Source organism: Microtus oregoni, unplaced genomic scaffold, assembly GCF_018167655.1.
Source record: "Microtus oregoni isolate MIOR12 unplaced genomic scaffold, Mior012 000077F_ref0000221, whole genome shotgun sequence".
Taxonomy (NCBI): Eukaryota; Metazoa; Chordata; class Mammalia; order Rodentia; family Cricetidae; genus Microtus; species Microtus oregoni.
The window spans coordinates 5082974-5151428 of NW_024544029.1; the positions used below are offsets into that span (position 1 = coordinate 5082974).

Below are 68455 nucleotides of genomic sequence, written 5' to 3' on the forward strand. Positions count from 1 at the left end.
GCTTGGTGATCAAGAGAATTTATTATTCTTGCTGAGGACCTGGGTTTGGTTCCCATAGCCCAGAAGGTGACTCACAGCTGCCTGTAACTGCAATCCCAGGGAATCTGCCTTCTGTAGGCTTTCATATGCCCATACATACATACATATACACATATATGCACACATACACAAATACATACTCAGGTTCTCTCTTTCTCTCTCTCTCTCTGTCTCTCTCTGTCTCTCTCTCTCTCTCTCACACACACACACACACACACACAAAATAAAAATAAAAGACAGTATCTCACTCTGTAGCCCAGATTGGCCTGGAACTCACAAAAATCCCCCAGTCTCTGAGTCCAGAGTGGTGGAATTAAAGGCCCTCACCACCACGTGCAGCAGAACTTATTATTAATTATGAAAATGTGGCCTTAGCTTAGGTTTGTCCCAACTAGCTCTTCTTGCCTAAATTAACCCATTTGTATTAATCCACATTCTGTGGTGGGGCCTTACCTCTCTCGCATCTTCTGTTTCTTCTCTATGTTCAGCTGGTGGCCCCTTTCTTCTTTCCAGAGTTCTCACTCTGTCTGGAAGTCCCACCTGTATCTCCTGCCTTGCTATTGGCCATTCAGTTTTTGATTACACCAATTACAGCAACACATCTTCACACAATGTACACATATCCCCCAAACAACCATGACTAGCATTTCTTACCTTAGCTTTTGAGACAGGGCTTCTTGCTGAACCAGGAGTTCTTTGGTTCCACTGTACTGACTAGCCATCAGGCAAGACTCAGGGTTCTAGGGATCTGAATTCAGTCCTCATATTTTTTTCTTTTTTTTAAATATTTATTTATTTATTATGGATACAATATTCTGTCTGTGTGTATGTCTGCAGGCCAGAAGAGGGCACCAGACCTCATTACAGATGGTTGTGAGCCACCATGTGGTTGCTGGGAATTGAACTCAGGACCGTTGGAAGTGCAGGCAATGCTCTTAATCACTGAGCCATCTCTCCAGCCCCCCAGTCCTCATATTTATACAAGCATGTTATCTACATCTTCTTAGTCCCACATTCGACTTTTATTTATTTATTGGTTTATTTTTGTTTTTGATTTTTTTGAGACAGGTTTTGTCCCCCCACCACCATGTAGCCCTGGCTGTCCTGAAACTCACTCTGTAGACCAGACTGATTTTGAACTCACAGAGATCCACCTGCCTCTGCCTCCTAAATGTTGGGATTAAAGGCCTGTACTACCAGCGTCGTGCCCACTTTTGACTTTTACTATCACACTGTACTGAATAAGCATGTACAATTATCATATAGCTATTAAAATGTTTAGCTTGCTAATTTCAGGATGTTGGGGGTAAGAGGATTGCTTCCAGTTAGAGTCTAGCCTGAATTATATTGTGAGTTCCAGGTTAACCTGACCTAAAGGAATGAAACCAATCTCAAAACAAACCAAAGTTAAATTTTAAAAGGGCCTAGAGAGCTGGCTCAGCAGTTCAGAATTTACCGCTCTAAGAGGTGTGTGGTTCCCTTTACACACATGATGGCTCACAAACGGTCCATCCCAGGGGATCCAGTACGTTCTTCTGACCTCCCCAGGCTTCTGCATTTTAGTTTTTTGGTTTTTTGAGACAGGGTTTCTCGAGACAGGGTTTCTCTGTAGCTTTGGGGCCTGTCCTGAAACTAGCTCTGTAGACCAGGCTGGCCTTGAACTCACACAGATCCGCCTGCCCCTGCCTCCCAGGTGCTGGGATTAAAGACATGTGCCACCACCACCCAGCTCTCTCCAGGCTTTTGAATGCATGTAGTATACAGTTACCAGGCACACACACATAGAATAAGATGATTTTTTTTTTTGAATGAGCTATAATGATGTCTCGAAGGTGAAAGAGCACTTGTTGTTCTCATAGAGGACCTGAGTTCAGTTCCCAGTACCTATATGGTGGCTCACAAACATCCCTAACTCCAGTTCTGCTCTCCTTGGTACCAGGCACACACAGTTACATGCACTATCTCCCTTCACTTCAGCCTACTTCTTAGAATGCATTACTTTATGTTTGCTTTGTTTTTCAAGACAGGGTTTCTCTGTGCAGTCCTGGCTGTCCTGGAACTCACTCTGTAGACTGGCCTTTAACTCAGAGATCTGCCTGCCTCTATCTCCCAAGTGCTGGGACTATAGGTGTGCACCACCACACCTGGCTACTACAATATTTATATTGACAGATTAAATTTAAAATTCAATAATGTTACATTTTTGTTGTTGATATTGTTTTTGTTTACCACACTGATCTTGAACTCACAGATATCTTGCCCCTGCCTCACAAGTGCTGGGATTAAAGAGTGTGTCACCATTCCCAGCTTAAACAAACAAACCCTTTTTGTTTGTTGTTAATTAAAATTGCTCTTACCAGGCGTGATGACACACACCTTTAATTCCAGCACTCAGGAGGCAGAGGCAGGTGGATCTCTGTGAGTTCAAGACAGTAAGGTCCAAGCCAGGGTCCAAGTTCTAGGCCAGCCAGAGCTTCCTAGTAGGATTCTGTCTCAAAAAAGCAAGAACAACAAAGCAGCCGGGCGGTGGTGGCGCACACCTTTAATCCCAGCACTTGGGAGGCAGAGGCAGGCGGATCTCTGTGAGTTCGAGACCAGCCTGGTCTACAAGAGCTAGTTCCAGGACAGGCTCCAAAACCACAGAGAAACCCTGTCTCGAAAAACCAAAAAAAAAAAAAAAAAAAAAAAAAAGCACAACAAAGCAAAAAAACAAACAACATTAAAATTCTCATTCTTTTTGTTAAAACAGAACTGAAATTTATTAATAGGAGATTTTTTCTTTTTTTAAATAATAGATAATTTTTAAAAATATTTATTTATTTATTATGGATACAATATTCTGTCTGTGTGTATGTCTGCAGGCCAGAAGAGGGCACCAGACCTCATTACAGATGGTTGTGAGCCACCATGTGGTTGCTGGGAATTGAACTCAGGACCGTTGGAAGTGCAGGCAATGCTCTTAATCACTGAGCCATCTCTCCAGCCCCTAAATAAAATTTTTGTTGATATTTATTGAGCTCTACATTTTCCTCTGCTCCCCTCCTACTCCCCATTCCCCCAAGATCCCCATGCTTCTAATTTACTCAGGAGATCTTGTCTTTTTATACTTTCTACTTCCCATGTAGATTAGATCTATGTAAGTTAGGAGGTTTTTTCTTAAAATAGATTCTAGTACAGGGTGCTCCGAGAGAAAGTGAGGCACACCCAAGAGTGTGGGCTTCTCAGAAGCATGTCAATAAATTTGTCATTTGACAATATCATATTGTATATAATGCATTCTAATTACTTTACCCTCTTCCCTTGTATACCTCCCTCCTACCCTGTCAATCCCCTTTTCTTTGTATAAATCCCTTTCCTACATTCATTTAGCAAACCTGTTTTCATTGTTCTTAATTTTTTTGTTTTGTTTTGTTTTATTGAGATAGGGTCTCTATAAAGTCCTGGCTGTCCTGGAAGTCACTATGTAGTCCTGGTTGGCCTCAAACTCACAGAAAACCACCTGCCTCTGCTTTCTGAGTGCTGGGATTAAAGGTGTGCACCACCATGTCCAACCTCTCTGCACTTTAATTATTTTGTGTGTATGTGGGCAGGTGTGGAAGTCAGAGGGCAATCTTCAGGAGCCAGTTCTTTCCTTCCACCACATGGGTCTTGAGAAAAGAACATAGGCCACCAGACTTGTGATAAAAACCTTAACCTACTGAGCCACCTCTCTGGCCCTCACATTCATGTCTGTGTATTGTGTTTTGTGTCCCACTGAACTTAACCAAGGCCATTTGTATAAATGTTGGTTCAGAACTAGCCTTTGGGCTGGACATGGGAGCACAAACCTTTAATCCCAGTACTCAGGAAGTAGAGGTAGACAGATAACTGTGAGTTTGGGCCCAACCTGGTCTACATAGTGAGGTTCAAGATAGTCCTGTCTGAGAAAATAAAAACAAGCAAGCAAACAAACAAAATCCAGCTACCTACTGGAGCTCTAAGGGCTCACCAATGAATACACAGCTGAGAATTTGAGTAACTGTTACCAATTATACCCTCGTAGTTGGTAGAGTCAAGATAAAAGTACATTCAAAAGGCAATTGATACAAAAATACACTTTCTCAGGGCAGAAAGAAATGTAACAGTATTAGGGATAGCATGCTCTTCTGCCCAGTTGGACAGACAGTAGGGCTCAATTTTTGGAGAAATCCGTACTCTAAAACTGTTTCTAGGATTGTGTGATGGCTCAGCAGATGAAGATGTCTGTCACCAAGCCCAACAACCTGCGCTCACTCCCTGGAACCATGTTGCTGCGACATGAACATCACGGCCCCATGCACACAAATAAATAAAATGTCATTTTCCGACGCAGCTGTTGGGAACGGTGATGCTGACGCCTGACGTTTCACACTGCTTTTCTTCTTTGAATTTATTGGCCTGTATTGCAAAAAGAACATCCTTAGAGAGTTATTCAGATTTAATTAACATTAGATTGAATAGATTCATTAGGTTTTCAACATGATAGTCAGCTAGAGATGGGTTTGGGAAAAAAAGATTAAAGACTTAGGTCAAATGAAGAGGCGCTTGCTTGGAGAACAGGCGTCTTCTGGGAAATGTGAGCAGCAGAAACATGTGGCACGAGGCACATGCTGAGGAATCCTGGGAGTGTGGAAAGTAGCTTATAAAACCCAGGACACATTTGCAAAAGTCACCATTTCATCTGTTAGTGGCATAAGGTCAGCAGTTAACCAATACCTTGACTGTGAATTAGCAACTTTCAACTCAGAAAGTTACTGCTCAATAGTGCGCTCAAGGAGCCTGAGGAGTCCAGACCTACAGTTGAAGGACAGTTGTGCTGCCTAGAATGGCCGGGGAGAAGAAACCAAACCACCTACCAGTTTATGTAACTTTAATGAGGTGAAAATGTAAATAGTGAAAACAATGTTTTATTTTTTATCGTAATCTTTTTAATTTTTCGTTTCTTCCTTCCTTCTGTCTTTCTTTTTTCTTTTTTGCTGAGGCAGGATTTCTTTGCATAACAACCTGGCTGTCCTGATAATTGCTTTGTAGACCAGGCTGACCTTGAACTCATCATGTGTGCCTGTGGATGGCATTGCCATCCTCATGTGCCATACTTTATTCTCACTGCCCTATGTTCCCAATTAGCTCTTTCTTTTTCTTTCCCTTCTAGTGATAATCACTACATATATATCTTATATTAAGATAACTTAAAATTAACTGTAGCATTTACGTAAGATACCAGCAGCAATTCTATCATTTATATTTAAAAGTCAGGTCTCATTTGCAGCCTTGGATGGCCTAGAACCTGCTAGGTAGAGTGGACAGGCCTCAGAGATCCATCTGTTTCTGCCTACGTGTTAAGATTAAAGGTGTACAACATGTCTGCTTATTTGTATTTTATATTTATTTTCCAAAGTTATTTTTGAGGTTTCATGTAGCTCAAGCTGGCCTGCAACTTGTTATACAGGTCACCATTTAGTCCTCCTGCCTCTGCCGCCCAAGTGTTGCTACTACAGGCATACACCAAATCTTTTAATTTTTTAATATAATCTCTTCTCATTTGACATAATATCCCCATTCCCACTCCCTCCCCTCCTCTCGCTTCCCCCTACCTTGCCCTCACCTCATCCACTCCTTAGAAAGGGTGAAGCTTCCATCCCATGGGGAGTCAACAAAGCCTGACACTTCACTTCAGGCAAGACCAAGGCCCTCCTCTCCCCTCTATCTAGGATGAGCAAGGTATACCAAATCTTTATATTGTTCATTATTTTGTCTTCTCAAAATCCTGAATTTTCATACCCTGTGGTGGTTGTCTGTCAACTTCACACAATGTCGAGTCACGGGAGGGGAAAAGATGCCTCCACAAGAGGTCATCTGAGGGCATCTTCTTGATTACCGGCCCTGAAGGCTGTGCCACCCCAGCAGGGGTCTTGGGTTGACTAAACCAGCAACAGAGTAATGGTGTGCAAACCAGTAAGCAGCACTGCACTCCTTTATTGCTCGAGCTTCAGATCCTGCCTCAACTTCTCTTAAGGGTCAGTATGATACAATAAACCCTTTCCTCCCCAAGTTGCTTTCAATCAAGATGTTTATCTCAGCAAAAGAATGAAAACTAGGACACACCCAAATGTAAAACACAAGACAACTTTTAAGACAGGGAGTATTTTATTTAAAATTCATCAGTGAAATGGACGGCTTGGGTCTATGACAAATCCTTCATTTTAAAGCATAAGTCAGTAACTGTATGAAAGCACACATTGCCACATACAGATTAGCTGATCAGACCACATTTTTTATGTTGGAACACAATAAACTTCCCTGTAAAAGCAGCACCTTTGTGACATTTAATTTAGTATTCCTCTCCTTCTTCCTCACCCTCTCCTTCAACAGAATCCACACCAACCTCCTCATAATCCTTCTCCAGGGCAGCCATGTCTTCACGGGCCTCAGAGAACTCCCCCTCCTCCATGCCCTCACCCACATACCAGTGCACAAAGGCACGCTTGGCATACATCAGATCAAACTTGTGATCTAGGCGAGCCCAGGCCTCAGCGATGGCTGTGGTGTTGCTCAGCATGCACACAGCTCTCTGGACCTTGGCCAGGTCTCCACCAGGTACCACAGTGGGAGGCTGGTAATTAATGCCAACCTTGAAGCCAGTGGGGCACCAGTCCACAAACTGGATGGTACGCTTGGTCTTGATGGTGGCAATGGCAGCATTGACATCTTTGGGAACCACATCACCACGGTACAGCAGGCAGCAAGCCATGTATTTACCGTGGCGAGGGTCACATTTCACCATCTGGTTGGCTGGCTCGAAGCAGGCATTGGTGATCTCTGCTACAGAAAGCTGCTCATGGTAGGCTTTCTCAGCAGAGATGACAGGGGCATATGTGGCCAGAGGGAAGTGGATGCGAGGGTAGGGCACCAGGTTGGTCTGGAATTCTGTCAGGTCAACATTCAGGGCTCCATCAAATCTGAGGGAAGCAGTGATGGAGGACACAATTTGACCTATCAACCTATTTAGGTTAGTGTAGGTAGGGCGCTCAATGTCGAGGTTCCTACGACAGATGTCATAGATGGCCTCGTTGTCCACCATGAAGGCACAATCAGAGTGCTCCAGGGTGGTGTGGGTGGTGAGGATGGAGTTGTAGGGCTCAACCACAGCAGTGGAAACCTGGGGGGCGGGGTAGATGGAGAACTCCAGCTTGGACTTCTTTCCGTAATCAACAGAGAGCCTCTCCATCAGCAGGGAGGTGAACCCAGAGCCAGTTCCCCCGCCAAAGCTGTGGAAGACCAAGAAGCCCTGAAGACCTGTGCACTGGTCAGCCTGTAAGACAAAAGGAAAGATTGAATTGGCTGGGGCTGGAGAGATGGCTCAGAGGTTAAGAGCATTGCCTGCTCTTCCAAAGGTCCTGAGTTCAATTCCCAGCAACCACATGGTGGCTCAGAACCATCTGTAATGGGGTCTGGTGCCCTCTTCTGGCCTTCGAGCATAGACACAGACAGAATATTGTATACATAATAAATAAATAAATAAATAAAATTAAAAAAAAAAAGATTGAATTGGCTGGCACACTCAACACCACAACCCTCTCACTGCACCTTAAATGTACCCATCTATGGTATTTACCAGCTTGCGAATTCTGTCCAAGACGAGGTCGATGATCTCCTTGCCAATGGTGTAGTGGCCACGGGCATAGTTATTGGCAGCATCTTCCTTGCCTGTGATGAGCTGCTCAGGGTGGAAGAGCTGGCGGTAGGTACCAGTGCGAACCTCATCTGGAAAAGGAGGACAAGTCAGCCACCCGCCACCAACACTGGCTCACTCATCCTTCAGCGTCTGAAGAGAGGTCTGAGGATGTGACCCCGGCAGAATGCCTCAGGGAAGCCCCTGGTCCACTCACCAATAACCGTGGGCTCCAGGTCTACGAACACTGCCCGGGGCACGTGCTTGCCAGCGCCTGTCTCACTGAAGAAGGTGTTGAAGGAGTCGTCTCCTCCCCCAATGGTCTTGTCACTTGGCATCTGGCCATCAGGCTGGATGCCATGTTCCAGGCAGTAGAGTTCCCAGCAGGCATTGCCGATCTGGACACCAGCCTGGCCGACGTGGATGGAGATGCACTCACGCTGTGGAAAAAAAAACAAATTAAACTGTATTTCTATTTTAGATTTTAATAGATTTCTAAAGTGTTTCTAATAGTACAAACAGTGTTGAAATATGTTTGGAGTCATATCCCCAATATAACAGAAACAATAAGAGTACCTGCTACAAACACTGCAAATGGGTGTGGTCTGAGCAATGTCACCTTAATACTGCAAACCCATTGTTCCCACAGCCATACTTGAATAGCTTAAAAATATTAAAAGTACAGATTCTGTAAAATAAGATAATTGTCTGGCATTACTTTAGTTGCTTCTTTTCCTGATGAGTAAACATGAATGTTTCGTCTTATAGGATATGGTGTTTCAGCATGGAATCTGTATTGTGGCTGAGGCCAGAGCCACACCCTTCTGCAGAGTATCTTCAGAACCCATCAGTACTCGGAGGTTAGAAGCTAGACAAAGTGTGACTTCTGCATTGCTGCGTTTTCTGTGCCTGGTGCTGGTCTGCGCCCTTTGTTTCATTATTTAACAGAGAAAGCTCTATTTCCAGCAGCTGTCTATACGATCTCTTTGCTGCTTTCAGTCTCCTAGCCCTCCTGACCCTGTCTGGGCCAGTTGCCTGAATTAATGAATTACTGAAAATGTGTTAGAACAAAAGACAGTCGGATACAAGCTATAATTTTTTTCTTTGCAGCAGTTTCATCATTTTCTGAAGGCTTCCCAGATTCTTTTCTACTATGTAGAACAGAAATATCCTTAAAGCTAAGATAGAAACAAGCACTAACGATAAAGATAACATTTAAAACTAGAAAATGGTATTTTTATTCGGTAAGTCTTTACATACCACATAATATATTACTATTATTGCAGTCTGTAGAGATATTATTCTATCGCCTTTATAGCTACTGCTTTCATTGTCTGCGGGGGGGGGGCGGGCGGGGAAGGGCGTTTCCCCGGGTTTTGACAATCGAGGTACTCCAGCCTTCACAAAGTGGGCTTTGTCCTTCCACCAATCATCCAGACCCCTCCCCCAAGAGAGACGTCCCCGTTATTAAGTAAATCGTACTTCTGATACTCAAGCAAACAAAACCTCTTGTTAGACTACAGTTCCACAACAATTTTTTAAAACGTAAAATACAAATCCGCTTCCAAGGGAAGTTTAAAGAGGGCGAACCCCTCCCAAAACGCCACGGAAGCAGGAGACAAACAACCCCACCCCTGCGCCTCCCTGACACCGGCTGCCATGGTTCCGACGCAAACTAACCATTTTCCCAGAAGTGGGGCGGCGTTTCTGGAGTGCGGGCTCGGCCGCCGCCCTGCCCACTTGCCCGCCGCAGCATACCCCCCCATCCCGCGCTTGAGCTCCGGCCCCGGCGACCCCAGGCAGTGCGAACCAGCACTCGCCGGCGCCTTTGTTCTTCCCCGGGTCTGGGCGTTTCCCTAATCCGCAGTGCGGCGGCGGGACTTACGGACTCCGTGCCAAGCTCAATTTAACAGGCATGGAGACCACCTTCCCCTCAGGGGTGACTTGTAGATCTCGGGGGACTGACTCCCTCCCGCTACCGAGTGCTTAGGAAGGTGGCTCACCATGGTTGCTGCTTCCCTGCTTCCCGGAGGATGGCGGAGACGAGGAGGAGGTGTTGCTTCTTACAGCGCGACTCTTAGGCGGTCGATGTAAGAGAACCTGCGGCACATGGGCGGATGCAGCTCCTTATATACAGCTCAGTCACCATGGGGATGGGCCTTGGCCTTTTCCTGTTGGTCCAGACCCCTCTGTCTGCCCAGAGAAGCCGTGACAGGAGAGTGGTGATTGGTGCAAGCGACATGGTATGAGGTAATCTCTCCCCCACCCCTTCCCCCTAGCATCCGTAGACTTTGCATCCTTCAGACAAAGGCTGAGCAAAGGCAACTAGCCGAGCATCCATTATGGGGTGGGGTTGGGGAGGGGAGGAAAGGGAAGAAAGAAAATAGGGGCTGGATGATTATACATGGTTTAAACCTTAAACTATAGTTAAAATAATCTAAGGTTTTCCCCAACACTTAATCACAGAATTTATATTGAGATTTTTTTAATGGAAAATTCCAGTTTTTCATTCATAGTACACTAAATTTGACTACATTCTATCAGGATCCAATATCTTTAATTGCTTTTTAAAAAATAGCAGAGAAGATGGGAACGATGCTCAAAATGGCCTGGTAAATGCTGATTTTTACAATTATTGCTGTTATCGGAACAAGATTCAGAAGCCCAGGATGAATAGGTCACCCTTGTAACTCCAACAGCACGTGGGAGTCAGAGGCAGGAAGATCTGCAATTCAAGGCTTTAGTGGCTCAAACATATAAATCCCAACCTTGAGAAAGCTGAGGCTGGAGGATTGCAGCTAGTTTGAGGCCAGCCTGGATTATAGTGTTAGATCATGTCTCAAGAAGCAAAAGAGAACAAAACAGAAATAACATAAAAACAGAATTTAATAGTTTACTAGAGAACTTTCTTTACTGATAATATTCCATCACTCTTCCATGCCCACTCCCACCACCCCATCCCCCACCCCAGCCTGTGATGTCTTATCCCTAGAAATGAGCCATTCTTTCTAACACAAGATTCAGAAAGCATAAGGAGAAAGAATTGAGTTTAAAAACCAGCTCTTTCTTCAAGTGGGCTTTTATTTCTGCAATGCTCTTTTTGCTGGAAGGGTGATATCAAGAAAAAAATAACCGAGACACCAAATTAAAAGAGGAGAATTATATAATATAAAAGGAAACCATTTTGTAACGTGGTTTCCATCCCCAGACAACTGTGCAATGTCAGCCCGACTGCAGTTCGTTTTCCGTAGTTCCCTAAATTCCGTAAATAGCCGCTTCTGCAGTTGGGTGGAAACCCAACTGTGGGAACAGTAACTGCTCACACCACTGCTATTCAGCTGGCGACTGTGGTTGTTGCTCAGTCACCTCTTGGGACAAAAATGCCTTGCTGTCACCCCTAGGAAATGGATTACAGTGCCATTCTTCTGCTATTTAGAAAGCCTCCATTATCAGCGAGGATCATCTAGAGAAAGGCTCTGAGCTGCAGATCACTGAACATTTGCTGGATAAAAATTCAGAGGTAAAGAGATATTTGTTTGGGCGCCAAGCTAAAACTTGGATTTTGACAGATGACTTCCCTTTTAGTTTTCATAGCGGAGCCTTGGTTGTCAGCAGCACTATTTCCACTGCTCTATGGAGCCCATTCATTCCCGCTGGGCTGGCAAGGAGCAGGGGTGGGAGGGAGAGCCTTGGGAAGCGAGCAGCTGCAGGTTGTGAGGTAACAATGGTGGCTGCGAATTCTTCCAGCCTGCCATGCACAGCTCTGCTTTTCTTGTTTGAATGTCTTGTGGAAATCTCCATATCAATAAAACCCACACACGAATCATTTGTTTACTTCTTGCATATTTCATAGGAGAAACAATCCCTACCCTGTCCATCATTTTAGGAAATAAAAGGGGAATTTAATAAAGAAACCGGAGCAAAGATGATTTAACTGCTTCTACTCTGTAAGTACATTCAGCAAAGATAAGAATTAAATGACAGCAGCTCTGTCTTAGAGAAGCCTGCACCCCTCCCTGCTCTGTCTTAGTAAGCCCCCACCCCTGCTCTCTCTTAGAGCAGCCCACAGCTCACAGGCTGCTCTCTCTCTTAAGAAGGCCACACCCATGCTCTTGGGTATTTTTCTGACTGCTTCTGCTTCTCTCCTTACTCTCATGTTTAAAATCTGTTTTAAAGCCCCTTAATAAACCCAACTCTGCTTCATTTAAAAAATGGCATAGAGAAGATAGGACATGATAAATACTTTATTGAAAATATTGTCACAATTAAAAATTACTGCATTTATTACACATATTTCTTTGTGTGTGCATGTATGTGTGTGAACTTGTAAGAAGAAATTCCAATTTCTCCAGAGTTGGAATGTATTCATGTATGAAATTACCAAACACACACAGACACACAGACACAGAGACACAGACACAGACACACACACACACACACACACACACACACACACACACACTGGTAGTTTGAATAAGAATGACCCTTAAAAGCATATACTCATGCAGAGGTCAGAGGGTAGCCTGAAGTGTGAACCCTCACCTTCCACCTTTAGCACAGGATCTCTGTCTTCTTTACTATTAACCTCTCAGGTTTTTGTGGCTTCTAGAGACCCAGACTTGGGTCTTCACACTTTCATGGCAAGTATCTTACCCACTGAGCCATCTCCCCAAAGTCTCATCGATTCTAGTCTGGCCTCAGACTTTCAATACAGCTGAGAATGACCTTCAGCCTTCAACTTGTGATCCTCCTGCTCCCAAGTGCTGAGACAATAGGCCTTTAACACCAGGCCTGTTTTTTTGTTTTGTTTTGTTTTTTGTTTTTGTTTTTTGAGACAGGGTTTCTCTGTGTAGTGTGTAGCTTTGGAGCCTGTCTTGGAACTCACTCTTGTAGACCAGGCTGGCCTCGAACTCCCGAGCGCTGGTTTTAAAGGCATACAGCACCACCACCACTGCCCTGCTCACCAGGCCTGCTTTTATGCGGTGCTAGAGACTTAAACCCAGGGCTGCATGAATGCCGATCAAGCACTCTACCAACAGAGCTGCATCCCTAGCTGCACACCTGAGTTTAAATTACATTCAATTTTAAATAAATGTTCTAGAAATCGGTGTGGAAAATGGTAGGTGCAGTGGAGGACGGGGGATTGAAGGAGCTATGGAAAGGACCTGAGACTTGGCCCTGTGCGAGGCCAGAATAGGCACTGGTGAAGGAGCAGCCTCAGTTGCAGTGGAGACTCCAAGACATTGTAGATGCTGGGCCCATGGGCGTCCACCAAGGACAGTGGCAGGCAACTGCAGAATGGATCCAGCCTGAATAAGACAAAGTGTGCTGTGGATGGCAGAATCAGAGCAGAGAGACTGCCCAAGCCCTTTGGAGCCCAGAAGTTCCTAAGTGAGCCCCAGATCCTGTACACTGAGCTTTTTATATAGTTGGGGTTTGGTTTTATGTTGATCTAATTATAATTTGCTCTTGTTTTTTCCTGTTAGAATAAGAAAGTATATTTTTTTGAGACAAGGTCTCACTGTGTAGCATTAACTATCTTGGAATTCACTGTAGACCATGGCTGGCCTTGAATTCACAAAGTTCTACCTGCCTCTGCTTCCCAAATTCTTGGATTAAAGACGTGAGTTAGGAGGCTTGATTTTTTTTGTTGTTGTTTTGTTTTGTTTTGTTCTTTTTGATTTTACAGGAGTCCACAGTTGAGAGACGTAAGAATTTGCGGCGGGGGAGGGGTGTGGTTTCAAGACAGGGTTTCTCTGTGTAACAGCCCTGGTTGTCTCTGAACTCACTCTGTAGACCAGGCTGGCCTCGAACTCACAGAGATCCGCCTGTCTCTGCCTCCTGAGTGCTGGGATTAAAGGCTTGCGCCTCCACCGCTGAGCATAAGACATTAGAATTTTTTTTTTTTTTTTTTTTTTTTTTTTTAAAGATTTATTTATTTATTATGTATACAACATTCTGCCTCCATGCATGCCCACATGCCAGAAGAGGGCGCCAGATCTCATTACAGATGGTTGTGAGCCACCATGTGGTTGCTGGGAATTGAACTCTCGACCTCTGGAAGAGCAGTCAGTGCTCTTAACCACTGAGCCATCTCTCCAGCCCCCGACATTAGAATTTTTAAAAGATTTTGGGCTTTTTAAATTTAATTTTATTTTCTTCTCTTTTTGAGATCTTAGACTTTTAGAGTGTTGAAAGGTTATGGTTTGAAGTGCCGTGTTTATGTGTCAAGGTTGACTGGAATGGGAGTGGGGTGGAATGTCATAGTTATCTTCAACTGTCAACTTATACAGACTTAGAGTCACACGGGAGGAGGAAATGTCAACTGAAAGATTGCTTTAATCAGATTGGTCAGTGGTTATCTATATCTGTGAGGCATTTTGTTAATTGCTAGTGCCTATTGTGGGTGGCCCCATTCCTAGGCAAGAGAAAGGTAAGCCAGAAGGAGCAAGCCAGTTAGCAGCTTTTGTGCAGTTCTGTGTGAATTCCAGTGTGCTTTGGTCATGTTGATTTAAAGGTCCTTGTTTTCTTGGTGTCCTCCATCCCCTCTGGGCTCTTACACTCTCTGCTTCCTCTTCCATGGGGTTCCCTGAGCCCTGAGGGGACAGAGTTCATGGAGATGTACTGTTGGCTCAGTGTTCTAGGTCTCTCAATTCACATAATGTCTGGCTGTCTTTGTTCCCATCAGCCGCAGGAGGAAGCTTTTCTGATGATGGCTGAGCAAGGCACTGAGTATGAATATAGCAAAATATCATTAGGAGTCTTTTTTTTTCTGTGATAGTCCTAGCTGTACTGGAACTCGCTCTGGTAGACCAGGCTGGCCTCGAGCTCACTGAGATCCACCTGCCTCTGCCTCCTAAGTGCTGGGAGTCCAGGCTTGCACCAACAAATGACAAAATTAGCTGTCATTTTATTGCAATTGGCTTTGTTTTGTTGAAGACCAGTGGTATTTGGTTTTACCCTAGGTCCTTGGATCCTTGGATTATCTAATCCCAGGTTCTTGATTTCTTTTTCTTTTTTTTTTTTTTTTGGTTTTTCGAGACAGGGTTTCTCTGTGGTTTTGGAGCCTGTCCTGGAACTAGCTCTGTAGACCAGGCTGGTCTCGAACTCACAAAGATCCGCCTGCCTCTGCCTCCGGAGAGCTGGGATTAAAGGTGTGCGCCACCACCGCCCGGCGGTTCTTGATTTCTTAAACAATGTCTGGTATGGATTCCACCTCATGAAGTAGACCTTAAGTAAAGTCAGATACTGGTTGGATACTTCCACAAGCTTTGTGGCACTATTGCCCTAGCACAGTGGTTCTAAACCCATGGGTCAAATGATCCTTGCACAGGGATCACCTAAGACCATTGGGAAACACAGATGTTTACATTATGATTCATAACAGTTGCTAATTAGTTATGAAGTATCAACAGAAATAATTCTGTGTTGGGGGTCCACACATGAGGAACGGTATTAAAGGGTCGAAGCATTAGAAAGGTTGAGAACCACTGTCTAGTACATCTTGCAGGCAGGACAACGTTGTAGTTTGTGGCACTAGGTGGTGTTTTCATGTCTCTTTTGAGAGTGTATCAAAGATGCTAGAACATAGGGATGAAGACTCTATGGAGGCACCAGCTTGACTTCTCCATGTTCAATGAGTTGTGTAGGTGTTGTCTTCAGCAATGGGATCTGGTCGTCAGTCTTAGTCACATAGTAAGGGGATTCCCATGGTACCCCTTTGACCAACAACTCAATTAGATGTAACCCAGTCCTGGTACAGGAAGATTCATTTGTGACAAAAGATATCAGGTAGGGGGTCGGCTCCCTTTTTTTTTTTTTTTTTTTTTTTTGCGATTTCATTTAGCTTGTCTTCATATAGGTATATATTTTAGGAAGTTTCTACTGTATTAGGTATCCGTACTACTCTTCAAATGACCCTTAATTTTACTACCTCTCCCCATATTATTCTCCCTTAACCCCTCCTCCTCCCTTTTTACCCTCCTGTTCTGTCCTCCATCCATCCATAACTATCCCTTTTATTTGTTTTTGTTCTTTGTTCTTCAAGGCAGAATTTTTCTATGTAACAGTCCTGACAGTCTTGGAACTCATTCTGTAGTTCAGGCTGGCCTCAAACTCACATAGATTCACCTGCCTTTGCCTCCCAAGTGTTGATAAAGGTGTGTGCCACCATCCGCATGGCAACTATTCTATTTCCCTTTCCTAATGAGATGTGTCTGTACTCATCTCCTAGTCCTTTACTCTGTACCTAACCTCTGTGGTTCTATGGATTGGATTGTAGCTTGAATATCATTGACCTAATGGCTGATATCCACATATAAGTGAATACATACCATATTTGTCTTTCTGGGTTTGCTAGACCTCACTCAGAATGACTTTTTTTTCTAGTTCCATTCATTTACGTTTGAATTTCATGATTTCATTTTTTTTTTAAACAGCTAATATTCCATGACAATGCCCTGGGTTCCATTCCCAGCAAAAAATAAAACTGTCATCTATGAATCATACTAGTGCTGGAATAGCTATTTTCACCAAAACAAACAAACAAATGAGTAAATAAAAATTAAAAAGACTCTTAAAGTCACTCACTGAGGTGCAGTCAGTGCTAAACTACACTCTAATCCCCACCCTCACCCCTTAAGGTTTCTCTGTGTAGCCCTGGCTGTCCTGGAACTCGCTCTGTAGACCAAGCTGGCCTCGAACTTAAGATCCACCTGCCTCTGCCTCCGAGGGCTGGGATTAAAGGCATGCACTACTACTGCCGGCAACCACTCTATTCTTTTAAACTGTTCCCTGTTCTCCTTTAGTTTATAAACTAAACCACTCCTCCTCCTCTCCCTCCTCCTCTCTCTCTCCATTCTCTCCATCCTCCCTCTTCTTATCTTCTTGCGAGTCTCCGGTACCTCAAGCTAGCCTCAAGGATAATCTTGGACAACTCTGAACCTCCCGTCTGCGCTCCTGAGTGCCACGGTTACAGACTTGTACTACCACACCCAGTTTTACTTGGTGCTGGGGAATCAAATTCAGAGATTCCTGCAGCAGAGGCAAGGACCTCGCGAGCTGAGCCGTTTCCCCAGCCAGCTGGAATCCCAGTTTGTAAATCACAATTTATAGTTTAGTCGCACTTCATTGACTTAAATTATGCACACTCTTGAGCCACCTTTGTCCGGCTCCCTTTGTTCTGCAAAGCAGATGGAAATTAGGTGGCAGACTGGGAAGGTTTCCACGGTGCTCTGGCTACAGGGATTTAACTGTAATCAAAGGCAAGGCCAGACTCCCCTCCCCCACACCCAGCACTGGTTTCTCACATTCCTCCCCAAACTTTGCCTGGTCAATGATCCCCAAAGCTCTTCTCGTACCGTGTCTATTTCCCCAGTGCTGAGATTACAGGCATGTGCCACTGGACCTGGCTTTATGGTCTAGGTGTTCGTGCTTGTGTGGCAAGCACATTACTGTCTGAGTCGTCCCCCAGCCCCTTCCTTGCACTATGGAAAATATGTCATTATATTTGCTTAAATTGATCCCAACCAATATTAAGTTCTGTCAGCTATATCTAAAGATCACCTTAAGAACACTTGCGGCCAGGCGGTGGTGGCGCACGCCTTTAATCCCAGCACTTGGGAGGCAGAGGCAGAGGCAGAGGCAGGCAGATCTCTGTGAGTTCAAGACCAGCCTGGTCTACAAGAGCTAGTTCCAGGACAGGCTCCAAAACCACAGAGAAACCCTGTCTCAAAAAACCAAAAAAAAAAAAAAAAAAAAAAGAACACTTGCGGAGCTGGGTGATGGTGGGGCATACCCAACTTTAATCCAAGCACTTGGGAGGCAGAGGCAGGCAGATCTCTGTGAGTGTGAGACCAACCTGGTCTACAGAGCGAGTGCCAGGACAGCCAGGGCTACACAGAGAAACCCTGTCTCCAAAAAAAAAAAAAAAAAACCCAAAAATATCAAAAAAAAAAATGCAGGCAGAGCAAATGAGGAACTTGTGAAGCTTGCCGAGTTTGTTAGTCAGAGGGCCCAGTGGAAGACACAATGTGGCAGAATGTTTGGTTTGGGGTCCATCTTTAAACATTGTGTTAGTTTTCTTTTGTGGTACTGTGAAAAACACCAGGACCTAAAGTAACACATAAAAGAAAGGGTTTATTTTGGTTTAGCTGCAGAGGAAGAGCCCCAATGGCCAGAAGGCATAGCAGCAGACACCAAAGCTGAGAAGTCACACTTTCAACCTCAAACTTGAAGCAGAGCCCATTGGAAGTGGGGCAAGGCTCAAAGCCCAGGGACTTCTAGCAAGGCCATACTTGTAAAGTTTTCATAACCTCCCCAAACAGCGCCAAAGCCAAACACTGGGGACCAGAGTTCAAGTACCCGAGGCTTTTGGTTATCATTCCAACCTTCACCAATATGAAAATTCAAACAGTGGCCATGCTTCTGAATGGTGTCCGAGTGGTCCAGAGTGCCAGTTCTTCCTCACAAGGAGAGACAGACAGATGGGCATGCCACAAGACCACGCCATAGGTCTCCAAAGGCGGCTGATCCCAGGCAGGGAGCCATGTGGCGGGTGAGAGACAGACCAATGGGCACACCATTCAGAGTGAGGTTGGATATTTATTTAGTGGATTATGGAGGGGAAAGGGGAGAAAGGGAGAAGAGCAGAGAAAGAGACAGAGAGAGAGAGAGAAAGAGAGTAACGGGGGTGGTGGGGAGCCACAGAAGCAGCTACCTCTCTGGGAGAGAGACTGAAAAGGAAGGGACTAGAAGCTGAAGATCAGCTTACCTTGGTGGACTGGGAGGGAGTGGGCGTGGCTTGTCTCTTAAAGGGACAGAACAGACCATTACAGCCCCCTTTATGATAATAATCCCAAAATCTACAACTCCCAGTGATGCTGGCCTTAGGGGCTTGTTTGTTTTACATTCATCCACTTGTTGTGTGTTTACATGTGGATGCACATGCCATGGAGCTCCCCAAAAGTCAAAGGATAACTTAAGGAGTCAGTTCTTTCAACTGTCAGGGTCCCGGACCTCAAAGTCAGGTTTTGAGGCTTGATAGACAGTTCCTTTACCTGTTAAACCACATCCCAGGTCCTGTTTTGTTTTGAGACATGGTTTCATGTAGTCCAGGCTGGTCTTGAATCACTTTCCTTCCTGCCTCTACATCCCAAATGCTAGGATTATAGACATGAGTCACTGCATCAGTTTAAGGGGATGTTTAAGAAAAATATTTCTCGGAGCCGGGCGGTGGTGGCGCACGCCTTTAATCCCAGCACTCGGGAGGCAGAGGCAGGCGGATCTCTGTGAGTTCGAGACCAGCCTGGTCTACAAGAGCTAGTTCCAGGACAGGCTCCAAAGCTACAGAGAAACCCTGTCTCGAAAAACTACAAAAAAAAAAAAAAAATATTTCTCGGGCTGGAGAGATGGCTCAGAGGTTAAGAGGGCTGGCTGCTCTTCCAAAGGTCCTGAGTTCAACTCCCAGCAACCACATGGTGGCTCACTACCATCCAAGATGAGATATAGTGCCTTCTTCCAGCCTGCAGGCATATAGAACACTGTATACATAATAAATAAATAAATAAAAAAATATTTCTCCATCGTCTTTTTTTAAAAATATTTATTTATTTACTTATTTATTGTGTATACAATATTCTGTCTGTGTGTATGCCTGCAGGCCAGAGGAGGGCACTAGACCCCATTACAGATGGTTGTGAGCCACCATGTGGTTGTTGGGAATTGAACTCAGGACCTTTGGAAGAGCAGGCAATGCTCTTAACCTCCGAGCCATCTCTCCAGCCCCCTCTCCATCTTCTTTTAGATTTAAAAATAGATTAAGAATGGAGCTGGGGGGGGGGGCTGGAGAGATGGCTCAGTGGTTAAGAGCATTGCCTGCTCTTCCAAAGGTCCTGAGTTCAATTCCCAGCAACCACATTGTGGCTCACAATCATCTGTAATGGGGTCTGGTGCTCTCTTCTGGTCTGCAAACACACACAGACAGAATATTGTATACATAATCAATAAATAAATATTTTTTTAAAAAAAAGAATGGAGCTGGGACTGGGTGGTGGTAGTGCATACCTTTAATCCCAGCACTCAGGGGGCAGAGGCAGGAGAATCTCAGTGAGTTGGAGTCCCCGAAAAACCAACAAGGAGACTGAGTCCCATATGTAAAAGCAAAGAGCCTTTGTTTTATGCAAGTCTGCAAACTCTGTCCCTCCATATGTCCAATGTATTGGAGTAATCGGAGAGCCCCGAGCGCAGAGTTGGGTTTTTATGGTAGTAAAGGTGGGGGTGAGGGATTTCTAAGGTTCAGGACCCGTGACTGGGTGACATTTTTTCTAGGGGTGTCCTGGTGAGTGTGCTGGCAGGTGATCCTATCTACACCGGTTGGAACCTTAAGAATTTCCTTTGGATGGTCTGTTCTTGGGTGGCGCTCCGGTAATCTCAGTCTGTGGTTCTTCTTGCAACGAGGTACTGCTTCAGGGTAAACTACTGAGACTCAGGTTGGCTGAGTCCTACACTGGCAGGTGATAATAGTTGGAAGTAAGAACTTTCTTTGGGTGGTCTGTTTCTATTTAGTTTATCATGGCTGGCCCCTACATTGGAGACCAGCATGGTTTACAGAATGAGTTTCAGAACAGCCAGGACTACACAGAGAAACCCTGTCTCAAGTGGGTGGCTGGGAGGATAAAAACCAAAATAAAAGAATTGAATTCAGGTTCAAGAGCAGCCAGTGACCTTAATTACTGAGCCATCTCTACAGCCCCCGAACTTGAATTAAAAACAAAACAAAAGCCGGTTGGTGGTGACATAGGCCTTTAATCCCAGCATTCGGGAGGCAGAGGCAGGCAGATCTCTGTGAGTGTGAGGCCAGCCTGGTCTACAAGACAGCCTGGTCTACAGAACAGGCTCCAAAGCTACAGAGAAACCCTGTCTTGAAAAACAAAACAAAACAAAAAAATACATTTATTTAATTAATGTGTGAGGGTTTCATGTGTGTCCATAGCACCCACACAGAGATCCGGGAATAGCTGTGGGTTCCATGGATCATCTGGTCTAGTGGCAAGCGCCTTTATCTCGGGAGCCATCTCAGCAGCTCTCCCCTCCCAGGTTCATAAGCCCTGGTTATGGACACACTGAACAGAGAGACTTTAAATGGCTGCATGTTTGTCCCCTGCTTCTGTGAACAGCAGATTGTTCCAGGGTGAACATCGTCAGAGGTGCAGGGTTTCTCCCCAGGCAAGCTTCTAAGGTTGTCTCTGTATTCAGGATATTTTAGTAAAGAAGCCCACTGCTTCTTTTTAAAAACTGTTTTCTCTGTATTTTTAGATTTGTAAGAGCAGTTGCTCTCTCACCTCTCATGTTGCTAAGCAACAAACCATACAGTTGCTAGGAGATGAGCTAGCAAGGTTGGGGGTAATTCTCAATTTAACCATACCTTTCTTGTCACCTGACTTGACAGCTTCAGGCAAAAGAGAAAACAGTTCATGTCAGATAAAAAGGTTAGGGAGAGCCAGGAGCCCAGTGGTCCAGGAATGAAAGCAGCAGCTAGGAAGGATTGGAAGGGAGAGTGTGGGCTGCAAGGAGAAGTTCCAATGCAATTTCCTTGCATGAGTCATGGAAAAACCTTAAACTGCCACTCTGAATTTCATCTTCTGCATACTTCTGCCTTATCTGAAAAACAAATTAGGAAGAAATTGGGAGAAATCTTCCAGTTCCCATTCCTAAATGTATACAGGAGAGTAGAGCAATAGCCGTGCTCATAGAAGACTGACAATTACAAAGCTGTTTGCGGTGCTTTAAAAAGCCCAAGGCAAGTCTAGAGGCTGCAGCCTGGCTCATGGACTGCCTGACTAGCTCAGTCCGCAACACCATTTAGACCAGACTAAGGGCACACCCAGGAGAGGGAGGCAGCAGGGAGGGAGGAGGTAGCAAGGAGAGGGGGAGGCAGCAGGGAGAAGGGGAGGTAGGTAGCTGGGGTGCAGATACAAATTGAGTTTGAGACCTTCCTGGGAAACATGTGACTATCCATGCCCAGGGCCTGCATAGCTTCAAGTCAAACAGGGTTCTAGCACAGAGAGGGGGGATGTGGACACTGGATCGCATCCCTAACTAAGAAGCTATTTGCAAAGACCAATAGCTGGCAAAGGGAAAATCAATTTTTTCCAATGGCCTGTCATTGGGTATATCAACCACACTCCAGGGTGCCCAAAAATAGCCAACACAAAATGGACTCCCTATTTGTTTTTGTGGGGGGACACTTTATAAATATAATAAAGTATATAAATATAATAAAGTTTATAAATAAAATAATTTAGTTTTGTTTTGGCATTTTTGTTTTATTGTTTTTGTTTGTTTTGGAAAGAGAGAAATAACATAAAGTTAGGTAGGTGGGGATGATCTGGGAAGAATTGGGGGAAGGGAAAACATGATCAAAATATATCATATGCAAAAAACTATTTAAAATTAAAAAGAAGGGTAGGGGAAATCGAGATGAGACTCAGTGGGAAAGTCACCTGCTGCCGAGCCTGTGCTCAATTCAGTGATCCACATGGTGGAACAAGAAGATCAACTCACCAAAGTTGTCCTTCAACCTCCACACCTATGATTAAATAATTAAATAAATGAGTAGGTAAATAAATGGGTGCCAAGAAAACAGGAAGGAAGCAGCTGTTGCCCTCTCCCTCAGTTGTGTCTGAAATAAGAAACCCAGCTCCAGGCTTCCTAGTGCCCTGTAAAAGACTGACTCTCTGGGGCTCTATGTTGTTACTGTTGCTAGCAATCAGGAAGCTCTGGGATACTGTTGCAAGGTCCTTCAGAGCCTCTGTTTGCCTAAACCCAGAGCCAGTGTCAGAAGCACCAGAGATAAAAATCACTGCAAAACATCCAACTTCTGTTATCCCCAGTGGCTTTATGCGGGCCATCAATTTTGTGTTCATTGACAATCTGTGTAAAATGGTGGCCTCACATAAATGGCTCAGCGATACGTCCTCACTGGAGAGCAATGGGAAGATGTTGGGAAGGAGATTGATTAAGATATTATACATGTTCTGCTGCTGCCGGCTTTAACCGAAAGCATAAGAAAGAGTCTGAACAACCGACTTGGGTAGGGGGTATAAAAATGCTTGCTGCCGACACCGATGAACTGAGTTAGATCCCTGGAAACCACAGCACAAAATTTGTTCTCTGATCTCCAGAAGCAAGCTGTGCCATATGTGTGCTTATGTGAGCACCAGTGTAACCATATAAACACACACTAAAAGATCACATAATCCAATAAAAAAAAAATGGAGTACAGACCTAAACAGAGAACTCTCAACAGAGGAATCTAAAATGGCTGAAAGACATTTAAGGAAATGTTCAACATCCTTAGTCATCAGAGAAATGAAAATCAAAACAACTCTGAGATTCCATCTTACACCTGTCAGAATGGCCAAAATCAAAAACACTGATGACAACTTATGCTAGAGAGGTTGTGGGGAAAAGGGAACGCTTTTGCATTGCTGGTGGGAATGCAAGCTGGTTCAACCCCCCTTTGGATGTCAGTGTGGCGATTTCTCAGAAAATTAGGAAAAAACCTTCCTCAAGACCCAGTAATACCACTTTGGGGTATATATCCAAAGGATGCTCAATCGTACCACAAGGACATGTGCTCAACTGTGTTCATAGCAGCATTGTTTGTCATAGCCAGAACCTGGAAACAACCTAAATGCCCCTCGATCAAAGAATGGATAAAGAAAATGTGTTACATTTACACAGTGGAGTACTACATAGCAGAAAAAAAATAACAACAGCTTGAATTTTGCAGGAAAATGGATGAAACTAGAAAACATTCTTTTGCCGGGCCGTGGTGGCACACGCCTGTAATCCCAGCACTCGGGAGGCAGAGGCAGGCAGATCTCTGTGAGTTCGAGACCAGCCTGGTCTACAAGAGCTAGTTCCAGGACAGGCTCCAAAACCACAGAGAAACCTTGTCTCGAAAAAACCAAAAAAAAAAAAAAAAAAAAAAAGAAAACATTCTTTTGAGTGAGGTAACCCAGACACAGAAAGACAATTATCACATGTACTCACTCATAGGTGGTTTTTAAACATAAAGTAAAGAAAGCCAGCCTACAAACCACAATCCCAGAGAACTTAGACAACAATGCGGACACTAAGAGAGACTTACATAGATCTAATCTACATAGGAAGTAGAAAGTAGAAAAAGACAAGATCTCCTGAGTAAATTGGGAGCATGGGAACCTTGGGGGAGGATTAAAGGAGAGAGAGGAAAGGCAGGGAGGGGAGCAGAGAAAAATGTAGAGCTCTATAAATATCATGGAAAAAATATAAATATATAAATAAAATGTAAATTCTAAAGGCAGTTTCTAAAAGGCAGCTGGGGCTGGAAAGATAGCTCTTGTGGTGGACCCGTATTGTATTCCCAGCACCCACAGGGCAGCCCACAATCTTATCTAGCTCCTGTTTCAGGGGATCTGTTTTCTTCTGTCTTTCTGTGGTACCAGGCACACACAGGATGTACAGACATATGTGCAGGCAAACACTCATACACATTAAAAAAAACCTGTTTAAATGAAGGAATGAAAACTCAGAGCAGAAAGCCTATGGCAGTTAGAATTCCACTGTGCGGGCTTGAACTCTGCCTCTGTTATTTACTTGGTGACTTTTGGCGAAATATCTAAACCTTTATGCCTCAATTTTGTCATCTTCAAACAGGGGTGATTATAGATAGTATCAAATTCTGAGAACTAACAAGAATAGGGTAGCGCACATGAAGACTGAATAAGGTCGCCTAGGCTTACCTTGGTGAGCGCTGCTTTAAGAAAACATCTTGCGGGGGGAAGAGGTCCTACTGCTGTGGCATGTGCCTTTAATTCCAGCATGCAGGAGGCAAAGGCAGGTGGATCTCAAAGTGAACAAACTGGAGTAAACAGTAGCCAGTTCCAGGCCAACCTGGTCTACACAGCAAGACTGTCTTAAACACACAAACAAAACAAAAACTACAAAACATGCTAGGCCCCTTGACACAATCCTGTATAACTGAGGTAAAAAGGTCATAAATCTTTTTTTTTTTTTTAAAGAATTATTTATTAAGTACACAGTGATCAGCCTCCATGTATGCCTGCAGACCAGAAGAGGACACCAGATCTCATTACAGATGGTTGTGAGCCACCATGTGGTTGCTGAGAATTGAACTCAGGACCTCCGGAAGAGCAGTCACTGCTCTTAACCTCTGAGCCATCTCTCCAGCCCAAAAAGGTCATAAATCTAAGGACTGCCTGGGCTACAGAGCAAAATGCCTGGTACAGAGTCTGGTACATAGCAATTACTTAAAATATGTTTATTAACATCTGTCTGGGTAGAGAAATGGCTCAGTGGTTAAGAGCATGGGCTACTCTTCCAGAGGACCTGAGTTCAGTTCCTAGTGCCCACAGGTTGATCACAACCATCTGTAATTCCATTCCAAAGGGTCCCACCTCCTCTTTTGGCCTATTCAGGGCCAGGCACACATGTGGTACATAGGCATACAGCAGGCAAAACACCTATACACATAAAATAAAGTAAAATACAATTTAAAAAAGAAATGTTGCTGGGCAGTGGTGGCGCACGCCTTTAATCCCAGCACTCGGGAGGCAGAGGCAAGTGAATCTCTGTGAGTTCGAGGCCAGCCTGGTCTACAAGAGCTAGTTCCAGGAAAGGTTCCAAAAGCTACAGAGAAACCTTGTCTCGAAAAACCAAAATAAATAAATAAAACAAAATAAAAAGGAAACGCTTATTACTGTGCTGGGCATGGAAGTACACATCCCCACCACACACAAGTTCAGAGTCCTTTTCCCCCACTACATTTATTTATGTTATTGTTGCTGTTGTTGTGTGTTGTGTTTAGTGTCCAATTTCTTGAGTTCTTTGTATATTTTGGAGATCAGCCCTCTGTCTGATGTGGGGTTGGTGAAGATCTTTTCCCATTCTGTAGGCTGTCGTTTTGTCTTGTTGACCGTGTCCTTTGCTTTGCCTGCCACTGTGTGTGAGAACCGCCAGGCCCAGGGTGGTACAATCCGCTGTACCTGGAGGTCTGCAGCAGGAAGACGGGCATTTTGAGACAAGCCTTTGGCAATTTAATGAGCCCTCATCTCAAATACACATATTTTGGGGACTGGTTCTCTCCACCATGTCAGTTCTGGGCGCAGAGCTCAGATCGTCAAGCTCTGTAACACACGCGGTTACCAGGTGAACCGTCCACCCGGCCTTGTTTTGTTGTTGTCTTTAGTAAGGATCTTATGTAATGTAGCTCTTGTTGGTTCTAATTTCATATAAAGCAGGTGCTAGCTTTGAATACCTGGGCTTCCAGTTCTGATATTACAGGCATTTATCACCAAAGAGGAACCGCTCTTGCTTGACAGGGACTGAAGTCAAAGCTTGAGACTTTCTGGTTGTACTCACTTCTGGCCCTTCTGGGTCTTTTTCCCCACCAGTAGAATATGAGAGGGGAAATCCCTGCCTTAATTTTAAAGCCCTAGGACACATGCGGCTTGCATGAACTCGGTGACGAAGCAACTGGAATGGCCCACTGTGCAGAATTCAGCAGATGCCTATGACTGGAATGGTGACTGCCATAGAGAACACCATGCTTGACCTCATTCTGTGTATTTCTGGGAAGTGGGATTGTGTTCCCTCAGACTGTAACTAGAGGCCCGGCATTTCAGAGGTTTTCCTGTCAGCAATACCGTGTCTGTTTGGACTGCTATTCAGGTTAACTATTGTCTTGTTTGGTTAAATAGGAACTCTGTTTTGCTCTGTTTTAGTGCTGACTTGGTGCCTGGCGCTCTCGGACAGTCTGGTCCTTTTACCTTTGGGGAACATTGTTTGAGTTTCTGCAGCCACAGCCATACAAGTCACTGCCAGTCCTTCATGTGGCATTGCCCCGGGAATGGCATACCTTCCCCTTTGTTCCTCAACTGAATGTTCTCCACAGAGGCCAGTTGCTTACGGCTGGACCGCTTTAAAAAGGCAATTAACATAATGTAAGGAAGCCTCACAAACTGAAGGGGCCATAATTCAAATTATGCTTTAAATGGTGTGAGCTGGGAACCATGAAAAGGGACGATTATTTGGTGGGCATTTAAAATTTGTTTTCCTAAAGCTTCGGGTATGTTTCCTTTTCATCCTGGCTTGAGAGGCATGGGCGAAGGTCTCCCAGAGAAGAGGCGCAAGGGAGAAGATTACGCATAACTTACTGGAAGCACAGAGAGCAGCTTGATGTTGAGAGCCAGGCTGGGTGGGTGCCAGGAGACATCCCAGGGGAATGGTGCTGCCTAGCAACCGACACACAGAGAGCTGACCTAGCCTTTTCTCACCGCTGACTGCTGGCTCCCAAAGTCTAGCAGAGGGCTGCACTGAAAGGCCCAGTATGCTTAAAAGCTATCATGGCAACTCCAGAGCAATCTGAATTCTGAGAAAATAGAAGGGAAAGAGAGATGGTGTATCCATCAGCTCTCCGTGGAAGGACTGTTTGGCTTGGGTGGGACATTTCTTGAGACAGCTCCACACGGCCAGACATTCGGTGTCACCATTCTACCTGTGCCTTTGAAATGACCGATTTGGATCCAAACATCCCCAAATGCTTCCTAGATACTTCATGGGGGTGGGGAAAGACATAAAGAGCACATCGTTTTAGCTGGCAAATTTAGGTTTAACAATGCTTTTTCTAGGCGGTGGTGGTGTACGCCTTTAATCCCAATACTCCGGAAGCGTAGACTGAGTTCAAGGTAAGCTTGTCTGCAGAGGGAGTTCCAGGACAGCCATGGATACACAGAAAGCCCTGTCTTAAAAACCAGCACCACCACCCAAAAGAAAACCATTGTTTTTGTATAGCCAGAACTGAAAGTCAGAGGCAAGGGTCGGTGGGCACACAGGGCAAAGGAAGAAAGAATTCAAGATGCTTTCCTAACTAATCCTCAGTGGTCATCTTACTGATGAGAAATCTTAGGTCAGAAAAGCAGAGTCCAAAGAAGCAGAATCTGGTGGTGACAGAGAGAGGCTGGAAGCCAGGCATGTTCACCCCTCAGCTGAAACTGACTCGCTACAGCACGTTATAGGTCTGGACAAAGGAAAGCACAGAGCAGGAGAGCTGGAACTCAGTGCGGTGTCTTGCCCATCCTAAAACCACACATCCATTCTGTTTTCCAATCAGCTCTTAATTTTTAATCTTTCCTTTGGAAATATGATATTTAAGCATACTAGAGAGTAGGCATGGGGGTGGGTTATCATCTCACAGATAAGCAAGTATGCTTATCTTATGATGGTGGTGTGGGTCCTGCACAGCCTGATGGCCTTCTAGGCACTGTCAGCTACCGCAGTCACATATTCCTGGGGACAGCAGTAATTCCTCTTCTCTATAGCAACCCCCCCCCCGGAGATTTTCATAGGATGCAGTCCAGGAACCACATGAGACACAAAGACTTCTGCCCTTCAAAACAAGCTGGTCGACGCAGCTTAAAGTAATAAGGAGAGGGCCATGGTAACTGACTTAATGTAAAATGTAATAACAGGGTGTCTGGAGCTTGGCCTTGGGTCTTTAATTACTCTCTCTTCACCTTTATTATTGTCTTAGACACACTGTCGCCTCAGCTACGGAGCTTTGGGTGCAGGAATTTTGTTTGTCCTTTGAGAACATGCATTCAAAAGAAAAACCACACAAATTGCAACTTTTTATGGAAAGGTTTATGAACTTTTTATTTCCTGTGCCTGAGTGTTTAGCCTGCTGTACGTGTGTGCTTCATGTGTATGCGAGGTAGCTGAGGAAGTCGGAAGATGACATCAGGTCTCCTGAAACTGTAGTTACAATGGTGAGCCACCACACGGGTGCCGGGGATTGAACCTGGGACCTCTGAAAGAGCAGCCAGTGCACCTGGCCGTTGAGCCTCGGGGACTTTCTCCTATTGGTTCTTGGTAAGTTACTGGTAGCAGCACACAGAGTAGGCATCTCTGTTCTGTTTAATCGTCAGTGCTTGTTTCTGGAGACCTACACTGTCAAAGGAACCCTCCTGGTTCCTCACCTGGCCTCCACAGGAAGTGCTAGGATGCTTCTCAAATGTTGGGAAGTCTAATGTTCCCAGTAAATATTTTATAATAATTATCTATGTAAGCACATTAGGGTTTTGTTTGTTTGTTTAAGATTTTATTATTTTTGTGTGTGAGTGTGTGCTTTTGTCCCCAAAGAGGCCAGAAGTGAGATCTGAATTACCAGCCCCCAGCAGGAGTTACAGGCAGGTGTAAGTCTCCTGTTGCGGTGCTGGGAACCAAACTCAGGCCCTCTGAAGTAGTAAGTGCCCTTAACAGCTAAGCCATCTAGATCCTCAGCCCCCAGATACACTAACTTGCTTCAAGCCAAGTTTCCAAATCTCTTATGTATTTGAAAAGAACCTGTCATTTTTATTAGTATTATTGTGTGTGTGTGTGTGTGTGTGTGTGTGTGTGTGTGTGTATGTGTGTTGTGTCATCCTAGGGACTGAACCTAGGGCCTCAAGAATATTAAGCAAGCTTTCTACCGCTGAGCTGTATACTCAGCTGTTATTACTTTTAAAATTATATTTTGCCTTTTGAAGCAGAATCTCACACTGTAGCCCAGGCTGGCCTGGAACTGTCCTGGGACCTCTTGCCTCTCTGAAGCTCTACATGCCATTCACAAGAAGTAGGCACGTTACATGTTTTCTATGTTTCTGCTAGTTTTTCTTTTTGAGATAGAGCCTCACCCTATAACCCAGGAAGGCTTGAAATTTTATTTCTATGTTAATTTTGGGCGTTAAGACATGGACAAGAGAGATGAGCCATTTGCTCGATGACGGAGAGATAGCTGGGACTGGAGTGTAGCTGAGTCCCAGAACTTATGACTTAAAGATGACTTAATTATGTTCCTACTCTCAATACATGTATAATCTAGTTGAGGGAAACATGACTAAGCCACATCATCAGAAGCCCAGTGAATTATGTAACATAAGCATATATAATTAAGTGCTAAGTTAGATACTTTCGACTGAGGGCTTCAGGAGAACGTGGACTGGGAAAGCAAGATCTTAGGGAGGAATGACCTTGAAGCTGGCTTTGAATGACCTCTGAGATGTGCTTGAAGAAAGTGGTAGAAGAGGGGTGAACAGGACCTTGCCCTAGAGGATGAAGCAGCCGTCCTGTCATCCTGCCCTGCTAGGGGAAGCCGGTGGGACTGGCTGCTCCAGCTTCGAAGGCCTGTAAGGCAGAGTTTAAGCTTACAGCACTGACAAGAAAACCGTCACTAGAGACCTGGATCAATGGAGCAATGCAACAGAAGGGTGTTCAAAGAGCATGTGTTTGTTTGCTAGCTTTGGCGACTCAGATCTGTAACCCAGCACTTAGGACGCTGACCCAAGAGGATTGCTGCAACCGAGGCCAGCCCAAAACCACAGAGTAGGGGAAAAGGAAAGGTCCGGAGAGGTGACACACGAGCTGATCTCTGACACAATTGGCTTTCTTAGTGGAAGTCGTCATCTTGGCAAAGTAAAGGCACTGGGTCTGGTGTTAGAGAGAATCCTGCATGCCAGGCTGAGCTCAAAAAGATCAACCTGTTGCTGAGGGCACAGGAAGAGGGAGAAAGAAACCTAAATACAAATAATTGAGTTTAGGTAGAAGACCTCAGCCAGAAAATAATTTAATGTTTTAAAATTTATTATGTATCCAGTGTTCTGCCTACATGTATCCCTGAAGGCCAGAAGAGGGCACCAGATCTCATTTCAGATGGTTGTGAGCCACCATGTGGTTGCTGGGAATTGAACTCAGGACCTCTGAACAGCTAGTGCTCTTAACCTCTGAGCCATCTCTCCAGCCCCAGAACAGTATTTAATATTACAATGTGTGTGTGTGTGTGTGTGTGTGTGTGTATGTGTGTGTGTGTGTGTGTGTTGTGCAAGCATGTGTATACCACAGTGCATATGCAGAGGTCATAGGACAACTATATCTTGAGTCTTCTGGACCCAGTGTAATTATTCATTCTGGGTTACAATTGACTGTCACACCTTCATGTGGTACTAGGATTGTAGATGGATTTTTTAGTTTGTTTGTTTTGTTTTGTTTTATCGAGACAGGGTTTCTCTGTGATTTTGGAGCCTGTCCTGGAACTAGCTCTTGTAGACCAGACTGGCCTCGAACTCACAGAGATCTGCCTGCCTCTGCCTCCTGAGTGCTGGGATTAAAGGCATGTGCCACCACCGCCGGGCTCGTAGATGGATTTTTTTGGGGACCAACAGCTCACAAAAAAAAAATGATATGGAGACTTATCTTTAACTATGAAAGCTTAGCCTATAGCTTAGGCTTGTCCCACTGGCTCTTATAACTTAAATGAACCCATTTCTATTCATCTGTGTACTGCCATGTGGCTCCTGCCTTTCACCTCTCCTCCTGCATGCCCTGCTTCCTCTGCACCAGGCTAGTGACTCCACCTTTCTTCTTCCCAGAGTCCTTTCTGTCTTCCTGCTGAGCTGTTGACCATTCTGTCCTTTATTCAACCAATCACAATGACACATCTTCACACAGTGTAAAAGAATATTCTGCAACAGGAGATTGTACATGCTATGTAACTATTTTACCACCTGAACCACTCTCAAGTCTCCCACTCCTCAGTCAGAGCCAGGCACGATGGCACAGGCCTGTGATCTGAAGGCAGAGGCAACAGGAACATAGTGAGTGTGAGGCCAGCCTGGTCTACATATCAGGTTCCAGGCCAGGGATACACAGATTGACTCCTGTCTCAATAGATAAAACAGAAATGTCGGTATCAAAGCTGAGCACATGGCATTGCTGGTGTCCATGTTGCTTGGCAGACAGAGAGAAGGGAAAGGTTATTTGAGCCCAGGCATTCAAGAATTCCATGAACAACACAGTAAGACTCTCGTCTAAAAAAAGAAAGGAAGGAAGGAAGAAAAGAAAATAGAAGAGAAAAGTTATCTTGGCATTGTTCTCTTTCAGTCTTTTTCTTGTGGCTAGTCCCTTTCTGGCCAGGCTCCTAAGCCATGGCCTGCCTTAGCACCAGAATGTTCTAAAATGCAATTTGGTGGGACAGTGAGATGGCTCAGCACATAAAAGCTCTTGTTACCAAACCTGAACCTGATGACATGAGTTCATTCTCTGGGACCCACATGTTTAGAGGAGAGAACAGACTTCCTCAGGGAGTTCTGTGACCTCCATGTACTGTGGCATATGCTGTGCACGCACATACAGAAAAACAGGTGTGATCTTCAGGGCCTGCGGGGAAGGCTCTTGCAGAAGACCTGGGTTTGGTTTCCAAGACTGTCTAACTCCAGTCCTGGAGGATTAAATGGCTCTTCTTCATGCAAAAAAAAAAAAAAAAAAAAAAAAAAAGCCGGGCGATGGTGGCACATGCCTTTAATCCCAGCACTCGGGAGGCAGAGGCAGGCAGATCTCTGTGAGTTTGAGGCCAGCCTGATCTACAAGAGCTAGTTCCAGGACAGGCTCCAAAGCTACAGAGAAACCCTGTCTTGAAAAGCCAAAAAAAAAAAAAAAAGTTTGTTTTTATGTGTATGGCTGTTTTGCCTGCATGTATGTGTGTGCACCATATGTATGTAGTGCCTGTGGAGGCCACAACCGGGCTTCAGATCCTTCAGAACTGGAGTTGCTATGTTGGTACTGGGAAATGAACCTCAGGCCCTCTGGGAAAACCAGTTCTTACCTGCTAAACCATCTCTCCCATCCCCCAACACCTCTTCTGACCTCCAAGGCTTCCCAGATGTGTGTGGTGCACATAAACACATGCACACATACATATACACATAAACTAAAATTAAAATAATAAACACATGCACACATACATATACACATAAACTAAAATTAAAATAATAAACAAATGCACACTTTTAAAAATGCAGTTTAAGGGGGCTGGAGAGATGGCTCAGCGGTTAAGAGCACTGACTGCTCTTCCAGAGGACCCGGGTTCGATTCCCAGCACCCACATGGCAGCTCACAACTGTCTGAAAATGCAGTTCCATGAGATCTGACACCTTCACACCAACAAACATAATAAAGTTAAGTAAATAAATAAAAAAAATTTTAAAAAAAAATGCAGTTTAAGGGATTGAAGAGATGATCCCATGGTTAAGAGAATTGGCTCTCACAGAAGAGCCTGGCTTGGTTCCCAGCACCCATGCTACTAACTGCTGTCGCAAGGATCTGATGAGCCTTCTGGCCTCCCAAGGAACTGGACATACATATGGTACACATACATACATGAAGACAAAATGTTTATTCACATAGAATAAAATAGGAAAAAAAGTAAAAAAAAAAAAAACAACTATAGTTGGGTGTAGTGTCACAATCCTTTAATCCCTTCTCTCAGAAGGCAGAGGCAGGGATCTCTGTGAGTTCGAGGCCAGCCTGGTCTACAGAGTGAGTTCCAGGACATTCAAAACAAAACAAACCCCCAAAATAAATAAGAAAGAAAAACAACCAAACAACCAGTTTGGATCACATACGTCCTTGCTTCCTATGAGGCCCCAATGAGACTCCTCCCCTCTTTTTTTTTTTTTTTTTTTTTTTTGGTTTTTCGAGTCAGGGTTTCTCTGTGGCTTTGGAGCCTGTCCTGGAACTAGCTCTGTAGACCAGGCTGGTCTCGAACTCACAGAGATCCGCCTGCCTCTGCCTCCTGAGTGCTGGGATTAAAGGCGTGTGCCATCCTCCCCACTTTTCATATTTTCACCAATCTCCTTTTTCTGAGGTTTTTACTTTGTTTTTCTTTTTCTTTTCTTCTTCCTCTTTCTTTTCTTTCTTTTTCTCTTCCCACTTTTGTTTTGTTTTGTTCGTTTGTTTGTTTGAGACAGTGTGTCTCTGATGCCCTGGTTGCCCAGAGATCCCCCTGCCTCTGCTTCCAGAGTGCTGAGATTCAGGCTCTAATAGTGACTCTTGCTTATAGTTCCTCAAACCAAGGTCACAGCCATCCAGGGCCACTCCTGAGCCTGTTGTCCCCAAGAGTCCAGCGCTATTTGGTGACTCAGCCTCTATTGTAAGAGCTCTCTGCAAGGAAAGTAGTTCAGAAAATACTGTCCTCGCCTGAGAATTTCTTCCTCGGTGAAAGAAGGATTTTCTTGACCAGTGTGGGATGGGGCTACACCAAAGGAAGCCAGGCTAGGACTCAGGAATCAGCAGGCTCTTGTTCAGTGTCAGGGTTTAGTGGCTGCTAATTTAACTGCCTCTGGCTTGTCAGTTCCACCCCACATTTGCTTACCCCACCCCCCATGAAGCTGTTAGATTAGATGATCTCATTCATATATATTCATGTATATGTGTATATATATGCATATGCGATTATATATGTGTGTATACATCTCTGTGTTTGGTAGGGTCATGATGTTGGGTGTTACACACTTCCAGCACTTGGAGGGCAGAGGCAGGTGACTCTCTGAGTTCTAGGCCAGCCTGGTTTACATAGATTATTCCAGGTCAGCCAGAGTTACATAGTGAAACCTTATCTCAAAATAATATTTGTTTGTTTGTTTAGTTTGGTTTGGGTTTTTTTGTTTGTTTGTTTTGTCTTTTTCCGAGACAGGCTGTCTCTGTAGCTTTGGAGCCTATTCTGGAACTCCCTCTGTAGACCAGGCTGGCCTCAAACTCACAGAGATCTGCCTGTTTCTGCCTCCTGAGTGCCGGGATTAAAGGTGTGCGCCCCCTCTGCCCAGCTCTCAAAATAATGTTTTTACTCAGTTATTTATTTTCTGTGTATGCCACCGTGTGTGTGTGTGTGTGTAGTCAGTGTGTGTGTGTAGTCAGTGTGTGTGTGTAGTCAGTGTGTGTGTGTGTGTAGTCAGTGTGTGTATGTGTGTGTAGTCAGTGTGTGTGTGTAGTCAGTGTGTGTGTGTAGTCAGTGTGTGTGTGTAGTCAGTGTGTGTGTAGTCAGTGTGTGTGTAGTCAGTGTGTGTGTGTAGTCAGTGTGTGTGTGTGTAGTCAGTGTGTGTGTGTAGTCAGTGTGTGTGTGTGTAGTCAGTATGTGTATGTGTGTGTAGTCAGTGTGTGTGTGTGTGTAGTCAGTGTGTGTGTGTAGTCAGTGTGTGTAGTCTGTGTGTGTAGTCAGTGTGTGTGTGTGTAGTCAGTGTGTGTGTAGTCAGTGTGTGTGTGTGTAGTCAGTGTGTGTGTGTGTAGTCAGTGTGTGTGTAGTCAGTGTGTGTGTGTGTAGTCAGTGTGTGTGTAGTCAGTTTGTGTGTGTAGTCAGTGTGTATGTAGTCAGTGTGTGTGTGTAGTCAGTATGTGTGTAGTCAGTGTGTGTGTGTAGTCAGTGTGTGTGTAGTCAATGTGTGTGTGTAGTCAGTGTGTGTGTAGTCAGTGTGTGTGTAGTCAGTGTGTGTGTAGTCAGTGTGTGTGTGTGTAGTCAGTGTGTGTGTGTGTGTGTGTGTGTGTGTAGTCAGTGTGCGGGACAGTAGTCTTCCCTTCCGTCATGTGGGGTCTGCGCATGGAACTCGCATCTTTAGGCAGTGACCTTACCCACTGAGCCATCTTGCAGGTTTGAGACTAGGTTAGTGCTTGTCTAGCATGTACAATCCCTAGGTTAGATCCTCACCTGAATAAAACTGGCTGTGGCGCACACACTCCAAGTTCAAGGTCGTCCTCAGCCGCAGTGCTGAAGAGGGAAGCTGAGGTACAAGAGACCCTGCTGAAACAAAGAAAGGGAAGACAGAAAGAAGAGAAGAGGGGAGTGTGCCCACCTACTCCCTCGGAGGCTTGCAGAAAAAAACAAAAGTCACAGTGTTAACTATGAACAACATAAAGTATCACGAAACAATAGTCCCATAGCCTGCCTGTTCAGGCGCTCGGTTTCACAATATTGAGGATAAGGAAACTCGGACTGCCAGGAGCTTTTACAAAAAGAGCCAAAGAAAGCAGGGAACAGATTGGAAGCCCATGGGGATATTTCTGTCATCTGTTGACTAGGATGAGGGGTTCTGATCCCAAAGGCATTACGGCGGGGTCATGCCAGAAAGAGCAATCTGTCAGATCTAGTTAGAGGAGAAGACAGTGAACAGTGGTACCCAGCTCCTAACTGACAGTCCATTTAACGAGGTGGAGGAGTCAGGTGGGATGTGTGTTTCCTGTGCTTGAAAGTGGGTCCTTCCGATCAATTCTTTCTTCAACTCAACGTGTAAGACATGTCTAACCGGATTCTCATTTACCTCACCAGAAATCTCCAGATCTCTTGGCTTTTTAAATTCGTGGGCGTCCAGCAATGGCAGAAGAGAGCTTGGGTCTGTTTCTGAGGTGAGGCTGACGCAGGATTTGGTTACATCGTGAGTGGCTTGGACGTGGCGATGTGTGCTAGGTTCTTCTTTGTATGAGGTATCCCAGTGACTTTAGCATTTCTCTCTTTGAAGTCCTGTAATACGAGCTTACCATTCAGCTGCTGAAACTTTAGAGCCATCTGAAATTTTATTAGTCAAGAGTAAACACATTGTAAGATGCAAATGTATTTAATTGTAGTTTTGATTTGTACTTTAAATGGCCTCTCTCATCAGGGTGATTTATTTCTTGTATCAAAACTGGGTTTCGTGGGGGGAAGAGAGATCTATTTTTTAAAATCCTGTTGAGTGTGTTTCTTAAATTAAAAATGAATTACACAATTGATGCTTAAAAATATACATTTGCACAATCTAATATTTCAAATAAGCAAGGCCTATCTGTTAAGCTAATATACCAAATTCCGATGCTTTATTAATTTAATGCGGCCATCTCTGGTGTGGGAATTTAGTAGTGAGCAAAGTACAGCGTAGTGTGGGGCATACAGGTGTCCTAAAGGTAAAAGAGGAAGAGCTAGCAGGGAAGGGTAAGCAGCAGAGTGGAACTTGCCTGTCCCTGTTGTCATGGCATTTCAGTGGCCCGCATTTCTATTCTCTTCACTCAGTGGTGAAGGGGATTAGTCCAGCAACACAAAGAGATGCAGCCAAGAGCCCAGAATGTCAGAACTCCTCCGGTTGAGATAGGAAACACTAAATACTCAAAACCACTGAATTCATAATAAGGTGTTAACCCGACGTCTGTCTTCTGGTCTCTCGGTCTCCATGGATACGGATGAGGCCAAGGCTGTTAGCCTGGTGTGTTCACACCACTTCCTTTCCTGCGTGTGGGTGATCTTTTATTTTCTTTAAAAAAAAGTTTATTAGAATTTATGTATTTTGATCTTTTATTTTCTGACAGTGTCTGCTCCCCCACCCCCATCCTTTGTTCCTTTTCTTCTGCACACCCATTACGTTAATAAACTCAAGCCTGTCCAGGCTTCAGTAGTCAAGGATGTCCGTGCATTCGTGCCGTGCCCTCACTGTTTTGTGTGACCCTTAGAAACAGAAATGGTTCCATGCTGTACTTTCTGTTTGACTTGTTTTTTGTCTGCTCCGTTGGAGCTCCTTTCATGGGTTGTTTGCATCTCATTCCTTCTGGCTGCAGCACAGGGTGTCAGTGGCCACCCTCGCTTGGTTTTACTCACCCTCGTGCCTGCGCTCTAGAAATGACTTCATGGCGTAAGTCAACACCTAACTGGGTTTGTGTTCCCCCGGGGCAGGTTGGAACAGGCTTTATGGCTGATCAGAGCGTTACTAGCAACAGACAGGAATGGAGGAAGGAACCCATCTCGGCACCCTGAGCCCCAGGCCTGTGCATTTGTTATACCCCTGCCTCCCGATTGTTAACCCACCACTGCCCAGTCATTTGTTCCTGTGTCTGAGACGTTAGTAACGGACTCCCAAGGGTGGTGCTGAGACTCTGATGTGAAGTAGCACACAGAAAGACCAGCAAGCCTGGGTACTGAATTGTGCTTGCACTTCTCTTTTTTTTTTTTTTGGTTTTTCGAGACAGGGTTTCTCTGTGGCTTTGGAGCCTGTCCTGGAACTAGCTCTTGTAGACCAGGCTGGTCTCGAACTCACAGAGATCCGCCTGCCTCTGCCTCCCGAGTGCTGGGATTAAAGGCGTGCGCCACCATCGCCCGGCTTTGCACTTCTCTTGAGACGGCCTTTCCTTTCAAACGGAGCTATGGGTGTGACCTGGATGCCCTGGAAAGGTGACATAGTGCTGCGCACCTGTAATCCAAGCCCTCGGGAGACTGAAGAAGCCAGCTTTGTCTAACACAAAACAAAGCAAAAACGCCACACAGCACGCAGCGAGAACAACAGCAACAGACGAAAACTATACTAAAGGAAGGAGAGACTGGCTGCTCAGTGATGCGGATTAGCTGTGGCTGGGGTGATGTTTGTCTCATATAAAATAAGGGTAACAGGAACGTGTGGCCTTTTCCAAGCCCCACCTCATTCAGCCCTCACAGCTGCCCTCTATGGCCTGCAATTCTGGAAGAGAGGACACAGGAACGGAAAGTACTTAGCACAGTTTGGGTGTAATGATGTGTGTGCTGCTAGGCTGTGCAGACGTGTGGTCTAAACTCCGGATAGAGCATTCACGGTCCCTTTAATGCTTTTGTGAGTTGCTCTGTTTCTTTTGACGTGGTCTCAAGTAGCTGAGGCTGTCTTTGAATTCCTGATCCTCCTACTTCTGTCTCTTGAATGCTGGGAATACATGTGTGTGCCATTGCACCTGGCTAATGTGTTTTTACAAAACATAACTTCTTGGGGTGCCTGCTGCATGTCTAATGCCTTGCTGTATATGTGGAAAATATAAAGCACAGGCTGGATATATCTATATCTATCTCTATCTCTATCTATATCTACGCACACGCCTTTAATCCCCAAACTCGGGAGGCAGAGGCAGGTGGATGGATCTCTGTGAGTTCGAGGCCAGCCTGGTCTACAACAACTAGTTCTAGGACAGGCTTCAAAGCTACAGAGAAACCCTGTCTTAAAAAACCAAAAAAAAAAAAAAAAAAAAAGAAAAGAAAAAGTTTAAAACAGAGATTTTTGTCCATAAAATTATCATTTTGATTTTTAAATATGAGGTAATATATTTTGAGAATTTTGAGCCCCACAGTTGAAAACTCTGCTAGAGACCCACTGTAGAGGTAACTGACTTCAGCCAACACAGGCAGAATTATGAACATTCATGCTCAATATCTGTTTAAATTTTCCTTTGACTACAAAGGTAAATATAAACCCATGACATCTGCCCGTTTGTTCTAGCTGGACCTCACCTGTGAAAGGGAGCCTTTGGGAGGGTCTCTCCAGGGCTAACCAGCAGGTCGTAGGGGCTGCCTGAGGCTGAGGCAGCTGCCCAGCAGCTGCCCCGTCCCCGCCCTCAGCTCGCCCGCGGTATGCAGATATCCCATTGTTTTGAGCACAACACAAGCGGATATTTAGCTGGCTGGTGAAATCCAGGAAGAACTATTTTAGCTGTGCTATTCACGCAAAGAGCCTGATTTGTGGGTAATGTTCAGGAAACAAACCTGTGTGGTTTCAGAACTGGCTGCTTAGCCCTCTCCACTCAGAGAACTCTTTCTCTAATCTACAGAACCTGTTTTTAGGGTGTGTGCAAGCGACTCAACTCATCCCAGCCCCAAACTGAAATTCCAATTCGATAAAAAAAGATCATTTCAGCTGTTGGAAGCCACTTGTGAATTTCGGCCTGAAAACCAGTCGGCAGCAGATGGGCAGAGAGCTTGGGCTGGGTGACTCTGAGGCCTGAGCCAGCCGGTTCGCCTTAATTCCAGGCTTAGCTCAGAGAGAAACAATGTGGAATGCTTTTCTTTTAAAGGGGCAGTGCTACATTTTTCTTTTTGTCTTGTCTTTTGGTTTTGTGTGTTATTTATTTGAAGCATTAGAGATTGAGCTCGGTCCTACCCACCAAGCATTCTCCATTCTTTTCTTGTTGACAGAGTTTCACTTTGCAGCCAGGTTGGCTTGAGGTCCTCCTGCCTTGGCCCCCAGAGTGCTGGGTACAGGTGTGCCCCGTTATGCCCAGTTTGAATTACTTTGTTTGCTTTGTTTTATTTTTTTCCAAGATAGAGTTTCTCTGTAGCTTTGGAGCCTGTCCTGGAACTAGCTCTTGTAGACCAGGCTGGCCTCGAACTCACAGAGATCCACCTGCCTCTGCCTCCCAAGTGCTGGGATTAAAGGCATGCGCCACCACCGCCCAACTGGGAGACAATTTTGAATTTAAGTCTGGATCAAGGATGTGGGGCTACAAAGATCCTCCATTTTGAGGCAGTGACACAGCAATAAGAAAGGACTAAAGAGGCTGAAAGCTCTGGCCTGACTGGAGACCTGACTTTTTTGTTGGGTGGGCCAATGACCTGGCTCCAGGACCACCTCTAGGAAGCAGGTCACCAGACGCCATTCTAAAGAGAAGATGGACTAAATATACCTTAATGAGATAATGCCTTTCCTTCCCAGAATTTCTACCTCAGCAGGGTAGTTGCAGGGCTACACCTGGCCAGTTTCATAAACCAGAAGAGACACTCACTATCCCACAGGAGCAGTGGCTCTGGCAGGCCTGCACTTTCCCCCAGTTCCCGCTGCATTGATTACCTTCCTGAAGCTAGCCACAGGGTCTGTTCCCTTATTTGGCCAATCCCTCCTCCTGAGGCTGACTACCAAGGTCCAGCTATCAAAGTATTGAAATCCAGCAATCAGAAGCCCCCTTCGGCTCACTTAAATTAACATGCCCAATTAAAATTAAACACCTCATCCCAAGGCAGGGCTTCCCCTCCTACCTTTTACAAGGGTCATTTTCCTGTAAGCCAGTTTCCTCTCTATCCAGAGGCAGTCTTTGTCGTCCCCCCCCCCCCCCCGGACAAATACCCCTTCCCCAGTGCCCCTTCTCCCTTGTCCCCCACCCTCTATCTCCCGTCCATCCCTCACCCCTCCCCTCTGTCCCTCTGGGGCAATCTCCTTTGTGCTGAGAACTTGGTCTTGGGGTCCTGAGCTGCCAGGTTTCCTTTCAAAGCCTACCTGCTTCTCTGAACTTAGGAAAGGTAGTTTTTCTCCTCTCTCTTGCTCAAAGTGTCTGCCTCGCTGCTGTAGTTTCTGACCTCCGTGTCAGCTTAACTCAAATGGATTTTTTTTTGTGTGTGTTTTTCCCTTTTCCATTCTCCTCTGGGCAGGAGATTTACAGCTTGTCTGCCTGGCCTTGCTTTGGTTGTAACTGCTAATAAAATTGTTCCCGAGCTTACATTTGAGTCCATTCTGAAGTTATCTTATTAAGGAGACCTAAGAGCCCCAAAAGGGGCTGCCAGTTCCTCCAGGATTGTGAAGATGGTTCACTGGGCATTTTTTTATTTTATTTATTTGTTTTTGTGACAGGGTTCCTAGCTGCCCTGGAACTCACTCTGGCCTCAACTTCACAGAGATCCATCCACCTGCCTCTGCCTCCCAAATATTGAGATTAAAGGTGTGCACCAACATTGCCCAGCAGCTTTTCAAGAATAATTCAGAATACGTGGCTGTGGTGGCCCAGCCCTGCCAGCTGCTGCACTAGGGACATGAATTCTCACTAAATTATGATTCCTGTCTTTTTATCATAGCTAAGGTGGAGCCAAGAGGTGGTCTTTGGCTAAATGACCTGACTAACCCTAACTGGGATTTTGGAGGTTTAACTTTTTTTTCTTTTTTACTCTTGACACCCACATCATACACAAACAATAACAATAAACAAAATTCAAAAAAAAATTTAAAGAGACCCTGTTTCCAAAAAAATAATAATTGTGTGGTATGGGGTCCCCACCCATTCTGCATCTGTCAGAGCTCTTCCTTGTGTAACAGGTTTTTTCTCTGAGGTTCGCTTAGGCCCCTGCACTCCTCAACACACTAATTTTGCACATGGAGAAAGGAATGCGTGTGATGGCTGGAGTCTTTCTCTCCTGGTGAGGCTTCGAGTTCCAATCAAGGCTGAATTGCCTCTTCTAAAGGTGAGCTTTGTATTTTACTTCATTTTAAGGAGAAGGACACAGAAAAATTTGTCTGGAAGTTGAGATTAAAATCGCCAAGGGTGGGGGATTAAAATTGCTGCAGTGAGCACAAGGCCTTGGGTTTTGCACTCCTGAAGGAGAAAAGCAGAACGCACAGCAGGTTAGAATTCTTAATATGGTTAGACCTTGCTTGTCAGAGTTCAGGGCTCTGGAAGATTCGAGGCTCAGAGCGGTATCAGTGAGGAATTTATTTTGCCTTCCTTCTTGGGAGCAGCTGGTGGTGCTGGAGGAGGAGGAGGTGAGAGAGAGGGGGAAGGGAGGAGGAAGAGAGACAGAGAAGAGAGAACTCTTCTTTTTCTTTCTTTTTCCTGTTTTTTGTTTTTCCGAGACAGACAGGGTTTCTCTGTATATAGCCCTGGCTGTCCTTGAGTTCGCTCTGTAGACCAGGGTGTCCTGGAAGAGACCTTCAACAACAAAGAAAAAGCGGCTCCCCTCCCCCCTTCAGTGAAGAAGGGCTTGGCTTTGTGTGAGCCAGACTTCCTCTGGGGACTCCTCCAGGGAGGCTCAAGCCCCGTCCTGCCTTAGTTTAGTGACCTTTGGTTCAGTAGTCCAGGGTCAAATCAGGAGAAGTGTGCCTGCATCGTCTCCTAGTTTTTAGCTGCTCTGTTCTCGTACCTTCTCCCTGAAGGACGCTTTCAATAGAGTTACAGGGAGGCATTCCCTTCTTCCTCTCTGCAGATAAACAAAAGTTTATCTGCCTTATTCACTAAAAGTTACTAAATATCAGCTTTCGTCCTCCAAACAAAGGACTCCTGGTGTTCATCTAGAATCCCTCCCTTTCCCACACCTTTGTCTATTGGTCTGTTTTGTGGCCCACTGGGTTAACCAGCGGTGCCTTTGTGACCTAAACCGTTTGCTACTTTTCATTGGAACACGGTGGACTGGGTGGGTATACAGCTAATGCTGCCTCTCTTCCAGGCTGCATTCGTGGTCAGAGTTCAGAGGGGAAGTACGGCCTCAAGGGCCTCCCCGATCCCTGGTATATTGCTGGCAGCCCTGGCCTACTGCGCGATTGCAGGTTCTAGTGTCCAATGGAAGCGCCCATCTGTGGGTCTGCATTCTCTTGCTGGAACTAAAACGAAATTGTGTAAGATTCTTAAAACTCAAAACTCGTAGTGGAAGTCTCTAAGGAAGACTTAATCGTTGGACCAGGCGAAAGCTGTGCTTGAAAAGGCACCTGCACAATGACGCCAACAGAAGGAGGAGCTCATCTGGCTTCATCCGCAGAGTTCCCGACAACCAGGCCGGCTCAAGAGCAGATAGCAGCCCGTCATCTTCCTGCTGGCTTCAGCCATAGGGGGAAAAGGTGGTACCACAATCCACTCTTCCAGTGGATGGTGATGACGTGTTCTAAGGAGATGAGTGCAGAGGCTCCTGTCAAATGAGTGAGGAGAAAACGGAAGTGGGGAGAGGAGGCGGGACTCCAGAGATCTCACCGCACCGTTCCTAGAATAAAAATGACAGGAAGAAATGACTAGCACTTCCACGTTTAGAATGCCATGCCCTGTTCATATTTCAAGTCTGCCTTATAACCTCTTTTAATAGTTAGTAAGTCCCATTAATACAAGGTAAAATAAAATTAAAGCAGACCCCTATCAGGTTCCGTTTTTCCATTCTCCACTAGAGTTGTCTAAAATGGCAATGTTATCATAAAAATCAAACCCATCCTTTTTAACTGTTGGAAGCATTAAAGCCGCTAAAGCCCTCAGGGACATTGCTTTCCCAAACTATAGCAGGCATCAGTTTTCTCTTCCCGGCAGAAGGACCTCTCTGGCTATGTCCTCAGCTTTTTACGTTCTTGCTTAGTGAAGAATGGGCTCTCTGCAATGCGCAGGGTCCACGCCCTGCAGGCAGCTGCCCAGCGCGGTGCTCTTTACCGCTTTGACCAGCAGGCGGCGCTGTCCGGACGCTGCGGCCACTGCCCGGTGTCCACCAGGCCATTTCTGTCGCAGCGGGTGAGCCCGCCGCCATCACGCCTTTGGAGTCGCTATCCCGTTTTCTTTAGTTCCGAAGCATCCTGTCTTTTAAAAATGTTACATTTTATTCTTTTAACGTTTCATATATTTATACAACATGTATTCATTGTATCTATCCACCATTATCTCCCTTACATTTTATTTACTTCTCTGTGGGTTTTGCAGCGCCTGAGCCCTGAGCCTTGTGCACCATAGCCAAGGATTGTACCACTGACCTGTATCTCCAGTCCCATTGTGCTTTCATGACGATTGCTATTTGAAAACATGGCCAGGCCAAATGGTTCAGGGGATAGAAGTACTTAACAGCTCAAGCCTGCTGATTGAGACTGATTCCTCGAATACACTTGGAAAGAGATTACTGATATTGCAAGTACCAACGGTACATTACCCTCCACAGTACTCCCACCCAAATAAGACAGACAGACAGATTTAAAACTTGCCTGTTAGCCGGGCGGTGGTGGCGCACGCCTTTAATCCCAGCACTCGGGAGGCAGAGGCAGGCGGATCTCTGTGAGTTCGAGACCAGCCTGGTCTACAAGAGCTAGTTCTAGGACAGGCTCCAAAAACCACAGAGAAACCCTGTCTCGAAAAAACAAAAAAAAAAAAAACAAAAAAAAAAAAAAACAAATAAAACTTGCCTGTTGGTACTTTTCAAAAAGAGAGAAACTTAGGACTGAAGCGAAAACTCAGCAGTATAGAGTCCTTACTGATCTTTCAGAGGACCAAGTTTGATTCCTGCTCCGACATTCACGTGGTTCACAACTGCCTGTAACTCCATTTCTAAGATTTCAGATGCCTCTGGCCTCTGTAAGCACTGTATGCAGGTGGTACACATAAACTCACAGAGTTATGAACACATAATAAAAATAATAAATAAATAATTTTTAAAAAGTGCTTTCTCGAGACAGGGTTTCTTTGTGTAGCTTTGGAACCTGCCCTGGAACTCACTCTGTAGACCAGGCTGGCCTCAAACTCACAGATATCCACCTGCCTCTGCCTCCTGAGTGCTGGGATTAAAGGCGTGCAGCACCACTCCCGGCTAGATCCTTTTTTTTTTTTTTTTTTTTTTTTTTTTTTTTTTTTGGTTTTTTGAGACAGGGTTTCTCTGTGGTTTTGGAGCCTGTCCTGGAACTAGCTCTTGTAGACCAGGCTGGTCTCGAACTCACAGAGATCCGCCTGCCTCTGCCTCCCGAGTGCTGGGATTAAAGGCTTGCGCCACCACCGCCCGGCCCGGCTAGATCCTTTTATTATTATTATTATTTTATTGATATTTATTGAGCTCTACATTTTCCTCTGCTCCCCTCCATGACTCTTCCCTCTTCAATCCTCCCCCAAAGTCCCCATGCTCCCAATTTACTCAGATCTTGTCTTTTTCTACTTTCTACTTCCCATGTAGATTAGATCTATGTAAGTCTCTCTTAGTGTCTGCATTGTTGTCTAAGTTCTCTGGGATTGTGGTTTGTAGGCTGGCTTTCTTTACTTTATGTTTAAAAACCACCTATGAGTGAGAACATGTGATAATTGTCTTTCTGTGTCTGGGTTACCTCACTCAAAATAATGCTTTCTAGTTCCATCCATTTTCCTGCAAAATTCAAGCTGTCGTTATTTTTTTATTTTTTTTGCTGTGTAGTACTCCGTTGTGTAAATGTACCACATTTTTCTTATCCTTCTTTGGCCGAGGAGCATTTAGGTTGTTTCCAGGTTCTGGCTATGACAAACAAAGCTGCTATGAACATAGCTGAGCACATGTCCTTGTGGCACGGTTGAGCATCCTTTGGATATATACCCAAAAGTGGTGTTACTGGGTCTTTTTTTTGTTGTTGTTGTTTTTGTTTTTGAGACAGGGTTTCTCTGTCAAGTATTACTGGGCCTTGAAGAAGGTTGTTTCCTAATTTTCTGAGAAATCGCCATACTGACATCCAAAGGGGGGTTGTACCAGCTTGCACTCCCACCAGCAATGCAGGAGTGTTCCCTTTTCCCCACAACCTCTCCAGCATAAGTTGTCATCAGTATTTTTGATCTTGGCCATTCTTACAGGTGTAAGATAGAATCTCAGAGTTGTTTTGATTTTCATTTCTCTGATGACTAAGGATGTTGAACATTTCCTTAAGTGTCTTTCAGCCATTTTAGATTCCTCTGTTGAGAGTTCTCTGTTTAGGTCTGTACTCCATTTTTTTTTTATTGGATTATGTGATCTTTTGGTGTCCAATTTCTTGAGTTCTTTGTATATTTTGGAGATCATCCCTCTGTCTGATGTGGGGTTAGTGAAGATCTTTTCCCATTCTGTAGGCTATCATTTTGTCTTGTTGACCATGTCCTTTGCTTTACAGAAGCTTTTCAGTTTCAGGAGGTCCCATTTATTAATTGTTTCTCTCAGTGTCTGTGCTGCTGGGGTTCTATTTAGGAAGTGGTCTCCTGTGCCAGTGCATTCAAAGTGTACTTCCCACTTTCTCTTCTATAAGGTTCAGTGTGGCTGGCTTTATGTTGAGGTCTTTGATCCATTTGGATTTGAGTTTTGTGCATGGTGATAGATATGGGTCTATTTTCATTTTTCTACATGTTGATATCCAGTTATGCCAGCACCACTTGTCAAATATGCTTTCTTTTTTCCATGTGATTTTTTTTTTTTTGGCTTCTTTATCAAAGATCAGGTGTTTGAAGATGTGTGGATTGGTATCTGGGTCTTCTATTCGGTTCCATTGGTCCTCCTGTCTGTTCTTATGCCAATACCAGGCTGTTTTCAGTACTGTAGCTCTGTAGTAGAGTTTGAAGTCAGTGATTGTGATGCCTCCAGAAGTTCTTTGATTACACAGGATTGTTTTGGCTATCCTGAGTTTTTTGCTTTTCCAAATGAAGTTGAGTACTGTTCTTTGGAGGTCTTTGAAAAATTTTGCTGGGCATTGCTTTGAATAGATCCTTATTTATTTATTTATTTGGATTTTTCGAGGCATGGTTTCTCCGTAGTTTTTGGTTCCTGTCCTGGAACTAGCTCTTGTAGACCAGGCTGGCCTCGAACTCACAGAGATCCGCCTGCCTCTGCCTCCCGAGTGCTGGGATTAAAGGCGTGTGCCACCACCGCCCGGCAATAGATCCTTTTTTTAAAAAGTGCAAAACATAACGAACAAAGAGCAAATATTTCTAAAAGCAAAAACAAACCAAAACTAGCCTGCATATTGTTATGCTCAGATCACAGTGTCCCCCCAAAACTAACTAGGAGTCCTGTAAGTGAAAGCCAAGAAGCTTTGCTCTTATTCAAGTTCGAAGGTGGACTCTGCATATCCATCCTATTGGCGTGCTCTGAGAGCCCTGGGCTCAGTCGGGAGGGTGGGGTGGGGTGGGGTGTTTATAATAGCAAAGGTTGGGGGGAGGGATTGCTAAGGTTCAGGACCCCTGATTGGCTGACATTTGTCTTGGGCCGTCCTGTTGAAAGCCATGGGTGTGTGCTGGCAGGTGATCCTAGCTATAAAAGTTGAAATGTTAGGAATTTCCTTGGATGGTCTGTTCCTGGGTGGTGCTTGGGTGGTCTCAGTTTGTGACGTTTCTTGGAACCAGTATCGCCTCATGGTAAACTACTGAGAGGGAGCCTGGTAGTGGTGGCACAGGCCTTTAATCTCAGCATTCGGAAGGCAGAGGCAGGCGCATCTCTGTGAGCTAGAGGCCAGCCTGGTCTACAATACAAGAGCTAGTTCCAGGACAGGCTCCAAAGCTACAGAGAGACCCTGTCTCGAACCCCCTCCTCCCCCCAAAAAAAACTACCAATAGGGGGCCTCTACTGAGCTCATCATGGCTGGGTCCTACACATACATATATTGAGTTGTAGTCAACTTTTTTTTTTTAAAGAGTCAACTTTTTTTAAAGACTTCAGCTTTAATTCCACTAATTCTAATAAAAAGAGACGGACACAACAGCAACAAAAAGCAATATATGTCGAACATTAGAATTTCTTTTTTAAAGTCTCCTTCCTGTTTTGTTGTTTTCCCCCCCAGCTCCCCGGCCTTCTGCCAGCGTGGCAGGCACAAGATCTCGAGAAAATTCAGCTGCGCCGCCATCTGCTGGACGTTCGGAGACACTGCAGGAACCCGTAGATAGAACAAAGGGTTGTCAGTGAAGACCTAGCTTTTTGCCCAGGAACTAGTGCCAAATCAAGGATACATTCCGTCTGCTCATCCAAAAACAAACAAACAAACAAACGAAAAAAACACTAACAGACCCTTTGCTAGAAAGGAGTCTCCGTGTTGAGAAGCACTTGGATCTGAACGAACTGGGGTTGATGGCCACACAGAAAGCCCAGGGCTGCTATGGAAAGGCAGAATCCTCTTCATTACCTACATCCATGCTGGGCACTCACTAAAAACTAAAACGTTGTTTTCCATCGCTGCACACAGGGGGTTTCGGGGACAGAAGTCACATTGCCCTTGTTCTCCTGAGTGGACTGCTTTTGCTGAATGGAAATGATTTGAAAGGTGAAAGGTGACAGAAACAAAAATCGATCTGGGGGTTGGAAGGTGCTCAGATGTAGCCCTGGCGGGGTTTCATACGAGATCGCGAAACCCTGCCACCGTTTTCCAACCTCTAGAGTCACTTCTGATTCACTTGAAGATTTTTCTATTTAGCAGCTGCAGACCCTTTTCACACGAGGGACTAACCCCATTTGCAAACACATTTATATATGTGCTTTCAAAGAAACATTGTTTGTTTGAAGCGGTTATTGAAATAGTCCATTCAGCATTGCTGCAAACGCTGCTATAACCCGCACTGCACTCTGAAGTCTCTTGGGGGAACTGGCCAACAGCAGAATGAAGACCAGGGTCCGACTGGCCCACCCACCTGGGAAAATCGGGTTCCACGGCAGAAGCCTTAGTAATGGAAACACATTAACAAAACATAGCTCTGACCCCACGGAGCTATTAACAAAACTAGTTTTTGTATTCTGGAATGAGCTTTCAGTGTTTTTCCTGAAAGAGATAAAATGGCTTGATCAACCATGTGGCCTACCGGAGCCTGGCTGATTACAAAAGCCTTGGGGTCGATGTCAGGTGACTTCCATATTCAGTGTGTTCTAAGGGCCTCCTACATTTCTTCAATAACTAAGCCCTCCAGGGAGAGACTGTCTGGTCCTACTGCTAGAAGAGGTAGCCGTCTCCAGAGTGCTTGGAGAAGATACTACAGCAACCAAGGAAACAAAGAAATGAAAGTTCCCTATAGCAAGTCCTGGATGGACTGTGTCAGAAAATGGAGCATGGTTTTGTCGATTTTTTGTAGTATTTATTTAGTGTGTATACAGTGTTCTGCCTGCACACCAAGTGAGGGCGCACTTCTCACTATAGATGAAAAACAGCCAGTGCTCTGAACCTCTGAGCCATATCTCCGCCCCTTGTCGATTTTTTAAAATTTATTTATTTATTTATTTATTTTTATTTATTATGTATACAATATTCTGTCTGTGTGTATGTCTGCAGGCCAGAAGAGGGCACCAGACCTCACTACAGATGGTTGTGAGCCACCATGTGGTTGCTGGGAATTGAACTCAGGACCTTTGGAAGAGCAGGCAGTGCTCTTAACCACCGAGCCATCTCTCCAGCCCCGATTTTTTAAAATTTAAATAACATTTTTTTCATTTATTTTACATACTGGCTACAGTTTCCCCTCCCTCCTCACACTCCCCCCCCCCCTTTTTTTTTTTTTTTTTTTTTGGTTTTTCGAGACAGGGTTTCTCTGTGGTTTTGGTTCCTGTCCTGGAACTAGCTCTGTCGACCAGGCTGGTCTCGAACTCACAGAGATCCGCCTGTCTCTGCCTCCCGAGTGCTGGGATTAAAGGCGTGTGCCACCATCGCCCGGCTTCTTCAGAAGTGCTTCTTGATTCCAGGGAAGGTAGCAGCTTTGAGGAAAAAGACTGAAACCAAACGCATCGAATTTGGGGAACATACAGGGCTGATCAGAACTAAGTCAAATGACATCTCATGCGATTTCAGAGATGAAAGGTGATTGATTATGTGGCTGGTTATTTTCCAAAATGGAGCTAGCGAAGCCAAGCCTGGTAGGACAGGCTTCTAGTCCCAGCTACCAGGGAGGCTGAGGCAGCGTTGTAGGGTATCCACCAGAGAACACTGCTCAGACATTGATTTGAGCCAATAGAAAATCTTTATTAGTAACCTGGCTACTATACTGAATGTTTGCTTTTGTTTTTCGAGACAGGGTTTCTCTGTAGCTTTGGAGCCTGACCTAGAACTAACTAGCTCTTGTAGACCAGGCTGGCCTCTGCCTCCTGAGTGCTGGGATTAAATGCATGCATCACCACCGTCCGGCTCATACTGGATGTTTGGGATCTCAGTGTAGCGCCAAGCCTTTCTCAGGGTGAGCGGTTGAGCACAAAAACCTTGTCCTGGGTTGACATACTTCATTTAGCAAGAACAGTTAGCCAGAAACAGAACCACAGAAGCCAAAAGGCAAGGTTTATACATTTAGATACTTTCCTAGAACTACGTATGGACTTTGATGGATTAGGTCTTTGTTTTTGTTTTGGCAGGTGGTGCTGTCTATACACTGAGTTTTATGGCCTGCATGGTTCTTCCATCATGGAATCAATTGTGTTGAGGTCTGGGGCCCTGTTACAGCAGGAGATCTCAAGTTCAAGACCTGTCTGGCCACAGAGACCAGAGCTAGTGCAGTCTATGCAAATTCCTAACAAATGCTGCTCCGCTATAGAAGGCAACTTTTAAGGACTGTACTGGGTGGACTGGATGTGGGCTCAGTTGGTAGAGAGTTTGCCTGGCATGCAAGAAGGTGTGGGTTTGAGCCCAAACATCACACAAGCCACGGATATTGGCACACAGTTGGAGTAAGGCAAAGGAGTTTAAGGCCGTCCTTGGCTACACAGTGAATTCAAGTCTAGCCTGGTCTATAGAGTGAGACCATGCCTCAAATAGAAAAATAAGAAAAATGGACAAAAGCCCACTTATTTGCTGTGGTTTTGATAAAACACATCCTTTGTACCACAATAAATAAATATACAAATGTCATTGTGATGGTTAATGCTAAATGTCAACTAGGTAGAATCTATAGTCACCTAGCAGATAGGTCCGCTGGTACGCCTCTGGAGGGTTATCTTGGTTGCTTTGATGTAGGAAGGCCAACCTACTGTGTGTGTGTGTGTGTGTGTGTGTGTGGTGTGTGGTCCCTGGCTGGATCCTGGACTGTGTAAGTGGAGAAAAGGAACTAAGCAGCAGCCTGCGTTCGTTGCTTTTTCCTGACTGTGCATGCAATGTCCCTGGTTCAAGCTCCTGCGATCTGGACTTCTGGGACATGATGGATTGTTGTGTGTGTGGGGGGGAGGATCTCTGCAAACACTGTCCCTGGGAGGCAAAAAGAAAGTCTGCTTTAACAGGATTCAAACTTCCAGGGTCTGACCCAGGGCAGTTTATTTCAGGCATGTTTGTGTGCAGTACAATTTAGAAAAAAGTTTCCTCATGTAACACAATCCTGTGTGCATAATAAAACTCTTCAGGTACATGTCACTGTAAGGATGTGTTCCGTGGATATCTTACAGGCTGGGGAGGATCTGGTGTGATGTCAGTCATAAAGATAGAGCAGAGGTCACCTTGTTAACATTTCGGCCTTCTGGGCTGAAAACAGTTTATAAATCTCTTTTTTTTGAAGAGACAATCCTAGCTGGGCAGTGGTGGTGCAGGCCTTTAATCCCAGTACTCGAGAGGCTGAGGCAGGTGGATCTGAGTTCAAGGTCACCCTGGTCTACGGAGTGAATTTTAGGACAGGGCTGTACAGAGAAACCCTGTCTCGAAACGGGGGGGGGGGGGGGGGGGGGGGGGGGGGGGGGGGGGGGGGAGAGATACCACTTTGTATTTCACATCCCTGGTTTCTTTAGAGCAGAGGTTCTCTTTTTTTGGGGGGGGGGGTTGAGACAGGGTTTCTCTGTGGTTTTGGAGCCTGTCCTGGAACTAGCTCTTGTAGACCAGGCTGGTCTCGAACTCACAGAGATCCGCCTGCCTCTGCCTCCCTAGTGCTGGGATTGAAGGCATGCGCCACCACCACCCAGCTTAGAGCAGAGGTTCTCAACCTGTGGGTTGTGACCCCTTTGAAGGTTGTGAGTAAGAATTCTGCATATCAGGTATTTACATTATGATTCATAACAGTACCAAAAACTGCAGTCATGAAGAAACAATAAAAATAATTTTCTGGGGCGGTGGTGGCGCACGCCTTTAATCCCAACACTTGGGAGGCAGAGGCAGGCTGATCTCTGTGAGTTCGAGACCAGCCTGGTCTACAAGAGCTAGTTCCAGGACAGGCTCCAAAACCACAGAGAAAACCTGTCTCGAAAAACCAAAAAAAAAAAAAAAAAAAAAAAAAAACCAAAAAAACAAAAACAAAACAAAACCTCAAAACCCTCTAATAAACACCTGCCCCCCCCCCCAAAAAAATAATAATTTTCTGGTTGGGAGTCACCACAACATGAGGAACTGTATTAAAGGGTCACAGTTAGGAAGGCAGCAGAAGTGCATACGTTTAATTCCAACACTGATCTCCATGAGTTTGAGGTCAGCCTGATCTACAAAGCGAGTTCCAGGACAGGCAAGGCTACTAACAAGCAACTCTGTCATGGGGGTTGGAGAGATGGCAAGTGGTTAAGAGAACTTGCTGCTCTTGCAGAGGTCTTAAGTTCTGTTCCCCGCACCCACATGACTCCATAACTGTCCATGACCCCAGTTTCAAGGGACCCAGCACTTTGTTTTGGTCTCCTCTAACAGCGATTGCAAATGGTGCTGACCCACAGGCAAGCAAAACACTCACATGCATGCTAACCCTCTAGCAGGAAAGCTAGGGTGTGGCTCAGCATTTGAATACCTGCCAAGCAGGCACCCGGTCGGTCCAGAGTTAGATCCTTAGCACTAAATAAATCAGGTGTGGAAATGTGTGCACAGCTGTGGTGCTAGGGGACAGCCAGCGGGGTCAGGAGTCAGAGGTCATCTTCCACTCTGATATAGGAGGGTTTATCAAAAACAAACAAACAATAAAAAAAATCAAGGTGGTGGCACGTGCCTTTAATCCTGGCACTCAGGAGGCAGAGGTGGGCAGATCTCTGTGAGTTCGAGGACAACCTGGGCTACAAGAGCTAGTTCCAGGACAGGCTGAAAAGCTACATAGAAACCCTGTCTCGAAAAACCAATCAACCAACCAACCAAACAAACAAACAAAAAAAAACATCAGGATATACTATTAGAATAGAATAGGGCTGGAGAGATGGCTCAGAGGTTAAGAGCATTGCCTGCTCTTCCAAAGGTCCTGAGTTCAATTCCCAGGAACCACATGGTGGCTCACAACCATCTGTAATGAGGTCTGGTGCCCTCTTCTGGCCTGCAAGCATACACACAGACAGAATATTGTATACATAATAAATAAATAAATATTTTAAAAAAAGAATAGAATATATTTGGTTGTATTTGGATGGAGAGATGGTTCAGCAGTTAAGAGCAATTGCTGCTCTTGTAAAAACTCAAACTCCATTCCCAGCACCCATATCAGATGGCTCACGACCACCTCTACCTCCAGATCCAGGGGCTCTGATGCCTTTGCCCTCTGAGGACCCCTGTACCCATGACTACATGCCCACACACAGGTACATAAATTAAAAATAAAATAAATCTGGGGCTGGAGAGATGACTCAGAGGTGAACAGCTGCTCCCCAGAGGACCAGAGCTCGGTTCCTAGTACTCATGAGGGCAGCTCACACACCCTGTAACTTTAGTCCCATGGGGTCCAATGCCCTCTTCTGGCCCCTGCAGGTGCTGCATGCACAAGTGCCCACCCACAAACACACACTCACACACAGAATTTCTTTTTAATTTAAAATATATCTTAAATTTTTTTCTTACATGTTTTTAGACCAGTTGGGCCTTGAACTCACGGAAATATGCCTACTGCTGCCTCGTGAGTGCTGGGATTAAAGGTGTGCACAGCCACCACATGGCTGTTACACATTTTCATATGAAATAAAGTATCTTAGTTAGGGTTTCTATTGCTGTCAAGAGACAGGATGACCATGGCAAATCATGGGAAGCCTTTAATTGAGTGGCTTACAGTTTCAGAGCTTTAGTCCATTACTATGGCAGGACATGGAGGCATACAGGCAGACATGGTGCTAGAAAAGGAGCTGAATGGAGGAGTTACATCTTGATCCTGCAGGCAACAGGAAGTGAACTGAGACACCGGACAAGGCTTGAGCATATGAGACCTCAAAACCCACCTCTACACTAACACACTTCCTCCAGCAAGGTTGCACTTCCTAATAGTGCTACTTCCTATGAGCTTTTGGGGGCCAATTACATTCAAACTACCATATAAGTAAAAGAGAAAACGAATATCTGCCCATGTGACTCTGCAGGTGTCCCTGTCCTTCCTTGCTTGTGACAGGTAACTTGTACATGAGCACAGCTCTCTGTCAACAGTGTCGCAGCTCGGGACACTCATCCTCAGGAGCTAGATTGCAGACAGCAGAGATCTGGTTTATTTTTGCTCTGTTCCCTCTGTGGAGTGGGGAGGGATCTTCAGCAGCACAGGGAGACTGTGCTAGCGTGTGGTCCCCAGGTGCTTAGAAGAAAGTGGCTTGAACTTGTTTTGATGAAATTCTCTGAAAGACACTTCTGGGTTTTGGCCATAATCCCTTTCTGTTTGGCCTGGGCCTTGTCTTCCAAGGTGTTCCCAGACTCTCTAGTAGGCCACCCAGGCAGGAGCTCGGCTGGAGGAAACTCGTTTTGTGTGTTCACACTGTACACCTCAAACTCTGTGCAGCCCAGGGTAACCTGGAACTTGCTGTGATCCTTCTTTTTCAGTTTTTGTCCAGACTGGTGGTTCTCACCCTTCCTAATGCTGTGACCCTTTAATCCAGTTCCTCATGTCGTGGTGACCCCAACCATAACATTATTTTCGTTGCTACTTCACAACTGTAATTTTGCTACTGTTATGAATTGTAATGTAAGTACCTGCCCACCCCCCAAAGTCGTTCAATCACCAAAGGGGTCAAGGCCCATAGGTTGAAAACCATTGGTCGAAAGTCTTTTCCCCTGTCTTGTTACGAGTGTTTTGCCGGCATGCATGTATGTGCAGCGTGTGTGTGCCTGGTTGCTACAGTGGTCAGAGGAGGGGCTGGATTCCATGGAACTAGAATTAGGGATGGCTGGGAGCCACCATATGAGAACTGGGATTCATTCTCTGGGTCCTCTGCAAGAGCAGCTAGTGTTCTTAGCTACCGAGAAATCTCTCCAACCCCAGATTAAATCTTAAAAGAAGAATTTCCGGGGGCTGGAGAGATGGCTCAGAGGTTAAGAGCATTGCCTGCTCGTCCAAAGGTCCTGAGTTCAATTCCAGCAACCACATGGTGGCTCACAACCATCTGTAACCCCTCTTCTGGCCTGCAGGCATACACACAGACAGAATATTGTATACATAATAAATAAATATTAAAAAAAAAGAAGAATTTCCGCACGACTAGGCCTATGTTTCATCTTATCGACCTATAATCTTGTCCAAGGCTCCCCAGAAGCTGCCCTACGATCTGATCTCACATAGGAAAGGAAATGGGGGGGGGGGGGAAGAGAAGGGAAGAGAGGAAATGATGGTTGGGGAAAGGGGTACAGTGGCACACTCCTGTGACCCCAGCACTTGGGAAGCAGAGGAAGGGCTGTCTCTGGTTTGGAAGAAAATAACCCTTAAAGGGAGTGGCACTATTCGGAGGTGTGGCGTTTTGGAGGAAGGGTGTCACTTTGGAGGTGAACTTTGAGGTCACGATACCACCCATTGAGTCACCTCCCAAAAGCTGTGTAGCTTCAGTGAACCTTCCGTTTCCTGTACACATCCCCTGCAGCTGGAGGTGGTGCCCAGGAGAGTGCACGACTGTAGTCTGGATGGGGCACAACTGTCCTGCTGAGGACAGAACAGCTTGTTCAGCAACAGAAGCCATACAGGAGTGTGCCCTGCTGGGTTTGGTCCCAGGAGTTCCTCACTGTGCCATTGTATGTTGGCAGAATGGAATTTACTTTTCAAATTGACCGGGGTTACAGTTAACTGATTGCTTTGAGTCTCAGGAGAGACTTTGGACTTTGAAACAGAGACTGTGAAGGATTATGGGGACTTTTGGAGTTGGATTGAGAGCATTTTTGGATTATGATTTAGCTCCAAGCCTATAGGTGCCAGGGAGTGGGATGTGGTGGTTTGAATTAGAATAACTCCCATAGGCTCAGACTTTGAATACTTGGCTCCCAGTTGGTGGACTGTTTAGGAAGATTAGGAGGTGCGGCCTTGTTGGAGGAGGTGTGTCACTGTTAATGGGCTTGGGGAGGGGGTTCAAAAGCCTATACTAACTAGGCCTCTCTCTCTCTCTCTCTCTCTCTCTCTCTCTCTCTCTCTCTCTCCTTCCATCATCTTGCAGACCAGATGTAAGCTCTCAGCTATTGCCCAGTGCCATGCCTGCCTGCTTGCTGCCATGCTCCCTGCCATGATATCATGAACTTTCTGAGCTGTAAGCAGACCCCAAATTAACTGCCTTCCTTTGAAGCTGCTTTGGTTGTGGTGTCTCCTCACAGCAATAGACAAGTAACTAAGACATATAGCATACACACACACAAACACACACACAAGTGGATCTCTTTAAATGTCTGGGCCTATCCAGATGGGTCCTGGGAACCTGACTCGGGAGACGAGGGAATGAAGAAAGACATATAGACAAAAGAAATGGGCCATGCTCTCTGCTGGAGACCTAAAACCACCAGCAGCTGCCTGCAAACGAGGCATGCAAACACCTGGGAGAAAGAAGTTGCAGCTAATGCATCTGTACACACACCAGCCAGGGGAAGGCTTTGCCATGGGCACTGGTCTAAGGTGTTGGCAGCCTTGATGTGGCCACGCTCATGTCAACAACACACAGTGATCAGGCTTTGAGCAGCTGTATTAAAGGCAGGCTCCACCAGGTCCCGGCAGCTGTGTTAAAGGACAGGCTCCACCAGGTCCGGCTTCTGCCTGCTCATCTTTTCCGGGCAGCTTGTTTTATACCTACGAACAAGTAGAGGCATCCTTGTTTTTTTTTTTGTTTGTTTGTTTTTGTTTTTTTATTATTTATTTATTATGTATACAGTGTTCTGCCTGCATGTGTACCTGCACCCCAGAAGAGGGCACCAGACCTCATTACAGATGGTTGTGAGCCACCATGTGGTTCTGGAAGAAGAGTCAGTGCTCTTAACCGCTGAGCCATCTCTCCAGAGGCTTCCTTGTGACTGGGGATTTCTGAGTCTATTCTTCTACCACGTTGTCTCTTCCCCCTGCCATGACCTTCAAGTTGTTATTTGTACCTCCAACTTCACAGCAAATGAAGCCTGTTCTGTTGCAGCTCTTGCCCACTGACTTCTCTCTCTATTCACTTTTCTTTTTATAACACGGTAGCCAAACCCAGACTGGCCTGGAATTTACCATTCTTGTCTCCTGAGAGTCGTAGACAGAAATAAGCTACAGTTAAAAATTTGTGTATGGAGCCAGGCAGTGGTGGCTCATGCCTTTAATCCCAGCATTTAGGAGGCAGAGGCAGGCGGATCTCTGTGAGTTCGAGGCCAGCCTGGTCTACAAAAGCTAGTTCCAGGACAGGAACCAAAAGCTACGGAGAAACCCTGTCTTGAAAAACCTAAATAAATAAATTTGTGTGTGGCTGGGTGGTGGCAGCACACGTCTTTAAGCCCAGCACTCAGGGGCTAGAGAGATGGCTCAGCGGTTGGGAGCACTGACTGCTCTTCCAAAGGTCCTGAGTTCAATTCCCAGAGATCACATGGTGGCTCACAACCATCTGTAATGAGGTCTGGTGCCCTCTTCTGGCCTGTAGACATACACACAGACAGAATATTATATACATAATAAAAAAATAAATAATTTAAACCCAGCACTCAGGAGGGCACTCAGGAGGTAGAGGCAGGCAGATCTCTATGAGTTTGAGGCCAGCCTGGTCTACAGAGTGAGTTCCAGGACAGCCAGGGCTACACAGAGAAACTATGTCTCAAAAGGAAAAAAAAAATTGTGTGTGTATGTGTGTGGTATATGTGTGTACATGACATCCTTATGTATGTGCAGGGAAATGTGCTCCCCTCCTGTTCTTTTAATGTATTTACACTTAGTTTTTTGGAGACAGGGTTTTTCTGTGTAGCCCTGGCTGCCCTGAAACTCACTCTGTAGACCAGGCTGGTCTTGAACTTACAGAACTTGCAGAACTTACCTGCCTTCCACGTGGTGAGATTAAAGGTATGCACCACCATCACCCAGTTTCACGTCTTGTTCTTTACCTTATTTATTTAGTTATTTGTTTGTTTGTTTATTTTTGAGATGGGTATTTTTTTGTGTGTAGCCCTGGCTGTCCTGGAACTTGCTTTGTAGACCAGGCTGGCTTAATCTCAGAGAAACCCTTCCCTGGAGCAGGGCTATAATAAGCCGCTGTGCTTACAGTGACTCTGTGGTGTTCCTTGGCTCCCGACTGCTGGGATACCTTTCCATCCGAGCTGCAGTCCTCACCCTTGGTGTCACGAGTCTGATAGGCTCTCCTGGTGCCTGTGCTCCCCACCGTGGTCTGAGCTGCTCTGGGACCCTGTCCCTCATCCCCAGTTCACCGGCAACAGGCTCACCTTCTTGCTCATTGATCGTTTAGCACCCAGTTCACCAATTGGGTAAGTTTCTCCTTTGGTCAGTGTAAATGTGTCCCTGAGTCCAAGGAAGTGACCACTGAGTATAGGGAGGGCACCCCTCTGGTACTGAGGTACCCCCAGTCACAGTCTTTAAGGCACCACTGGCCCTAGTCACCTGACCCGTCCCCCACCCTTGGAGCAGCAATCCTGCAGTTTCCTTGGGCCCAACTGGGCTATTGTGCCCCCTCCTGCCCTCTTCTCCCATCTTTCTCCCGGAGCTGCCCACAATCCTACAGCTTTTCCAGGCCCTTGTGGCTTCTGCCACCTCATGCCTGACCCTTTTCTGTGGATGAGATCACCCCTCCTTCATAGAGCTCGGTTTTTGTATATGCCTTCTGATCTCTACAAAAGCCCTGATACCAGGTGCTGAGCCAGGTAAGGCCCTGACCCACTGAATGGCCTAGTCATCATTTGGTCCTCTCTGGGTCCTGGGGACATCCACGAGTACATGCTGCAGTCACGTTTTCCTGTCCCTCTGTCATCCATGGGACGTGTCTTCCATACCCTCTCATTTCCCCTTGGGATGGTGCTGAGGAAATCTCCAGCCTCTTCACACTGCACCCTTAGATAATCCATCCAAATGGTCGCCTAGTGGCACCTTTGTGGATACAGTGAGTGATTGGGGAAAAGGAGAGAGATTCCCATTCTCTATGTTCAAGTTTTCTCTTTTCTCCACTTCAAGCCCAGGGTTATCCCCCCCACCCCCCAGACAGGGTTTCTCTGTAGCTTTGGAGCCTGTCCTGGAACTAGCTCTTCTAGACCAGGTTGGCCTTGAACTCACAGAGATCTGCCTGCCTCTGCCTCCGGAGTGCTGGGATTGAAGGTGTGCACCACCACTGCCCCACCCAGTTTGCTTTTTTTTTTCCCTTTTTTAGTTGCCCAGTTTGTTTTTTATCTGATCTTTCCCGTTCCACGTCTCCCCTCCCCAACACACCTATCTTTTATTAAGTTATCATTGATGGTTCTGTAAGCTTGTTGCAAAGTGGAGGCTGGAAGCTGGACCCAGAAGGGGAGACCAGTGTATGTGACATTCACGACACAGCTCTCTGGCTGGTGCATCTCTCAGCTCCCTCCGGCAGTGTCTGTGTGCAGGGCTCAAAAATCTCCATTTTGGGGCCTGGCGGTGGTGGCACATGCCTTTAATCCCAGCACTCTGGAGGCAGAGGCAGGCAGATCTCTGTGAGTTCGAGACCAGCCTGGTCTACAAGAGCTAGTTTCAGGACAGGCTCCAAAACCACAGAGAAACCCTGTCTCGAAAAAAGAAAACAAAACAAAACATAATCTCCATTTTGTGTGTGTGTGTGTGTATGTGTGTGTGTGTGTGTGGTTTTTCGAGACAGGGTCTCTCTGTAGCTTTGGAGCCTGTCCTGGAACTAGCTCTTGTAGACCAGGCTGGCCTCAAACTCACAGAGATCCACCGGCCTCAGCCTCCTGAGTGTGCCATCACCGCCCGGCTTAAAATCTCCTATCTTTAAGCCTTCTTTGGTCTTAGCTTACTGGATTCGGGTGTCTTTTAGGAATGAGTGGCATTAGAGCGTTTTCTGCTATTCCATTTCAATTAAAAGCTGACTCTGAGGCTGGGTGGTGGTGGCGCACGCCTTGAATCCCAGCACTTGGGAGGCAGAGGCAGGCGGATCTTTGTGAGTTCGAGACCAGCCTGGTCTACAAGAGCTAGTTCCAGGACAGGCTCCAAAACCACAGAGAAACCCTGTCTCGAAAAACCAAGAAAAGAAAAAAAATCCTGAGCCTGGTGTTGTATATAACTATGCCTACTTGGGCTTCTGAGGCAAGAGGTTCACAGGTTCAAGGCCTGCCTGGTATATCAGTATCTAGTTAGGAATGGTTGATGAGAACCTGTTTCAAACAAAAAGTGAAAAAAAAAAAGAGTTGGCTCCATGTCTTCAGTCCAGCACTTGGAAGACAGAGGCAGGCAGATCTCTGAGAGTTCAAGACCAGTCAGATCTAAAAGGAGACCATTAGACCCTGTCTAAAAAGATGAAGGAGCCGGGCAGTGGTGGCGCACACCTTTAATCCCAGCACTCGGGAGGCAGAGGCAGGCGGATCTCTGTGAGTTCGAGGCCAGCCTGGTCTACAAGAGCTAGTTCCAGGACAGGCTCCAAAACCACAGAGAAACCCTGTCTCGAAACCCCCCCCAAAAAAATAATAATAAAAAAAAATAAAAAGATGAAGGAAAAAAAGAAAAAGAAGAAAAGAAAGGCACTTACTTGACACCAAGCAAAAACCTGAGTTTGATTGCTAAAATCCACCTGGTGGAAGGAGAGAATTGATTCCTACATGAATGCCCTATGACATTCATACTTAAATTATGCATGCACACCCAAACAAATAAATAAGGAAATATTTTAAAAGTAAAAACAACAACAACAAAAAAAACACAGTAAAAAGAACGGGGCGGTGGTGGCGCACGCCTTTAATCCCAGCACTCAGGAGGCAGAGGCAGGGGGATCTCTGTGAGTTTGAGGCCAGCCTGAGTTCCACAACAATCATGACTACACAGAGAAACCCTGTCTTGAAAACAAAAAAAAAAAGAAAGAAAGAAAAAAAGAAAAGAAAGAAAGAAAAGAAAAAGAAAATAAAACATATACTTAATCTCTCTGCCACGTTCCTGGTACTGAACTCCTAAACTGCTCAGAATTTCCTGGGTGATAGAGCATCTGTTACAACATTGTTTTTGTTTTTGGTCATGTGTATGAGTATGAGAATGTGCGTGTCAGCATAGGAACCTCGGAAGCCAGAGGCGTCAGATTTCTGGGTGCTGGTGTTTTAGGGTGCTTTGAACATCTGCAGAGATGAGTGTGAATTTGCTGAAACAATAGCTTTTGTGTTTTCTCAGAACCCTCCACTAGATTCCTATCTTTTTGTTCATTTATTTGTTTTTTGAGACAGGGTTTCTAGGTAGCTTTGGAGTCTATCCTGGGACTGGCATGGTAGGCCAGACTGGCCTTGAACTCATAGAGATCCACCTACCTCTGCCTCACTAGTGCAGGAATTAAAGGTGTGCACCACCGCCCAGCTAGATTTCTGTCTTAGGACAGAAAATGCCCCAATCTCACAGAATCTGCATAATCGTGGCCCCATTGGTCTCATCTTCCTTTCTCTCTCACATACTGCTCAGCCATCTTTTTCTTCACCGTGTGTGTGTGTGTGTGTGTGTGTGTGTGTGTTGTGTGTATGTGTGTGTGATGGTCTGGAATACACTATATAGTTGAAGATGACCTTGAACTTCAAATCTGCCTGCTTCTGCCTCTTTGTTGGAATTTCAGGTGTGTGCCACTGTGTCTGGCTGGAGCCCAGGACCTCCTGCTTGCTAGGAAAGTGTTCACTGTAGCCACCTCCCCTGGCCTCTGGCTTCTGTCCTCCTCTTTCTCTCTGCCCCACAGTGCTTGTCCCTGCCTTGTCTTCAGGGACAGCAGAGTCCAGTGAAAAAGCAGCCTTCCCCATCAACCTTACTTCTCTTTTTATGATTCCCTAACAATGCGCTTGGAGTTGGGCCAGTGGGCCAAAAGACCGTCAAGACCCCGAACAAAGGAACAAACGAACGCCAAGAAAGCAGGGTTTCAGAGCTTGTCAGGACAAGGCGCGAGATGGCCAAGCAACCTGAATTTTAAGCTTGTTTCTTTGTTTTGAACATAAAGAAAATTTCCCCCTCCACAGTCTGTGAGCCAGGCTCTGTCCCTTGGGCTCCACACAAATCTGCGGAGCTGCAGAGGGACCCGCGTAAGTTGATTTTCGTAGTTCCAAGCTGTTCCACATCAACCACTTACAGGTCAGCAGGGACCACGGCTTTACCAAAACAGAGAGCTATGGCATTGGAAATGAGGAAATCTGGATCAACCAGAAACATGAGACCTCTCAGTGTTTCTAAATAGCTTATATTCCAGACTCGGTTGGAACAAAATTTGCTGAAGGGGAAGGAAAAAGTACACGGACTGCTGTACAGGATAAAACAGCCAAGAGCTTTCAAAGTAAAGGCTCCTTCATTCACCTTACCTTGTGAGGGGCTGGACCGTTCTAGGTTTGGATGATTGGGGAAATGGATGTGGTTATAGCACATTTATTAGACCTGCCTGCACTTACGTTTCTGACATTACCCACACTGGGTATTAGCTTACTCCTTGAAGCTCACAGGCTCAGGTAGAAGGACTGCCAGGGTTGCATAGGAAAACCTGGTCTCAGCCAGGCACTGTGGCACATGTATGGAATTCCAGCTCTCAAGATGCAGAGGCAGGAGGATCACCACAAATTCAATGCCAGCATGGTCTGTATAGTGAGTTCAAGGTCAATGAGCAACTGCCCCCCCCCCCAAATAAAAAACAACATGGTGGTGGCGACCCACAATCATAGATAATCTAGAACTTGAGAGTTAGGGGCAGGAGGATCTAGAGTTCAAGGTCATAAGACCTGCCCCCGCAAAGGTAAAGCATAGAGGAAGAAAACAAAGAAACAGAAAAAAGGGGTGTAGCTAGAGAGATGGTTCAGCAATCAAGAGCACTGGCTACATGACAGCTCCCAACTGTCTGTAACTCCAGTTCCAGGCTCACATCCTCACACAGGATATACACGCAAGCAAAACACCAATACACATAAAATAAAAATAAATGAATCATTTTAAAAAAGAAAAAGAATCGGGGCTGGCGAGATGGCTCAGATGATAAGAGCACTGGCTGCTCTTTCAGAGGTCCTGTGTTCAATTCCCAGCAACCACATGGTGGCTCATAACCATCTGTAATGAGATTTGGCACCCTCTTCTGGCCCACAGGGATACATGCAGACAGAATATTGTGTATATAATAAATAAACAAATCTTAAAAAACAAAAAAGAAGCCGGGCCGTGGTGGCGCACACCTTTAATCCCAGCACTCAGGAGGCAGAAGCACGCAGATTTCTGTGAGTTCGAAACCAGCCTGGTCTACAAGAGCTAGTTCCAGGACAGGCTCCAAAGCCACAGAGAAACCCTGTCTCGAAAAACCAACGAAAGAAAAAAGAAAAAATCTTTGTCAGGTGCCATAGTCCTGTAATCTCATCATTTAGAAGGTGGAAGCAGCAGGGTTCAGGGTCATCGTGGGCTACTGAGAAACTCAAGCCTCTGGTCTACGCAAGACCCTGTCAACAAACATGTAAAACAACCAAAATAAATATAAGGAGAATAAACAATCGGAGCATGGAGGCCCAGTGAGTGATGTTAGCACTACTGTGGAGGGCTGGGGTGAAGGGGGAGCAGTGTAAGATTTGCGGGGGAAAGAGGGCTGGGGATACAGCAAAGAGACAGAGCAATGCATGCTTAGAATGTGGAGACCCTGGGTTCAATGCCCAGCACCAAAATCAAAACACACTCCTGAAGGAGCTGATTAGGAGAAAGAAGAGCGAAGCCGCTTCAGGAGGAAGCAACCTGGGCTTCCAGCTTTAGTCGGCTGTGAAAATGGGATTCAACCTGAAGCCAGTGAAATGAACCAGGTTTTGAAACAAAAAAGACCACTGATGCAAACTGTAAAAGAACTAAAAATAAAATAACCTAACTTGGTCAAGGGTAGAAGTAGGGGCAGAGTGATACGCTCGCTAAGGATTTTTTTCATTTAACTTTTCCCTGAAGAAAGTTCTAGAATTTAAGCTATGAGGCTAACTGACAATACATGGATTAACAGATGGGGGTGGGTTGGTCATACACTTTATTCATGCTTGTGAGTAAGTACGAAGGCCGTAAACAAAGCATGAAATCCAGAGAGCAACAATTGGGCTGAACTAACGATGGTGGAACCAAAAGAAGGACCCTGGGAAGGGGGTGAAGAGGGCAGCAGAGGCTTCAGGCCATGGGAAAGACATGCAGTTAGCCCAGGTTGTCTGCGAAACAGGGCCTCCTGGAAATTCCCACCCTGGGCTGCTCTGTCCGGGCCAAGTGTCAGACACCCACTTTCCTTAAGAAGTGGCTCCTAGACGCTGAGAGTAGTCTGTGTCTTCTGGGCTGGGCACTAACGTTCACAGAAATAAACTGCCTTTGGCCACAGCACAGCTTTTGAGCCACTCCCATGTCTACAGAGGGGGAAAACTATCCTGAGAGTTAAGGACCCTCAAAACCAGTCCCGTTTCTGTTGGTGTTGATCAGTTACACAAGAAACAAAAACCCTCAGGGACATTCCACTTTGGGCTGCCTGAGTACTCTCTACTTATGGGAATAAATACAATTATTAAATAAACATTGCTATAAATAGGGAAGTTTCCAGACCCCAGGGTACAGTACACTTACTGGAATAATAATGCAGATTAACTGAGAAATGTGAGCAGGTATTTTTAACTTTCCGCAAAAGAATTTTAACTACGCAGCCTAAAGGGATGAGGGGTCAAAGGGATTTCCATTGGTGGTGGTGGTTTGTAGTTCTCAGGATTAAACCTAAGGTCTCCTTATATGCTAACTAGAAGTCTTGAGTAAGAAAGCTTGTCTGTTGTGTTAGAACACGGAAATAGAAGACATTGTTTCCTCAGATATGAAAACTGTTTTTCTGTAGCTATCTTCCAGAATGGAGCTAGCAAAGTCAGGCTTGGTGGGACAGCTACTAGGGAGGCCTAGACGAGAACATCTCAAGTTCAAGACCTGCCTGTCTACAGAGTGCAGAGCTAGTATGGTCTATGCAAATTCCTAATGGTGGGGGCAAGTTCCGAACTACAGCTCAGAGCAGAGAAGGCTGCTGGGGAGATCAGACTGTACTGTGACACACCCAGACTGTCAATAAAGTTCAACTTTGAATTGAGGGGTGGAGTCCTTGACTAGCTGACTGGAACTGGTCACAGAGCTTTTGAAAGACTGAGATAGGGAGGGGCCTGGAGGGATTCTCTGTCTTTTTGTTCTGGGCAGGTAAAGAGAGGTCAGCTAGTCTTTCCTCAGTTGCTTTCTTGATCTACCAGGTTTGAAGTCCCAATATAACAATAGCATAGTGAGGAAACAACCTGAACCATTTTTCGTGTACCTTAAGCCATGTTTTTATGCCTTCACAAGTTGTAACTACACACCTCAAAACATTCTCAGGGCCGGGCGGTAGTGGCGCACGCCTTTAATCCCAGCACTCGCGTGGCAGAGGCAGGCAGATCTCTGTGAGTTTAAGGCAGCCTGGTCTACAGAGTGAGTTCTAGGACACCCAGAGCTACACAGAGAAACACTGTCTCGGTTTAAAATCTCTCAAAAATAAAGTACCCTTTTTTTTTTTTTTACTTCAATAGGAAAACTTAGGGCATAACCACAATCCACACTAGGCAAAACCAAGCTCCAACAGTGGAAACAGTCTTTCCCAAGGGGCTCAGGTCACCTCTGGCCCTAGCCTTGGCAGCGTTTCCAGCCTGCCTTCTAGATCTCAGCCTGCTCCATTTAAGTGTGGCTTGCGTTCTAATGACAATCATATAGCAATATCTTCAAAGCTGCTAGGAGCTTCTTTGTAACTTGTCTCTTTAGGAACTCTAACCCTGCCTGCACTAACAGACCTCAGTTGTTTCCTGTGCTGTCTTCTTGTCTTCAAACCAATCTCACCTGGAGGACTCCTAATGTTTCAAAGTTCAACAGCCAGGGCAAGATACATTCTTTTATTATTGCAAACAAGGTTTATGAAAGATAGGATTTAAAACAATGTACGTACGTGTAGCAAGGTCTTAAAGCTACACCTGCAGGCATTCATATGCAAGAATGTATCTTGCCAGCCGGGTGATGGTGGCACACGCCTTTAATCCCAGCACTCGGGAGGCAGAGGCAGGCGGATCTCTGTGAGTTCGAGACCAGCCTGGTCTACAGAGCTAGTTCCAGGACAGGCTCCAAAGCCACAGAGAAACCCTGTCTCGAAAAACCAAAAAAAAAAAATATATATATATATATTTATATATATTTATGTATATTTATGTATTTATATATATTTATATATATAAAAACGATATATATCTATGTATATTTATGTATATTTATATATATATATTTATATATATAAAAACGATATATATATATATATCGTTTTTAAAAATCTATCCTAGTTAAAAATATCTTGGAGACCTGTTGCTGCCTTCTTGGTAGGTCCACCTTTAAGATGGCAGTGAAGTCACATGACATCCATCTTCTCCAACCCTAGCAAAGATGGTGACCAGCCACTGGCTGCCTAAAGATGGAATCATAGTTCTTCATCTATGTGAGGGCTGGAGAGATGGCTCAGCAGCACTGGGGGCTCTTCCAGAGGACCTGAGTTCAATTCCTAGCAGCAGCATGGTGGTTCATGACCTACCGTCTGTAATGAGATCTGGTGCCCTCTTCTGGCCTGCAGGCAGAACAGTACACATAATTAATCTTTTCTCTGTAGCTTTGGTGCCTGTCCTGGAACTAGCTCTTGTAGACCAGGCTGATCTCAAACTCCCAGAGATCCGCCTGCCTCTGCCTCCCGAGTGCTGGGATTAATGGGCCACTATGGCCCAGCAAGGAATGTGATTTTTTTTTTCTGCCTCCAGGAATCTCAGAATGACACGTCTGAGATTTATAGTCCTCTCTAGGGCTAGGATTAAAATCCTGCACCTCCATCATTAAAGGCACTCACCGCCTAGTTTCTATGGCAACTAGTGTGTCTTCTGGGATTAAAGGTGTGTGTCATTATGGCTACTGAGATTAAAGACATGTGTTACTATAATCTGGTCTGTAAGGCTGACCAGTGGGACCAGTGGGATTGTTTTACTCTCAGATAGTCAGGCAGTCATTGAGGAATGGGATTCTTTTTTTTTTTAATATTTATTTATTTATTTAGTATACAGTATTCTGTCTACTTGTATGCCTGCAGGCCAGAAGAGGGCACCAGACCTCATTACAGATAGTTGTGAGCCACCATGTGGTTGCTGGGAATTGAACTCAGGACCTTTGGAAGAGCAGGCAATGCTCTTAACCACTGAGCCATCTCTCCAGCCCCCGAGGAATGGGATTCTTGAAAGACTGGATGACGCCTGTCCCCAACCTTGTCCATGAGAACAGTCCCCAACCTTGTCCATGAGAACAGCAGGATTGCCAGAATGCCAAGGCTGGAAGAATTCTCAGGGAGGATGCTGTTCAGTGCCCCCAGGTTGCTCCTTTGGATATCTGGGCCTGAGAGGAGCTCCTAGGGAAGCTGAAAAAGGCCAAGCGGAAGAGCAGGAGCCTTGAGAAATGCTAAGCAAAAACTCTACCAGCCAATATCCAAAAATCTCCAGCAGGGGGCAGCAAATTTAAACCTATATCTCAATCATACAATCATTTCACAGCCGAAGAGTAGTTTTGTATATGTATTGGAGAGGGGCAGACAGGGTTTCCTGCGTACCACTGGTTGACCTAGAACTCACTATCTAGACCAGGATAACTGTGAACATTCAGAAAGCCTTCTGTTTCCACATCCAGAATACTAGGATTACAAGCAAGATTATGTTTAAAAAATTTCCCTTATCATGTATGTGTTTGGAAACCCACAGGCCACAGAGTGGGTGTGGAGGTCAGAGGAAAGGCTGCAGGAGATGGCCTGTCCTTCTACCATGTGGGTACTGGGTTTGAATTTAGATCATCACACTTGGCAGCGAACAGTAGTAACATGGGCGACCAAGGAGCAATTGAGCTCACCCGAGGACATTTTTGAAAAAAAAAATATTTTTATGTGCATTGGTGTTTTGCCTGCATGCATGAGACAGAATAGCCTATAGGGTTCATTGACCTCGATGGAATTTTCCATTTGGTCTTGAGTGCCCAAATACAGGTATGTATCACCACACCCAAATAAAGACTGGTTTTTAACTTTGTGATACATATGTGTGTGAGTGTACCAAATTCTTGTGTGTGTGTGTGTGTGTGTGTGTGTGCACAGGTGTATGCAAAGGCCAGAGGTCAATCTGTGCTGTCTTCCTTATGAATCTTCACCCTTATTATTTTTTTTTTTTTTTGAGACAGGGTTTCTCTGTGGTTTTGGAGCCTGTCCTGGAACTAGCTCTTGTAGACCAGGCTGGTCTCGAACTCACAGAGATCCGCCTGCCTCTGCCTCCCAAGTGCTGGGATTAAAGGCATGCGCCACCACCGCCCGGCTTCACCCTTATTTTTTGAACAAGGTTCTTCACTGAACTTGGAGTC

The 68455-nt window shown here is 45.4% G+C and overlaps 1 protein-coding gene and 1 long non-coding RNA gene across 3 annotated transcripts; one reads left to right on the top strand and one right to left on the bottom strand.

Annotated features, from left to right (window-relative positions):
• Nucleotides 1-6185: 6185 nt before the first annotated feature.
• LOC121441456 (tubulin alpha-1A chain) lies at nt 6186-9871 on the bottom strand. Its single transcript, XM_041642645.1, has 4 exons — nt 9733-9871; nt 7947-8169; nt 7673-7821; nt 6186-7369 (listed from the first exon to the last, which is right to left on the bottom strand). The coding sequence occupies exons 1-4, from the start codon at nt 9733-9735 to the stop codon at nt 6389-6391; spliced, it is 1356 nt and encodes a 451-aa protein (XP_041498579.1). The 5' UTR covers nt 9736-9871; the 3' UTR covers nt 6186-6388.
• Nucleotides 9872-9930: 59 nt separating this feature from the next.
• On the top strand, nt 9931-50586 carry LOC121441458. Of its 2 annotated transcripts, XR_005973463.1 has the most exons (4): nt 9931-9979; nt 41431-41576; nt 47599-48075; nt 50139-50586. It is a non-coding gene; the product is annotated as an uncharacterized LOC121441458 (long non-coding RNA). The 2 variants fall into 2 exon arrangements; XR_005973462.1 differs by lacking the exon at nt 50139-50586 and having other exon boundaries at nt 47599-48915.
• The last annotated feature ends 17869 nt before the right edge of the window (nt 50587-68455 follow it).

Bases quoted from the DNA above. Each gene is read 5' to 3' on its own strand.
- LOC121441456 (XM_041642645.1), bottom strand. The intron at 7,822-7,946 runs GTGAGTGGACCA...CTCCTTTTCCAG, and splicing joins CCTGGAGCCCACGGTTATTG to ATGAGGTTCGCACTGGTACC. The intron at 7,370-7,672 runs GTAAATACCATA...TTTGTCTTACAG, and splicing joins TGGACAGAATTCGCAAGCTG to GCTGACCAGTGCACAGGTCT.